At 43.6% G+C, this 71,809-nt stretch overlaps 1 protein-coding gene across 1 annotated transcript; it reads left to right on the top strand.

Annotated features, from left to right (window-relative positions):
* The first annotated feature begins 14,943 nt into the window (after positions 1–14,943).
* On the top strand, positions 14,944–69,826 carry IQCJ (IQ motif containing J). The gene is made up of 5 exons (XM_075761830.1): positions 14,944–15,281; positions 64,392–64,456; positions 65,339–65,419; positions 68,563–68,713; positions 69,800–69,826. Exons 1-5 carry the CDS (start codon positions 15,273–15,275, stop codon positions 69,824–69,826), a joined length of 333 nt encoding a protein of 110 aa, XP_075617945.1. The 5' UTR covers positions 14,944–15,272.
* The last annotated feature ends 1,983 nt before the right edge of the window (positions 69,827–71,809 follow it).

The following is a 71,809-nucleotide window of genomic DNA, read 5'->3' as shown; positions in this document are numbered from 1 at the left end:
GCTGGTGGTGCAAAGGTCTTTGTTCAGTTTGCTAAAACTCATTACGGTCTTTCTTGCATAATCTGGTATTATGCAATTTCATTAAAAAGAAAAGTTGAGTATATCTAAGGGTGGTTCCTATAATTACTGAATTTCTTTGAAAACTCAATTAAGCAGCCATCTGGCCTAGGGATTTTATTGACCTGTCACTGGCTAATTATGTTGAAAATTTAATCTTTTATGATTATCATTAGTAACTGCCCAGTGCTCTGAAAAAACCTTTTTGTCTCCAAGTGTTGCCATCTTTAAATTTCAGAAAGTAATGAGGGGAATGTTTTTATAGCATTAGAGGAAATGTTCTCTTAAGAGTGAAATCCAATATATTATGAATATAATTGAAATGCACAGCAGTCAGGAAATGTGAAAGCTTGTTTTGAGAGCCCTGATTCAGAAAACACATGGAAGGGTTTGAATATGCATGTTCTTTCCCATAAAAATATCTTGAGACTGCGGATTCGGGGTCGGTACTTTCTGTGCTTTGGCAGACAGGGATGTCCCGTGTCCTTCCATGTGTCCCTTCTTCAGACAGAGTGTGTCCAAGGTCGTGCAGACGTCTGCAGGCTAGAAATGAAGCCAAACCTGCAGACCAGCGTTTTTGGGAAGAACACTGTTGGACTGTGGTTGTCATCTTGATTTTGTTTGATGCCTGCATGCTGTCAGTACTTCCCCATGGCTGCCAAGCTCTCGGCCCTTTGAGCGGCATCAACTACGTGAGCATCAGCAGATCAGCTTGAAGAACCCTTGCTTGGGAATAATGAATCTACATGTGAAGTATGAATGGAAATTCAAAGTATTCTGAATTTTAGGTGATGGATGGGAGATGCCCAGCCTGCCTGTTCTGCTGGAGCAACCGCCCAGGGATGCTGTAGGGACGTGCTACCACTCTTCTCCTGTTCCCTGGTCTGGGTTTTGTCTGTGTGAGCTCCAAACACCCCTTTGGGTTGTAGCCTAGACACGCGTATCAAATCCTACCCAAGGGGACTGAAACCCCACTCATGTCCTGGAGCTGGAGAACCCAGGAGTGACTCTCCCTGCCCATCCCATACATCCCATCTTACAGCATCGCTGGGTCAGCGCAGATGATTTTGGCTTTGGGCAGAGTCTGACCTGTCCCCATCGGTCACCAGGAGACAGCGTTTCTTGTCTGGGACGGAAAGCTCCATCCCCCTTTCACTCCTTTGGCTCTGATGATTTTCCGTCCTGCCCTTGGAGCTCGCAAAGAGTTCCTCCATCCTCTTGCTATTAATTATGGATAGTATGCCAACATTTCTGAGTGTAAACCAATTAAAATAAATTACATTCAGGCGGGCATCAGGGTATATCGCTTTCCCTGAAGCATCCTCCCCAGGGATTTTCTGTGCCTGTCTTGCATGGAGAGCTTCCCGTGGCATCATTTTAAATGGGATATTTCCACTCTTGGTTATTCCTCAGCATGCGCCTTGTCACCGCTGCCATCGTTTTGGAGGCACATCGATGTGAGGCAGCTGATAACCATCACTGTAGACCCTGGGACTGGCTGGGCGATAGAGGAAGTTTTTATGTTGGGACCTCCACAAACAGGTGGATTGTGGCAAATTATTAAGTAAGGAAAAATATTTTCCATCCCACTTACCCTTATCCAGACAGACGCTTCTTCTGTATAAGCAATAATTTATCAAAGTACTGTGCTAATCTCGTATCACCTGGTAAACCCATGTTGCGTTATATCCCATTTTCCAGCCTTTCTTGCCTTTCAAACTCTCTTTTGAAGTCCCACATATGCTGGAGGTCAGACTAACAGGTCCCAATCTCTTTTCCTCCATGGCTTAGAGATAAATTGTGTATCTGAAATTCTTCAGTGGAATAGGTGAAAGCCTCAGTTTACCAGATAACAGTAGGAGGCACTGAGTTCTGGGCTTGGTTTAGGATATTTTGGATTAAAAAAATGTTTACCTATTAATGACTTATTATCCACTGGAGTCCTTTAATATCAATTGCTATTACCAAAGAAGTACTATTTTATCTGGGTTTACAGTTAGCCTTCCTCCATTGGCTCCTTAGTGCAGCTAATTTAGCAAAATCGCATTTAAATGAGTCCCTGATGAGAGACCCAGAGTTCACATTTTTCTTTTAATAGACACGTTAGTCTTCCTGCATGCTAAAATTCCATAAACGGCTCTTTACTCTTCGCATGCGAGACAGCTATTATATATCAGCCAGTGCATTATATTCCCGGCCTCACCTTGGGGAATTACCGAGTAGTCATGGTGCTGCTTTGAGCTGAAGGACGGGCTTTTTAAATTGGATAATTTATATTTATATAGTGGTTGGTGTCCTTTATCAGAGACGTCTTGTAAAAAAGCTTCTTTCAACAAAGTTAATTTCAAAAAATAAATTAATTCAATACAAATAAGATTATGTCTTTCTTCAGGCTGAAGCCTTTGAAAGTTAAATTGTTTTAATTTTGGGCTTGCTCTTGGCAGCCTATTACGTAGTCCTATGAAATCCCGCAGCTGATCCGTGAAATACCGTAGCTGGTGAAAATATTGGGATGTTGCAGGGATTCTCTCCTCCTCAACCTCAGTTTGACTTCTGTGAAAACACCCCTCTGGCTGGAGATGAAAAAACGTGTGAGCGTAGTGGGTAACCGTGTCCTTTCTCTTTGGGCAGGGTAGCTGCAGGTACCAAAGCCAGCTAGAATAAAAGGAAGGAAGCCACAAAGTCCTCTGTAGGGTTTTGCACCGTTTCATGTGTGAGAAGAGCATCTGCTCTGCAGGCGAGTGGGTCTGCGGCAGCCCTGGTGCTGGTTTAGTAGCAAAAGTTTTAAGCCTAATTAAAATATTGCTCTTATTCCTGCCTGACCAGTGGAAGTCTGCAGCTGCTTTTTGGTGCTGGGAGGAAGAAACCTTGCTTTTCTCTAACGAGTTCCTACTCACTGCACTTTGAGCTGGATTCTGTGCTTTGTGGGATGGGATATTTTGTGTGCGTTTAGTGCGGTGATCTCAGCGTGGACCCAAAGTCGGTCCCTGAATCAGACCCACCTGTGCTGCAAGAACCAACCTTTACTGCAACATTCCTAATTCTCTGCGTGCTCTGGTGAGCAAGAAGAACCTGGTTTGGTCCTGATTACTCAGGTGCAGGCCTTGCCTTGCCAGCAGCTGCCTGTAGGAACGTGCAGAGGAATTCGCCTTTTATATGTGAAGAAAAAAATAGTTGGGCAGTTGCCATCCTGTTTGCACGAGAAGAGGGGCTTTGCATCCTCACAGGACATTTTTTTTTTCAGATGGCCCTTGGCAAACAGAGGCAAAATGATCTGAAAGTGGCAGGTTGTTATTTTTATTTTCTATCTACAGTGGCTTACATTCAATTTAGTAAAAAATTAAGAAATAACGTCAATGAAATGTCTTTTTCTTACTTGTGACTACAACATCTGTGCTATTGATTTTGCAAATCTATTTACAAAGTTCTCATTGAAGGCAAGGCGCACTCTATTCTGTAACATTTGCAATTTTAAGGTGGGGTTTTTTGGGTTTTTTTGCCCCAGAAGCTGTGTTTCTGATGCACGTGAGAAGGGTCACCAGGGGAGGACGGAGGGGTGATGCTGGTACGTAATGGTGATGCGGGACGCTGGGGCTGGGCAGGAGACAAGCCCTTGTCCCTTCCTCACGCCACGGACACGCTTCCCACAAAATCCAAGCTTTGAAACGGGAGTCTCACATCGACGCATCAGTTGTGGAAAGAGACGCCCGAGTCCTTCGTTACTCGAAAAAACGCACGTGAAGGCAAAAGGTGGGTACAAATGCTACGTTTCTGTTTAAATTAATTTTATTCGTAACATGAATGCCGTATTCCACACAGATTGGCCATGTCAAGTCCCCCTGTACCTCGATGTCACCTGAGTGCTCTCTCAAGGAGAAAAACGCTTAAATTGTCTCTGTAACGTCAAAACCTCTCGGGCAGCTGGTAGAGCTGCAGCAAATGGTTTGGCTGCCATTCCTTGCCCAGACGAAAGGGAGGTATGGATCAAGAAAAGTATTTTATGAATTCCTATGAATTTTGTTTCAATGCTTCTGGTTGGGAAAAATTCTACGCAGAAGGTTTAATTTTGATTTCGAAGGAAAACATTGATTTATTTTATTTTTTCCTATTCCCAATTGTTTTATTTCTAGTATAACCATCCTACAGGTTAAGTGTGGGTATTGACCACGGAGTTCTCGTGAACCACGTTAAACTGGCTTTGGCAGATGCTGATGTCTATATTAAAAAAAAGAAAATATGACAACATCCTGCTGCAAAGAGGGACTTTGCTGGCGTTGCCTTTCCTGCCCGGTGGGTTTCTGTAACAGCCTCTGGTAGCCTGTTATGGTTTAGTTACACGTTGCCACCAGGACGATTTGTTTGCAAGGCTGGTGCCTGCTGCTGCGTCGATGTTGAGATCTTTGCGGCACCGTGAAGATGACGCCGATTCCCGCAGTGCAAGGAGTGCCGTTTGCAGGGCAAAAGCTCTGCCACTTGGCACGTGCTCCCAGGGAATGCAGATAAATCTCCCCTGCTCCTTATTTGAGGGGTTTCCTACATATCTGGAGTACCGTGCTGGCAGCGGGGCTCCTTGTCGTGGTGCACCTTTTGGAGGACGCTCCCCGTCGATGCCAGCCAGGCTCCCGCAGCAGCGCATCAGTCAGGTCCAGGCGCAATTAGTGATAATCCAAGGTTTTACATTGTTTAGACTGATGCAATCTTTTAAATTTTATAAATCAGGAGAGACCATTTATCTTATTCCCCAGGCACCACTAATGACTAATTAAAAACCATAATTAACTGGAGCAAACCCATGAGAAATTGCAAGGCAGCAGAAAGGCAGCTCCCAGCCACCTGGAAGAGGCTTTCTCCCCGCACTTGCACCCGGAGGGCTGGCCCGAGCAGGGGGCTGACAGAGGAAATGTAATCATCTTTTTTTGACTGTTTTCTCACTGACGTAAAGGATTACTATATAAATAAGATGATTAATTTCTCCAGATGAATTTTAGGTCAAAATTCAGAAAGGCTGATGGACTTCAGTTGATAGTACTAAAGCAGTAGAGCCAGCGAGCAGACCTGCCCTGAACAGCGGTGGATACCTATACATGTATACAATGATGTATATACGTGGTTATTCAAGGGCTTTGTCTCTCAACAGCAGCCAAACCCTCAAAACCTTTTATTAATGCAGCACTAACATTTACCCGCACGCAAGACTTTGCGCTCCCTCGCAGAGCTTTGGTCTTTCAGCTGGCTGTAATCCCGGTGCTCCTGAAGGCACGGGCTGGAGAGGGCATTTTAAGGAACTTACATCATGTCGGTAGGAAACAGGATGGTATTTTGAAGTTTTTCCATTCATTCCTACTTCAGAGTGACAGACGCGATGCCTGGATTTGATCTAAGCTCTCTGGGAGTCAGTGAAGATTGAGCTTTAAATGAGCAAGGGCATCTCGCCGAGTAGCCTATGGAAAGACAAATGTCGTATTTTCCAAGCGCTTTCACTCGTCTTGCACAGTGCAAGGACATTCAAAATAAACATTTTTGAGATAAATGAGTTTCTAAAATATATCATTCTCTCAAAGTACTGTCAATCATTGCTCTGGAAAACTTCTTGAATGAAGAAAAAAAAAAAAAAGCACTGTGAAGCTTTCAATAGAGCAGGATTCACAATAAACCCAGAAAGGGGAAGTATAGCTGAAATAGGTCTTGGGCAGGTTGGTTAATTATGAATGACAGCTAATGAAAGGGAGAGGATCGACAGCACTGAGTTTGGAGAGGAATTAATGGGAATCTGCATTATTTCTGCTCCTTTTCCTAGGCAGGCTGGGCTTTCACTGTACTGCTTTGCTCTGGGATCGTAAAGGGGGGTTTGTCCTACAAATCTGTTTGTTTTAGAAAGGAGATGTTGAAAATGTACTATTATTTCAAAAAACGTGGAGACTATAGTTGGACCACTAAATATATAGCAGACTGAACCAGGAACAGTATCGGGGACATGACTTATAAATTAGCCGTGGTATTAGAAGAATAATTAAGCAGTATTTACTCACAATTATATCCAATAACTTTTTTTTATGCGGTGATTAATTAAATTCTAATATTTCCTCATAGTCTCTGCATATATTAAACATGGAAATTAATTTTCTCCGACAACTCATTAAGGTCCTGAAACGCTGTGGATTCCACTTTAATCAGTTATTCTTTACTTTGCATTGTAAATCTTTACATGCACATCAATCAGAGCTCCCAAACAGAGCCAGTGGGGAGCTGCAAATTATGGCCAGGGCCACTGAGCTCTGCTTCTACACAGCAAATTCCAGCTCTGTGTCTTTTGAGAAAATACAACCACTTCCCACTTAAGCCGTTACAATTTTTTTTGAACATTGGGTTTTAGTAATCTACCGGGTTCGAAGGGGGAATTTCACACCGCCGAAACGCAGGCACTGAAGTCAGCTCCTGATGTGGGTGGGAACGTGCAAAGTCATCTCCGGGTGCTTTCATGCCCAAATCCAGCATTTGCCAGGCCTTCTTATGTGGAATGATTTTATTTTAAAATAATTGTTTAATCATAAATTCTTACTCAATTACACAGCTGCTTCTATCTCATGCATGGAATAGGTGATTTCTCTGTTTTCATCCAGACAAGGGAATCTGCAGTAAAATCGGAGGTCTGAGAGCGATGAGTCCTGGGGGAGCTGGGATTTGGGCTCTGCAGCCTGGGCGCATCGCATCCCATCGGACAAGGTGGGGTCTGGTATGTACCGCTTGGCCCCCTCAATCCCCTTCCCCAGGAAAAATGGGAGATGACACCAGCGTCTTCATGGATGCGAGGAAACTGCATTTTCCAGGCTTAAAATGAAACCAGCTGTTTTGCAAGGAGTTACAGATTCATCCAGATACCCCCATGTGATAATGCTGCAGCGAGCCGCAGCCAGGATCCGTTTCTGCTGGATAAATATGTCTGGAAGAGACCGAGTGCGTGCGGGATGAGACAACTTCTGCTTAGTACAATATTTGAATTAGACAGTTCAATAATTGCATTCTTAAATATATTAAAGTCTGTTTCTTGAAATTTGGTGAAGGCTGTTAGAGCCGTCCAGTAGCTTTTGTTTGGCTGTAATATCTAAGAGTTGAAATCCCAAACAGATACAGCACTAAGAGATTGCTGAAAATTTCCAGCAAGTGTTTCTGCACTAATTAGCTCCCCAGAGGTATGAGATTTGAGCAGAGGGAGCCAGCTTTGCTCTTCTTTTCCATTGGCATTCAGGGAGAGTAGAGCTTAAAATCTCAAGCCATAGCTGATCGCCATAAATGATTAATATGCTATTTATAGGATACCATTTCTTCGGTATACAATAGGCACGTTTTAGACATCCCTTCAAGGCTGTTACAACCAGATTACAGGCAAAGACTGCTTGTTAGGTCCAGCGCTGGCCAAAAGCCTAAAACAATTCAACATCTAGCCTTACAGTCTTGTGAAGATGTATTGGCAGAGCAGATACGACACACATCCTTTTTGATGATGTCAAGGACAGACCTTACAAATCCCTTTTCTTTGACAGGTGATGGATTGCCCTGTCCGTGGCTCAGGAGGAGTTGCCTGTACCGCAGATATGCCCCGAAGAAGAGGGGTGAGGTGTGCCCGGCTCCTGCCCCAAGAGCTGGGGATGCCAAGGGGCACCCTGCTCCAGCCGGACCAGCCTGCTCCAGCCGGACCACCCTGCTCCAGCCGGACCAGCCTGCTCCAGCCGGACCACCCTGCTCCAGCCCTGCTCGGTCAAAGCACTGTAGCCCCTGAACCGCAGCAGAAATACAGTTAACTTCAGCAGATGGGAGCTGCTTCTTTGCAAAAAGCTGGTTAAACCATATTGTTCCTAGTTTAATTATACATATATACGTGTATGGCTGCATATATATTTAGTGTTAGCTCTGTAGACCACATTGCATGTCTCTTATCCAGCTAATTAGCTGGGTGAGAAAAATACTCCTTTAGCTTTGCTGATGTAATTCCTGCTTTTAAGGCTATTTACAAAAGGGTTCGCAGGCAGTATTAGGTGAGGCACAGGAATGCGGGAGCTCTTGGGTTTGGGCTGACTGGCTGCCTTAAAATCTGCTAGTCGGGAAGAGAGCCCTCATTATTTAAAGGAGCAAATGGGAATTAAGCAGAGTGGATATGAGCAACTCACACAGACCCTCGCTTTCACAGCTATAGCTGTTTGCATCCGTCCTGCTCTCCCAGGCACCAAGCAGGAACCGGCTCTTCTTCCTTTCCATCTGCTGTCCCAAGGCCACCCATCAAACTCTTGCCGCGGCCGTGCTGCTGGGCCATCAGCTCTTGGGAGCATGGAGCAGGACAAACACGGCTCCCGGGGACAGCAGAGCAGCTCTTCCCGCACGGGGAGGTGAGGAAGAGGGGTGGAAGCACGGGACACCAAATAACTTCATGGAGAACTGGGTTTTGGGGGTGTGAAGAAGTACCGAGGGCTGGTTTTCTTCTCTTGGCATCAGTCTTTGGAATCAAACGAGAGGACTGTAGTGCCCAATGTGGGAACTGTCAATCTTGCCAGCTTTATTTTGTGCTGAAAAATCAGTTTCTGGCTGAGAGCAGACGCACGCGTACCCTTTGCGTGGCATGGTGGGAGGTAATCGTGCAGCCTGCTGGGGAGGGTTTCATGGTGCCTTGCTGTGGCTTGCAAACTTTCTTGAAAAAGGCTTAGAGATGGAATTTTTGAGATGGATTTTCTCTTTTTGTTTTGTGGGGGTTTTTTTTGTTTTTTTTTTTTGTTTTTTTTTTTTAATATTCAGGTTATAATGTGGCAAACTTAACTCTTGTGAGGCACCATCTGCAGCATCTGGAAAATGTCCTACCTCCGTGGTGACTGCAGGGCAAAGAAACTCCATCAGGTTTCTCAGTAATTCTGTTCTTTCCTCCTTTAAACAAACCAGGTGTTAAAAAATCAGCATCTTCGCAGTGGCCGTCAAACAGCAGTGCTCAGGCTTCATTTACAGGAATAGGCAAATATTTATTTCCTAATTCACACAGTTGATTATGAAATCCAAAAAATGCTCTTAAAAACTAGGTTTGCTGTAGACGGAAAGGAGAACTCTCACTGCCCTGCATGGAGGGAGGGGTCACCCCACCTGCGAGGGGCTCAGAGTGTGCAAAGTCCCCCGGGACCCCCAGGCAGGGCTGGAGGGAGGGCATGGGGAGGGGAGGTTCGTTCTGCATCGGAGGGAGCTGGTATCGTCGTAGAAAATAGACTTATAGATCCTTGCCTGATCTATAATTAGCTGACTTTGAATTATATGAAACCGCAGTTAATTTTAATTTCTGATAAAAATTGGATAATAAAAATTGGATCTTTTTCTAATGGCGCATTATTATCTTACAGATAGAGTAATTCAGCTTATTAATTATTCCAAGATACCCAGGCCTTCTTTTCTTTAAGAAGAAGAAAATCCACATTTCTTTTTTTCTCCGTAATCTTGTCTAGGATTAGTAAAAGCTGTCACGGTAGGTCTCGTGTAACCGTGTTTTGCTGCAAAGCCTGGTTTGCCATCCCTCTCTTGGAGGGTCACAGCTTGTGGCCACGGGATGCGCAGGGTCTGCCAGGAGGACACGGGTGCTGCGATGGGGTCACGACAGCCTGGAGGAAGAAGCAATGGGTGCCATCAGCTGCCTAAAAAACCCCAAATTGGGGCTTATGTCCAGGTAAAAAACCTGAACTTCCATGAGGAGCCACCCAGTCGTATCACGGCGAGGCGAGGAAAGTCCTTTTCCCTCTCCGCGCATGGATTCGTGCGCGAGATGGCTCGTCCATGGTAGGCAGACGGTTGCAAGATTGCCGTTTACTTTGCTATTTCTTTCTTCTTCTGAATTGTCTTTATTTTAGTATGTGAAAAAGCGATGATGAACAGAACCTCACAAACCTGGTTAAACCCAAATCCTTCCGACAGAGCGTGTAAAACTGAGCTGACTGTAGCGCGGCAAGCAGGGGGTAAGCATGGGCGCGTCGGGGTAGCTGCAGCTCTGCCAAAGACCTTGGTTCCTCTCCTTTTTGCATAGGCAAATAATAGAAATGAGATCTGGGATCTTGATAAAGTGCGTGGCTCAAAGAGGAGTATTCTAGTGATCTTTATGGGAAAAATTAAATCTTTCCCTAACCAATATTTTCCAGATTAGATAAGCACCTTTTTATGGACATGACTTCAGTGTTATAAAAAAATGAGCATGCCTGGAAATCAAAATGTAAACCAAAGACTGAATTTGGAGATGGTAAGGTCAGTGGAAGCTGCGGGGGGTGGTGGTGGTGTGTGGGGTGTGTGCAACATCCCTGGGATGTCCTGGGGAAAGGGGTCCTGTGCTCCCCTCCACGGTGCTCCCCGAGCCCCTGGCACCAGTTGACCGCAACTTTTTGGCACTGGAACTGGGTTTTGACAGCAAGGGAGAAGCGCAAACGACTCATTTTCATTTGTTAGTTATGTACATTATATTATATAAGCCTATACAAATGGTACTGCTCTCTGCAAAACTGCTCGAAGAAGGGAGACAGAGGTTTCAAGTCAATCATCTGCTATTATAAATTGAAAGGAACTTTGTCAAGCGTCTAAAGGCAGAAATCCAATGCTCTGAGAAAAAAACCTCGGGCGCACATAAAGGACGTGTAGCAGAGACCTTAAAGCCGTTTCAGGCCAAGGTGTTTTGAGTTCTGTCTTTGCTGTGAGAAAACCAATTGCACGTCAAGCTAAATGAAGAAGTGCTGGAGCTGGAAGTTCTGGCTGTGCTGGCGCGGTTGTTGGGGCACGCTGGCTAAGAGAAGTGATGTGCACAGCAGGCTGTCAGACAGAAAATAGAAAACCAGCAAACCCCCCCAACCTCAAATGACATTAGCTCCAAGCAAAACATGCTTCATCAGCTCGGCAACTTTCATTACCTATTGGCAATGATCCCTCTTCAGTCACAGGGAGACAGAGGACAAATTAAAAAAAAAAAAAAAAAAAAAAAGTAATCTACTGGGCACGTGATACATTTCAGACTTTCAGTGCAATATGTAATTTAGGCAGAATCCAGCTCAGGAAAATCCCTTGTACCGCTCATATTCATGTGCTGGTTCTCTGCTACCGCTCCTTCCTCTGCCCAGCCCCTCGGCGCCTGTAGCTCTAACAGGTTATGACATGTTCAGCACCTTCCCAGTCAAAGAAAGCGCGTGTTTCTTTTCATATGCCAAAATATTTGACAGAAACGGATGTTCTAAATGCACCACTGTAGGCTGAGGACGGGATGCTCTCCAAATATTTACTTGTGTTCATTGCAAGGTGATGCTGGGTCTGCGTGGCTGGATCGCAGGTGTCAGGGACTGCACGTGGAAAAGTCTTGTGGTGCAAAGAAGTAACTTGGTGAGTCAGTTTTGCAAAATTCAGAGTTGTTTGCGCTTGGACATCTTTTGTCCCCCAGCTCTCCCCATGGTGCGGAGGGATGCTTGAAAATTGACGGACTCTTGCACAAAACCCAGGAGTATTTTCCCATGGTGCAATTACTCCATGGGTTAAATCCTGCAAGCGATAGGAGATTCTTTTTAATTTCAATCCTTAGAAGGGACCATTGATCATCTGGTCTGACCTTTTCTTCATCACTGGCCATTAAGCCTCACCCGGGTGCCTCTGTATTAAGCCCACAGACATTAGTTAGACCAAAGCATTGCAGTCCTTGAGGAACTCACTGTGCCACAGGGGTGCGAGGTGCCTGGAGGGGCAGAGAACCCCTCAAGTAAGATGTGTTATCCTACCGTTCCCAGGTTTCACTCCCTCCATGCAATCAGAGATTTCATCCATTTATATAACCCTGATGTGTTTTCTTAATTTTTGATGAGGTTGCTTGCTAGATGGTGAAACTGTTTGCTTCGGTCTTTACATCATAAGTCATAGAATCATAGAGTCATAGAATCATAGAGTCATAGAGTCATAGAATCTCCTGAGTTGGAGGGGACCCATAAGGATCAGATCTCCTGCCACGGCACCGAGAAGGGCTGGGGGGAGCCGCTGGTGCTACAGGGGCTACGAGTGAGCAAGCGCAGCTATTGCTTGTGGTTAGGGTGGGGAAATGATTTTAATAATATGGATTATTATTATTATTTAATAATAATTTTAATAAATGGGATGCGGAAAGCGTGATGCAAATCAATGCCGCCAGTGTAAATACCTCTCAGGTGAAGGTAAAAGAAGATGCATGGAAAAGCAAACTCACCACAAAAAATATTCCAGCAAAAGATGGGTTAAATTCAACGAGTTCCAAACTGAGAAAAATAATTTGGGGAGAAACTGAGGGAAATGTGGAGTGTAAACGGGTGGTAAAAGAGCACGGAGGCATTGTTAGAAAGTCAACAGGGATTCCCATTAAATCCCACAGACCCACGAGGTGTGAAAAGCAGATGCTGTCCCCCACCTGCCTGGCTCCTTCGGCTGTCCCCATCCCTGGGGCACGCTTCAGGGCGGCTGCTGCCAGTACCTTTCTCTTCGTTATTTATTAATAAATAAGGGAACGGGGCTTTGCTGCCGCTGTGCGTGCAAGTCAAAGCAGGCTTGCTTTCCATTCAAGCACTGCAAGCTCAGTCTGGCCTTGGGAATTCAAACTTTTCCTACTAGCTGCCAGCAACGAGATCCCCCGACGAGGAGCCGGTGGGTGACCATGCTGGTTGACCAGGCAGACGAGAGGACAGCTCGCCCCGCTGCAGCATCCCGTGCTCTGCCCCGAACCCCCCAACCCGGGATCCTGCCGGGAAACAAAGCGTGGGTTTTAACCCGGTTCCCAGGTTTCAGCCGAGGCTCTGTCCGTCGCTGCGTCAGTCTTCAGTTTCCGACATTCATGTTGTCAGCCTGAGGTTTGCTCAGTAATTTCAGTCCAACTTGGAGGAAGAAAAAGGCATCAGCCCCGTGGTCAAAGGGGGGTTTGTCAGCAGTTTTAGAAGAAAATGTCCAGTATCAACCCAAACGCAATGGTACGTGCAGTCTGCAAATCACCGCTTTTGCCTTCAACACGAGTGGTGCCTGGGACAGATTCTTCATGTCCCGAAATGCCTGATCTTCCCTGCTCCGTTACAGATACTGCCTTTAGCTTGTACTAACGATGCTGTTAACAGCCAGGTTATCTACCAATATAAATACTAGTATTCCCTGGTGCGAAATGCAGATTTGCAATGCAAACCAGAGAGTAACTTTTGGAGAGAGGTCTCAGCTTATATTTCAGGAGCTGTGTTATGGTGGGTTGGTTGTTCAGCCACCACCAGGACAGCTCCTCCTTCCCAGCCCACCCGTGGCTTCAGTGTGCATGTGTCGTGGGGGAGAAATGGGCTGAGATGCTGAGCGGGACACGCAGCCGGCCCCGGGATCTGCAGCATCCCCAGCCAAGGTGCTTTGGCCCGGAGCTCCCCTCCAGCTGCAGCGTGCTGCCGCCGTTGGGGACAGAGGGTACGAGAGAAGAGAAATGGGATTATTTGGAAAACGCCTTTGTGCTTATCCAGATGGAGATGGCCGGTGATTGCCAAACACAGCCCCGTTCCCAGCGCCGGGGCAGCGGGGACAGCCTGGGCTCCGGCAGCCGCACGGTGCCTCGCTGAACTCGACATCGACACAGCTGGGCACAGCTGGCGCCTCTCGGCCGCTCCATCTGCAGGGCTGGAACTGAAAACTGGAGATGAACCAAATGTTGTAGCGTCGCTGACGTTAAGGATGTTTCTGCTTCTATATATCCAAAAATAGGTGGCAAATATTTTGCTCTTTGTCATGGAGCTCTTCTGCCTTGCTCGGCATCGCCGTCTGTGTCACTAATGAATTCTTGTTTGTTTGTGACTGTTTGATTTTCTTCCCGCAGAGGACTGATTTATTAATAGGAAGAAAACAAGCAATAAAGAATCCCTCCAGTTACTTAGCTTAGCTTGACTTCGTACTCTTCTTTGTTAGCTAAATTAAAAGCAATCCGAACCTACAGGAACCTTACTTCTAATTTGGAGAGCTGTAATTATTAGGAGCTATATTTACCAAGACACTGTCTGAACTTGTAACCAGATTTTAAATGAGTGCATTATCAGGGTAGGGAATAAAAGAAGCTGAATTCAGTTACGCGGTTTAACCCACACTGCGTGGAGCTTCTTTTCCCTTTTTATGCCAAGAAAGTGTTTATTTACAAATTTTTCATGAGTTGACATTCACTTTGCATACACGACTGCAAAATATCTAAACACAGCAGACTGCACATCCCTGAGACGTGCTGGAGCCGGGGTTCAGTGCGAAACACCAAAATTAATCACTACCAGCATTTAAAAACCACCAATTTTTGCATTTTCTGCAAATTCAGATTTAAACGCTTTCTTAGTGATCGTGGTTGCTTACACCTTACAGAGTCTTTTGACCTATGAGAAATTTGCAACTAGCAATATTTCTTGCTTATTATTTATTACGGACTTGTTTATTTTCCTTCTATTGGCTGAAAATGCATAAATGTTTGGACAAGTCTAGTCTCAGTGTGTTGCCACATGCTTGAAAGCATCTACATTATCTCTGTAAAATGTATCGTAGCTTCCTGGCAGTACTAGGAACAAACCTAAATACATTTGTTTATGTGTCTAAAGCACGTTATAAACCCCGGTGAATCCACTTTGATACATAACAGGAGTTGCCACTGTACCTCTGTGCCGGGTTTAATAAAATTCACAGCGAACAGCTGACGGAATGAGCCATTTGAAGTTTGTGCTGGCACCTTGGCTTATAGCTATATGTATATGTGTGTGTGTGTGTGTATACGTACCTACCACGCTGGTTAATTTTTGATCCGGCATTGTTCCTAGATGAGCCTTGTAAAAAATCAGCTGAGCTGCAACCTGCACATCTTTGCGCAACGATTAGAGCAGGATCCAAATCCGCCTGTAAATTCAAGTTTCCCTTCATTTCCATCGCTATACGTCTCTGAATGACAGCGAATTCATTCCTGCGCTGGAGACTTGCCAGAAGTTTCTCATCTCGCTGTCTGTGGGCTGCTCGCTCCCGCTCTGGCTCTTTTTTTTTTTTTTTTTTTTCTTTGAGGTTTTTCTGATGCCTATAGAGTGAGCTCAACTCAAAGGTTTGCAGCTTCGCTCTTGTCTGCTATTCTGTAAGAGCCAGCCTGGGCGCCGGTACAGTCAGGAATAGTGTGTGAACGTCGGATTTCTGCATTATTTCCCTGCAGGTGACTTGGAAACTTCACAATGCGGCTGGTAATGTATTTCATTTTCTAAATAAATACTGAAGCGTTTGTCTTGTGCAGCTTTGTCAGCTTGTGGATAGACCGGCTTTCTTAGAACTAATTAAATGAAGAGATGTCGGGGGGTGGCGGATGCCTACTGGGACATGGATGCTGTTTGTTTTACTCGCCAGCCAGAGATGTACAGGCAGATTTCCTCAAGCAATCTTAAATCAAGCAGCACTTTTTCCTTTCGATAAGGAGGCTTGAACAAACACAGAGCAGCAGATGCGATTCCTAATGCACACAGAGCTGCAGTAAGTTTATTAGGGAAACCAAAATTTAAGGCTGTGTTATGTTGTCAGCTCGGAAAGGAGAGAATGGTCTTCATGTGCTAACAATTTAAAACAGTGTTTGAAAAAGATGCCTGAGGATTCAGAGGGCTCTGCTGAGCAGTGGTCATGCTGCTGTGGCAGAATTTCTGTAGGTTTAACTGCCCTTTTCGTTTTTGCTCTGCAATTATTGGGAAAGAACGCAGCTACGGTTCATGGGGTAACCCTCCAGGGCTTTTCAGCTCCGGAATTCAGCGGGCGTTTCAGCTCCTCTAGACACAAGCCCTTGAAGAGGTGCAGATCAACGCAGGGCTCCTGCAGCCAAGAGTTCAGCTGTTTGTCAACATGTAAAATCTCCCAGCTTTTGTCGGGTGCAGTACGGGCAGCGTGCTAGATATTCATATGAAGTCATCCAGGAAACGCTGCGGGGACCAATCCTGGCTCTGGCAGTGGTTAAAGGACTGAAGTAATTAATCTCAGATTGATTTTTTTTTTTTTTTTTTTTTTTTTGGCATTCCTAACATAGTAGTTGTAACAGGCAGAGATTTAGTTCGGGGAGGGTAGTTATATGTATTTAGCATCAACCCTCTTTTTAAAGCAAATTCTGTCTGTCTGCCTTTAGCAAGACTTCCCTCAAGACCAGCTTACGCAGTATGTTATCTTTACACCTGATGTAAAACTGTACATCAGCTCAGCACAGTGCAGAAATAGCCCCCGAGGCTTTTTCATTTTCTTCTGCTTCCAAACAGACCGCTTAAATGTTGTATGCAAGCTTACAAAGCGATCCATCAGAAGGCAGTGTATTGAAATGACTGTATGTAAACACCGCAGGGTAATAAATAAGACGAGGTGCTATTAACTCTGGAGAGAGAGAGCGGAGTAACGTGCTTCTGAGACAACGCATGGGAGTTAAAGGTAATCGTGGTCGGTAGCTCAGGCATTTCACGGCAAGGTTTCTGACGCAGCAGGTGAGGATACATCCTGCACGGGCAATTCCTCACCGCGCGGCATCCGCCGCTTCTCTTAATTCAGTGGGAAAGGAGGAGGAGGTTTAACGTGTCGGTATTGATATATCTGACACGGCACAGAAGATATGGCTCTTAGCTCTCGTGTGGGTGGATGTAAATAAGCAAATATTGAATTATCATTTTACAAAGCTGAAATTAATCTGAGCTTTTATGTTTTCCAGGACAACTTGTCAGACAATGTAAACTAATTTGCTAAATTGCACAGGAAAAAAGAATGCATTAGGAATATCTAATTTACAGAGAGTCAAATGTATTTTGATTCCCTTTATTGCCTGTTTCAAGTTTTTCACCTTTCCAAAGCTCTATAGGTAGTCTTCTAAATTAAAGACAGAATCTACCTTCGTAGTAAGATGTTGGGATTCACTTAACGTTCACAGCGCAGCTCTGTAAAGCCTCGTGCATTGTGTCAAATACTTTTCTCACCAGCTTGCACTATGCATTTCGAAGTACAGATACTATACGAGACCTTCACTTGCTTTAAATCTCTGGCCTCTCTCAAAACGCTGATTTTATGTTACTTAAGGGTCCTTCGCGTTCTTACTCTTGCATTTTTTGAACTCATGTAATCTTAATAAAACCGAGGAGACTATTTATATGCCCAAAGCCCAGATCATCTGTTTTGTGTTTAAAAGCTTGTATAGACCTGAAATACAGAAATGAGATCAAATGCAAGGAAAACATTTGTACTTATAATAATTTCCCTGGATGCCAAAGAAAATACAGTAACAAATGCCCTTGTTTGTTAGGAAGCTCTCTGAAGGTGACGTCTTACTGTTTCAGAATACCTGTAACTATTGTACAGACTTGTAACTGTATGTAAGCTTCGCAGTAAAACCAATATTTAACACTTTTTACATCTGAAAAGCCTGCATTGTAGCATCCTGGAGTATTAGAAAGGCAGTAACTCAGGTGGATGGGAGAAGTGTAGCCTCCAGATGTTGTCCCAGGTCGCCGTGCTGTCCACTGAGCGACGGGGGCCGTTACCTGAGTCCAAATACACTCCTCTACAACAGGTTGGATAAGTAAATGCAGTGTGCAAAATCACCCGCAGCAACGCCAGAGGTAAGACGAAAATTTCTCATGAAACAATGATGTCATCGGGAATTTAACTGGAGTGTGGTCATGAGACAGATGAAGTCAGCTCTGCTCTCCCTGGATTCGGCAGAAGGTAGATGTGGAGACAATCTCATTCAGCAGGGTCAGATCCTTCGAAGAGTATATCATGTGGTTTTTGAGAAAAAGTAGCGTTTGGGGAAATATCTGCTAGGCAAGAGTAACGATCAGCTCTCTTCTTCAACATCTCTATAAGAATGGGAGAGTCAACTGAACTTAGACAATACTTCATTTAAAGGTGCGTCAAATAAATGAAGATAGACGTGGCCTAAAATTGTCCTTAGGAAAACTGTGAACGGTGATAAACTGGTGCTGGTAGAACCAGGCTAACATGACATGGTTTGTACGGAGACGCTGAAACGGGCCGTTAAACTGGACTGAACGACCCAGACCGAGCTGTTGGGAGACAAAGTGGAAAGAAGCTCCCAGCCCGTACGACCGGGTGCGTTTCCCAGGCATTCTGCATGAGGGATGTAGAAACCCCCTGAAGCAAAAGGCTTCAAAGCGGAGGCAGCTACCTTTGGAGATGGCATTTCACCCCGAGCATCGCCTCTAACAATGTCAGTCCTCCTGCCCACCGCGATGGCTCGAACGAGCTGGATCCTGGGAAGATCCTAAAAGTGAAATTCATATAATTTGACTAAATGGGAAAGGTTTGGGAATATAAACCACTCGTCGGTCTGAAACTCTGTAGTTTTCAAGGGAGGGAATTGCAAAGAATTATTTACCATGGTAGGAAGAGATGTAATGAGTAAGACGATAAAGGCATAGTTATGCTGAATATAGGCAAATTTCCCCGTTGGAGGGTCTTTTTTATGGTATGCAAAATAACCTCTACAGGGAGCCAAATGAAATTTTACTACTTAAGCTCTGAAAAAAGAGCTGTCACAAGCTCTGTGCCCAAATGAATATGGCACATACTGGATCAGGTAACTGGATTCATTTTTTTAAAAAATCTCTATTACCATTCTGTGGCAAAAGGAATTTGTAGTAAAACTTGAAGTTATTTTCAGAATTCAATGAGGTGTTTAAATAGGACTATTAAATTATGAGTGTTTAAAACACCTATAAAATGTGGGTGTTCAACAGGACTGTTAAATGCAAAGCATAGCTGTGGTGCATTTCATCACCAGCAACGCTGTCCAACCTTTCTGGCAAGAAATTAGCACAATAAAACCAGGAGAACATGGTAAACTTCTCCAGTAGTTCTTGCCCAGGACTGAGAATATTGTATCTGATGCTCTGTGCGAGCCAGCTGGATGTGGAGATTGGTGCAATCAACCCACCATGCCCAATTTTAACTGCCATATCGGAAAACAGCTAAGCTACTTAAATGCAAAGGCATTTGCAGGAAAGTGCTCCCGAGCCCTTTGCCTCTCTGAGGGGTGGCACCGCGGTTGCCAGTCACTTTATGGAATTACCCGAAAGTACTTGTAAAAACACTTTGTAGTATTGGTACAATTCGCAGCGGCAGGAATCCACCGCTCCCACCAGCAAGAGGTTTTGCTGAACTTTGTCTACCCCAATCTCCCCTTCCCACCCAGGCAAACAGCAGAGGAGCAAGAGGAAATTAAATGTGTTGGTGGTCTCCAAGCACGTTTCCCTCCTGGGAGGTTTAGTTTTTGCAGCGATTCTGGGGTTTTATGAAACACTCTTGTCTTAGTCCATTGAATACTACCTCAGTGCATCGAGCTAAAACCAAGAGAAGCTTCTGCTGCAGGGCTTTCTGTTGTAATTACTCCTATTGCTGCACCTGAAATACCTGTAATTAGCCCCAGCCTGGCTGGCTGAGGGTGTAGGAAGCCAATTACTGAGGTGCCAGCATCTCCACCCCAGTGGGGTGGGAGCCAGTGCTGCTCCCTTCCTTGCCTGGCCCTTTGGGTAGGAACCAGTGCCTCCTGGAGCAGGGAGAGGGCAGGTTTGCCTTTCCATCGCCAGATGTTAGAGCTGTCCTCTGCCTTCTCTTTCACCGTTGTACTTGAGTGGTGGTCGGCAAAAACAGGTAAGAGAGTGTTATTCCTCTTCTTGGAAAGGCTGGGGATGTGAGTGCTGTGCCTGCTTGCAGGAGAGGGCTCTCCTGTGGTTATTTCTCTCTCGCATTTGCACCTTAAAGGAAGGACTACTAAAGCATGTTGTGCAGGGGATATATGTGACTTGTCATATAGAAATAACGTGCAGACTCTGGAGAGAGAGGGCTGCTTCTCTCAGGTGCTCCCTGCCTGCACGGGTCCCAGGTGGGTCTGGTGTGCCATTGCCTTCATGCCGTGGCTCTCTGGTAGAGCAGGCTTGCTCCCCAGGTTGTGGTGAGGTGGGAGTAGCAAAGTCTGTTGAGATGCTGTTGGGCAGCACCTGCTTTTCTGAGCAGGCAGGTTACCAACCGTGTTGGCTACGCAAACCTTCTGTGACTCCCTGGACTGGACTTTGTGATTGTGACTGAAAGCGGAGTTACCTCCAAGACCCTACAGCCCGCGCGTTTCCTTTGGTTAGATGTCAGTAGCATGTACCTGACCTGGCCTCGGCTGTGGTACAGCTTCCAAATTAACGACTGATTGATCAAAGTTTTATAGGAGGGAACGGGCAGCGCTTTGTAATGTTGTTCATGTGGTATGTTTGTCTTCCTGAAGAACACAAGGTAATATTTTCCTTGGGGATAGATATTTGCTAAACTCCAGATTTGAGAGGAAGCACTTTGCCCTGATCACAAACTGAGGAAAAAAGGAAAGAGAAAAAAAAAAAAAGCGCCTTTTGTTCTTAACTGTACCAAATGCACAGCAGCTGTTCTGTTAGCGTGCGCCGATGCTGGGAATGTTGCTCTTGTCCGTGCTCTCCATCCGCTATGGCCTCATGAAGGGGTGCTGCCAGGGCCTCCTGGGCATGGATGGGACCGAGGATGGTCCCACCACAGGTCCTCTCCGATGGAGCAAGAATCACCAGGGATGAGCTGTCATCAGGTCTGGAAGGGACCAGGAGTTTAGCGAGGAAAGGGTCTGAAAGCTCCTGCCTCTTGGTCCAGAAGCTACATACCATTTTGGTACCTGGAGATGTTGTGATACCTGTTTGGTACTGTTCTAGTGAAAGATCCATGGTACTGGTGTTTCCAAACCATGAGTGCTGTCAGAAATTTTCTGATGTTTTTGCAGAACACAGTGTTACAGATGGGTGAGGTGGGGTGCGGGTATGAATCGTGATCTGCAGTCCTGCTAAATCTTTTAGTGTGGGCAGGGCTTGGGCTGGAAAGGTCACGGTGGTGAAAGGTGGCTGCACCCACGTGTGGGGGGGTTCTGGCCATGCCCGACACTCCTGCCAAGGGAGTTGGGTCGTGACAGTAACAAGGACACAAAGGACACCATGATATTCCATCTGGTGGTGTTCTGCTCCAAGCCATGGTCATCCTGCTTGGCCTATCTGGAGTGCCAGCAGCGTCTCTCATCTCGTATCTCACGTTGTTCTCTGCTGGTTCTCTCTCAGTGCTGAGCAATGGCAACCGAGTCCGGGAGCTTGGCTAGTGTTTCCAGCAGCATCAGCTGGTGTAAGGAAGGATGTTAGCTCTGCTCACAAACTTGTTCTCTCCCACAAGAGGGAAAAGAAACAAACAAACTGGGAAGTTGAAACAGATGATTTTGTTCCTCCTGTAGTTTCAGGGCAAAATATTTTTAATTTCCTGTACTAAAGCTATGTCGGGCAGCACTGTGCCTTGTGGAAGAGTTGCAGGGGTTACCTGCAGCCAAATTTAATCATAGATAAACAAATACTGTTTGCAAGCTGCTGCACAGTAACGTTTGAGTGAGATGTGATATGGTACGGTCTTGTAAAGCTTTTAATCATCTTTGGATACTCTTTTGAGGGATGCTCTCCATAAAATATTAGTCCCTGCCCTTCAGAGCTTCAGCTTTCCTGCTGGGTAAATTGTACGGTAGGAAATATCTGTTTCCAGGGGCTCACAATCAACTTCTACTGGTTTGAGAGTAAGTTGCAAGGACTGTGTGTCTCCTGTCCAGAGGCAGGTCTGGTTGCAACTGCTCAGAACTGAAGCTTTTACTTATAGAAAATATAAGTTGTTCCTAGTCCAACAGGAGTGTTTTGAGAAACTCCTAAGGAAAAGGTAAATCAATTTAAAAAACTGCAACTTTTATTTTTATTGAAAGAAAACCCAATAAACTCTCTTGCAGGATTTTCTATGCTGGCTTTGTTTAAGGAACACAAGCATCTTTATACAATGCTGGAATACATTAAAAAAAAATACAGTTTCCAACACCTCACATCTCTGATCTAATGATCAGAAACAAGGAAGGTCCTTCTGGAGTGACTTACCCTCCACCTTCTACAAGTCCTACCATACGTTCATCCATGTTAGGAGTCTTAACTCCGGTGTGTTAATTTAGTGCATCTTGCTTATTCTTGATGAACACGAAACAAATTAGGGCATGTTAACATCTACTGCAGCCCTGCCTCAGATCGCCTCTTGGCAGATATCCTCGCATCAGTGTCTGCAGCACCGGAGGTAGCTGAGCTCGATCTTTCTTTTGCCATCCTGGGCGTAATCCCAGAAACATTAGGTTTGGAAATCTTTCAGCAGAAATGGCTGGTGATTACGCTAGCTGCCTGTCAACACGTCCCTCGCCAGGAAGCAGCAGGAATAACGGCCACGCCTCAACAAATGGCCTAACGAGACGAATGCACGTCCATTTGGAAACAGGTTAGTCATGAGTACAAAGCAAACCCAACAGCTCTTGTATTTCCTTTTAGACCCTTAATAGTCTGTTTTCTTGCTCTTGGTAGACCAGTTTTGAATAAGCAACTGCTACTGTGGTGGTATTTGAGTACCGGTCAGACACTGGCGTTGCAGGAGGAGCTCAAGGGTGATGATGGGTGGCCCTTTGCTAGTTCCCGAGCTGACCCATCTCTGCTGGTAGGATGTGATGTGGCCAGCTCTCCCAACAGCCCATCTTGCGTAATGTAAGATATTGCAGGCTTTCATAATTAAGCCAGGAAATAAATGACTCTAATGAAAGCACAAGAAAAAAAATGTGGAGATTAGCAGGGCATCACAACCTGTAAAACAGTGAAGGGCAACCAAGGATGTTCCTGGTGAGCTATTCCCATCGCTGACCTGTTGGTACCCGCTCCAGACAGCAGTGGGGCACAGTGGACGTGCCTCTGTCACCAACCGTAGGACTTGTCTTTTCCTTCTTGTTTTCACATCCTTCGCCAGGATGAAGCTGCAGCTGCAAAGGTCGCCAGACATCAGATGCCGCAAGTCAGCGGTGTTATCCTTGGAAGAAAATTGCATCACTTAAGCTAATGACCAAATGGCATTTCTCCTCTGAAAAATTACATACCTGGCCTCTCTAGGAACACAGAGTGCACAGCTTTGAAAGCAAAGTTGTTCCTAAGGCATTTTGAGCGATGTGATTTAGTTAACCTACTTCCTAAAGCACAATTAAGTGTAGCTGAATAATGGCTGTACAGGGATGACCTTTCCTCAAAAAAATCTGGTCCTCATGCATTTGGTATTTCACTGAGAAGGTTTTTCACAGCAGCTAGCATATGGTCAGTGCTCAAAGAGCTACCACGGTCATTCCCTGAGAGGGTGGGCTACTCTCCGCTCTTGATTTCATCTCGGCCGCAGAAGGGTTAACGTGCGTGAGCTGCTGCCAGAGCATCCTCCCTTCAATTCATCAGCTTCATGGAAAGCAAAGGAATTAAAATCTTTGGAGCTCTGACACAGCTTGAAGGCGTGGGGAAGCAGGGGTGTTTGGGAGCGTTGTCTGGTCTGTAGGTACCTGCTGGAGGGGATGACAGGCAGAGCAGCTTCCAGGTTTTGTGGGCTGTGGTTTTGATGCTTTTTTTTTTTTTTTTTTTTTTTTGTTTCCCCTCCTCTCCCCCTCTTGTAAGAGGATGAGTGAACAGATGTTCCCCTTTTGTATGTTCCCAGCAGTTCATATCTTACTCTGGCAACCCAGTAAAAGTTTGGTCTTGTTTCTGAGTACTTTCAGGATGCAAAATTCTTAATCCATCCCTTTCTTTTCTGTGACACTTCCACATCATTTCTTAATAAAACTCCTCTACTCAGTGCAAGCGAACAAGTTTTGAAATGTTGTAGTCAAAAAAATGTGACCTCAGCTCTGATTTCCCAAACCAGTGGGTTGTCTCTGAGTCTCTAGCGTGAATCCCAAAGGCAGGTTTCAGCATAGCTCTATGCCATCAAAAAAAGTACTGAAAGAGCAAAACCTGAAAAAGGGAAGACTGGCTAAAATTGCACTTTGCAGATTCACAGAGATTTTTGCAACCGATCTGCTGGCGGGGTCGGATGAGATATTGTTGATGCATCAGTATTAAGAAGAGCTTGCTGTTTGTTTTCCAGCTCCACTTTTCACAGAAATATTCTTGCTTCACATTTTTAATGAAAAATATATTTCTGGCTGCTTGTGTTTGCAGAGGGTAGCTTACAAATGTGAAGCCCAAAGGCTGAAAAACCCCAAGGCATATAACACACCAGTATTTACAGCTGTTTCGAGTCACTCTTTTTTTTAATTGTTTCATGACATTTGGTGGTTTGGTTTATGGATTTTGAATTACAACATGCTGGTTTTGAAGTATCTTGCAAATTACTAAAACTGGATCAGATTCTGTAGGTTAATAGTATATGCTATAAACTGCCATTTGAAAAACATTAATTTTTTTAAACATAGAATTATATTTTATAAATCCTGTTTTGAGATATTTCCTCCCATCTCACAAATTACTTGGAAATTATTTAAGGAAAGAAGAAATAGAAAATAAAATTGAAAGCTTTGATGTCAGTTTTTCCTCTATTTTTATCTTTCTCCTCACTTTTTATCTCCTTCCCATTCCAAGTCTTTCATGCAGTGACTGAGGACAGCATTCCTTGTCCTTTGTATAAAATGTAATAGATGGCAGGCTTATTTTTAACTATTTTGCTATATTGTGTAACTGTCTAGATTTACCAGCCATTATGTGCGTTATACTGGCAATGTGCAGTCTCAAGGAGAGAAAAAAAATAATCTTTCTGTTCTTACTTTCTTTTTGTTTATTTTTTTTTAAAAAACTTGTCTTTTACTGAAGCCACAGGCTTGGGGTGCTGCGCTGGCTATCGTGCAGAAGTGTCCCCAACGCAGCGGTGGCAGCAGCAGCCTGGATCCCAAGCAGTGGTGGCCAGGGCAGGTTACATCCTCCTAGGTGATCTTCACCGTCCAGAGGCTTAGGTGGACTTACATCCTTCTGTGGTAACCTATCCATCACGTTGGCCTTTCTCCCTGTACGTCTAGACCTGTCTTGCCCTTGGCATACTGCTGAGCTGTATGTTCTTCTGCCAAGGAGCTCCTAAGCTCAGGTCCCATTGAGTGGGACTGTACCTTATGGTCATATTTGAATTTGCCACTTACTTTTCAACGAATGCCAATATTCAGTCTTGAAAGCTGCTGACCTACTGTCCCTGGGTACCACTCCTCTCCATCCTCTTTTGGATGGGAAAATCTCCAACGCTTTCTCTGGGGATGAGAAGTTTTCTCCATAGCCTGGCCAGTTTGGTGACCCTTCTGCAGGCTGTTGCTTCTCAGTGAAGGAACCTGGGTCTAATATTCCAGCTGTAGGAATGTTGCTGCTAGGTTTGCATGTAAATCTAATTATAGTCCCCAGTGTCTGTTGCATTTTGCTCATTAATGGTAAGTTTAATCTGCTCTCAAGTTCACCAAATTTCAGCATTCTTTACGGTCTTCATTAGGTTTGACTGAATATTAGTATCATCTGCAAATCTTGCACCCTTGCTGCTTGTCTGTATCAATAATGAAAGTAATACTATGGAGCTCTGTCAAGCTTTTTTCAAGCTGTGAAAGTTTTGCTCATTTTATTCCAGAATGCTACAGATGTAAGTCCTGATATTCAAGCAGGGAATTCATTTACACGCTATGCGTAGCTCAGCTACCCCTCAGCCACTGCCATTTTGTCCCTCTTTCAGAACACTATTTACACTTAAAAAACAGTTGAACAATATTTGTCTAAAGTAGTTTATTTAAAAACGCAGCGTAAACCAGCTGCTTTAAGAAATACATAGATGCTTCAGAGGAGTTTCCTGTTAATACTTTAAACAGCTTCAATTAGCCTGTTTTTAAAGTATTTAAAGTGTTTTACATTCTCATAACTGAATAAATGAGCAGTTCTTTAGGCAAGCTTTTGTTTAAGACAATATCTGCAGCTTGTGCATCTCCTGTGGAAACACAGTTGCTGGGTGAGAGTAATTTTTAGGTGACTCTGCATTCGTGCTCCATGGCAAATAGTCTTGATTCTGGTAAAAGGTTCCTGGATTTTAGGCATATCTTACAGAATTTATTTTCCTTTAGCAAAAGCTCGTTGCACAAAGGTAATTTGGTACCAGCAGTGCTCCTAGGTGGGCAACTTTTGATTTATATGGAAATAAAAGTGGCAGAGCGATACAATTTCCTACCTCAGGAAGCATGTCCCCTGCCGTTCTCTTGTCATTCTGAACGAGGCCACTCTCGCTGGTTCTCACTGCGTACACTGAAGCGCTCAAACCCCTCAATGTTGCTGGCCCCGTGGTATCTGTACGGAACTTAAATTCTTCACTTGCCAGAGCTGATGCAGGGCTTTGCTTCACGTGGGAAACGCGTGTTGTCGTTGCTCTCTGGTCCATGCATTGCTCATCGGAATTTCACGTACGTGCATGTGATACACGAGGTATGTAGAGTACCACCATGTCCTCACTGTGTGAGAGGGAGCACGGAAAAAATAATTCTCTGAACTCAAATGAGCAACAGAAACTCAAAGGCTTGTTCTGTCTGTTCTTGTGGAAAGTAACGTTGTCCTTAACAGTAATGTGGATATCTCTGTTAACCTGAGCAGGAACAGGCTGAGGCAAATGCTGAGAACGTTTAAAATTCCCTTCCGTATATTTAAAATGATACTACGAAAGATCTTGGCATGAAAAAAAAGTGGGTATTTTTTGGTCTTAGATTCCACATTTACTACAAAATTTGTCAAAAATCACACAGCAGCTGAGTTATCTTCTCACTTTCTAAGAGACATACACCAACATCGAGCCAGTCTGGCATGTCCTACCTGTTTTCATACCACAAGAAGAGGTAGAAGGTGCTTTGTATAGTTAGGCTTGTCTCTCAACTATGAAAGTCTTACTGGTTTTGTAGACTGAGTGGGATTTTTGCCCTTTAAGTTCTGTAGGTGATTTTCAAATGTAGTCAGAATATGTAGTTAAAAATAATTACCTTCAGCAATACTTTGGTTGGACGCTAGCTTGGTATGGTTTTGCATCTTCTTGTGGTGTGATGGACAGGAAAACCTGGCTGGGCGAGCAACGGATCTGCCCTGTGGCTCATCCCTCGGGAGCCAGCAGACGCCTTTTGGAGCCCTTGCTGGGGCTGGAGAAGGCTTTTGGACAGCCCATCGTGTGTCACTACTTCTGCTGTCTCCTCATCTTGTTCACCACTCTTGCTTGGGAGAGAGCAACCTGACTTTATTCCGGTCCTTTTGCCTGTTTGTTTTTGTTCTCTTGCCTTGGATGAAAATTGCCAGTCAGGGCAAACGCTGTCTTCAAGACCCTGTTTCAAACAGGGAGGGTAGCTGCCTTTTGGGTGCTACTGTAATGATTGCTTTTTGTTCGGTTGTGGGGTTTTTTAATTTTTTTTTTTAACATTTTAAAATCCACAACAAGCGATCCTAGAGGCTATAACTTCCTATTTGACTAGGAACCCAGAGAGTATAGCATTCAATTTTTCTAAGTTAGTACTTAGGTGCCTAAATTTTAAGGTAATAGTTAAATAATCTACCTTTTTCTTTTTCCTCTCCCCAAAACATTCCGAGATACTAGCCCCTCTCTTCTTTCTATGGGGACCACAAGAGGCAACCTGATAAAGCCAGCAGTGACTGATGGGGCGTTTTCCATCCAGCAGCAACGTGGTGGTCATTGATCTGAAACACGGGCAGCGGCACGATCGCTTCCAAGCGGTGATGGAAAATCCTCTCTCGGAAAGGAAGAGATGTAAAAGCTGGCTGGAAATGTTGGTGGATTTTAGGCTCAGCAGAGAGTCAAGGGGTGGACGTGAGTGTAAACCCCTCTTGGGTCGATTTTTTGGTAAGTGTTTCGGCAACCGATTGGATTTGTGTCAAACTCCTCATCCTGCTGGTGTTGCAAAAATGGGATCTGCTTATACATAAAAATAAAGACCCAAACTGGGTAAAATTAAACCGGAGTGTTAAAACTGAAATGTGTGTCCCAGGCAAAATGATTGATCTTAAATTACCCATTTAAAAACATTGCTGCTAATTGAAAATGATTCTCAGTGGAGGCCTTAGTTAAATGCAGTATCACAGGAAGCATGTGGACGCAAAATGTAACTAATTTTAAAGTGACTGTGACTTTGGGCAAACTTATCCTTTCATGAAATCTGAAAGGAAGGTAACATCATCTCTTCCTTAGTACAAAGAGCACCAGCAAATTAATGTCACTGAAGCAGAGAATTTAATGGCTGTTCTGCAAATTAAAAGCTACTTTCTCCTTAGGTTTATGATTTGAAGTAACATTCCTGAGTGAAGTGTTGTAATTAAAAGTAAAACAGAGGCCTGAGGATGATAGATGTGACCTGCAGCGCTCACATGCTGAGAAGTCTGTCTAATTTTTCCCCAGCAGAAGGTAGATGGGAGATTCATCATCAGGGCAGCAAACATATTCAAGCCGGGGTGGGGGAAGCAATTACGCAGAGGCCTGTCACTATGAGAAGCCTATGAATATTCTTACACAAATTTTAATTTAAAATATTGGTTTAATTGTCTGTTGGGGAACTTCGTGTTCGCTTCATAAGCAAAGCAATGAGTTGGGTGATGGATGTGCCCCATCTGACTGGGAGGTGTTCTTCTCTGCATGAAGATGAAGTGGCCTAAGACACTGAGTACTAGCAGTGCCTGTCACAACCCTAAACATAACAGCATTAAGTAATTTAGCATCTTACATTTATAATTGAGTGTGACTTATCCGGTGATCTCTGACAGTGTAAATTGTGTTGTACTAGGGCAGCTCAAACCAGTGGGCAAGATTAATGGTCGTATAATGGGAAGAGATGTCTGAAAACACTTTCTTCATACAGAAATTAAGAGGCATTAATTTAGATATAAAAGGCATAAATGTTTGAAGACATTGGCTTGCTAGGAGTGATAACATGTACAACAACAGCACTTTTCAAGTTTATTACTGTTTTCAGTATCACAGATGGCTGCAAATTGTAGGGCTCTCTTCTATTGTGTCTTTCCCCTCTGCCAAATTAACAAAAGAATGTTAAATCTTGGCTAGCCTTAATACGGTGCATATGTTAACGATGGAAATTGCTTCATTGTGCTGCTAAATTGATGGAAGCAAGACAAGATGTGGGGAAATGTGTGTGTTTTAGTTGGTACTGGGTATTATTTTGGGATTCAGACTTATGTTCTGCACATAGTGGGGCTCTCTGGAAAATGAATACATTTGCATTTCGTGTTTGCCAGCACATTTCTGCTTTGAGTGCTTTCATGTTTCAGTTGCTACTGGGTATATTTTGGGACAGAAACTTATGTTCGGTATAAACTGGAGCTCTTTAGAAGGTGAATAACTTCATATTTGGCAGCAGGTTTCTGTTTTGAGTGATTGCATCCCAACTGGCCACGCAGACACACATTTCTGATCAATGTGTTGCTTTGAATTATAAAGAGGTGGTTGCCCTGATCTCAGCCTGGCTTCTGGTGACTGGAGAGGCAGACTATGAACATGTCCTGGAGATAGAGGAGGGCTACAGCATGCAGGAGCTTAGAGCTGGCCGAGCCCTATGTCGCTTGTTGTGGATTTCGGAAACTGTGTAGGTGAGATGAGGGACTGCAGACAGATGAAGAGCGTTATCCTAGCTAATGGATTTGAGTGCTACGGGGAGGTCTTGTCCTCTGAGCTCATCTCAATGACAGCATTTGTGTGTGGGTCACTCGGGTCATGTTTTGGAGATTCTAGTGTAATCTTTGCTCTTCTGGATGCTCAGTTAATGAATGACTTTGGGGTCTGAGCAGTCACTCGTATCTGAATTCTATAAGTATATCGAAGTATTCCCCAGTTCTCGCCCCCTGCTCCCCACTCCAGACTGTGTAGCCAAAATGAAGGCAAAGCTTTGCTCTTGGTCTCTCTGCACATCTGATTCCACTCTGTGAAGTGGAAATTGCTTCCACTGCTTCCCCAGGCTGGATAGTGAAATGCCCTGATGATACTGCCATGAGCATATAGGAAAGGCCAGGGAAAAAAGTAGCGATTTGGACCGAGGTTTGAAATGTATGTGCAAAGATGTTGGTCCCCTCACCAAACAAAGAGGAGAAAGTAAGCTGTATGGAATAGAATATGACTTATAGAACAAACCAGCTTTCTGTGGTATAGTTTTAACTTTGACAGACTTCATCCTATGGAATAGGGTAGAGGTGGGGTAGAGGTGAGTTTCATAGAAAAAGTACCGGGAACGCATGAGAGGGCTGAGTGTTTGGGTTAGGGTATGTTAATTTTGGCAATTAATTTGGCAATTAATTCTGGCAGCTTAAATGCTGACATGTAGCGTGACATCAATTTGTGTGCTATACATGTAAGTTCTAAGACCTTTTTAGCCATCCCGGGTTTCCAGGCAGGAAGGAGAGTGATATCTCTGCTACTCCCAATCTAGTTTGCACCTTGTTGGCAGAGGTCACTGGGCCAAGAAAGCATTACACCTGGCAGATTTTGGTGGTCAGCGTAACTTTCTATCCTTGCTCTTTCAACTGTGTGCTCTTAGTAGTTTGTGTATCAATTTGCAAGATAAGAAATTCTTATATATCCATATATATAAAAAAAATTTTGTGGGGACTACCATATGACACGGAAGTCTTCCCTTGTAAAACCAGTAAAACCTGGATATTTGTATTTTCTTATGAACAGACCTGCCTCTGCTACTGGCAATTGTTTCCTACTCTTACCTACCCGTGGTTTAAGTAAAGCAGACCTATGAGAGCATCGCCACCTTGCTCTGCATTTGGTTTAATATCACTTTTGTGTGGCTCAAGTTGCTCTTATTGAAAGTCTCAAATTATGTGTTTAGCGCTTCCTTTCTGCTCACTTTAGGCTCAGTAGGAATAATTGCATTGCCTTTGTCCACAATTTCTTGGAGAGTCAGCAGCTGGGATTTCTGGGAGCCAGTCCTCTTTATTGCTCAATAGAACATAGCTCTGTTTTTCCTTATTCTGTTTTTGAGCCGTTCTGTAAGGCATTGTGTGGCAGAGAGGCACGGGGAGGGAGGAGAAGACTCGAGGATTTTCTCATCGTGTTGACTTGCTGATCGCGTGGGTGTTTCCGTATCTGTGCCCATGTGTGTACGTACAGGTGCGTTGTACAAGTCTGAACAAATGCGTTGGTACAGTTCCCCCTTCAAACCCCATCTGGAACGGGTTTGTGATGATCTCCTGAAGATCCTTAAATTTTTTTTCCTTAGTGTTTATTTTGAGCTGCAGTAATAAGGTTTGCCAAATAAAGACCAATGCACTAATCAAAACTCAGTATAAATAGGTTTCACTGACAAAATATTTACAGAGAAGTATATTAAATTTTCTTGGAAGTTAATAAATTGAGCTAAAAATTAAAGCTGTTTTCTTTAAATAATAAAGAATTGAACACACACTTTGTGTAGGGATGGTAAGGAAGAAGAAAATGACTGATGCTGTATTCATTTCAGCCAGCTTGGAACACAACCTCGTATGTATCTTTTCCTTGCGAGAAAATCCAAACGTGTAACCAGAAGCTCTCCTTGACCTTCTCGCACCGGCGTAGCCGTCCAGCTAAGCCTGCTAATGGAGTTCACTTCAATACAGTAATGTTGCTGTTTGGAGCACACTCGGATGTGAATTATGGCTGTGAAGAAATCTTTTTCTGATTCAGCTCTTCCACCTGCGGAGCTGCCCTGTGCAATCGCTGAGCCCGCAGCCCAGCGCTGCTCTCCAGGGCCGCCTGTGATCCATCACCGTGCACGGGCACCGCCGAGACCTCGGTGCGAGCAGCACAGGGAGCTGAAAGAAAAACCCGCGGTGTGTTGTGATATAATTTATGCTAGTAAGCAGATTTAAATTATGTAAATTACTGTCTGCACTGAATCTGCCATCTGGAAAAAGTTATGCATACAAAAATCTGTCGGGGCAACGCGAGGGACAGAGTATCATTGAAAAGGGAGAAGGGTTGATGGAATAAAACCAACCTGCTCTGGGAAAATTTATTCACCCGCTACAGTCCAGCGGTAAAGCTATTCTTCTGTAATAGCCAGTTTAATTTAGTAGGACTGAAACAATTGTTTAAAGGTACTTTGGAGTTTGGTCCTTGTTATCAGGACCAGATAAATGCTGGTTAGGACGTGAAGAAGGCGCAGGAGGGAAGTGTGGTCTACCCAGAGCTGCAGGCGTGCAGGGGCCAGGCAGCAGTGTAAGGGTAGGTGCAGAGTTGATGAGATCTGGCTTGAAAATGTGTGGGCAGAGGGATAGGTTCTGCAGCCATCCTACCATATAACATTTCTTGCAGTAAATGAGAATTAGAGGGGTAAAAGGCTACAGTGTGTTAGCCGTCTTTTAGGTGAGAGCAGACAGGTCTGGTTTCTGAGCTCCCGTGAGCTGGAGGAGCGTGCGTCTTGGAGTTGCATCACCTAATGACACGTGCTTTCTAGGCAATACCTGCTTGTAAAGGAACGTATTGCCTTACCTTCTGCTCCCACGATAAGACCTCTGCAGAGCACCTTACAGAAATCTGTGTTTACGGGGGACAGGGACTTGTAGGAGTACCTACAAAGGCAGAGTGGTGTTCTTCATACACGCACGAATAGTAAAGACTCTTGGCTTTTCAACAAACCCACTTACATGTTTCAACTCAGCTACTTTTCTGTGCCTTCAGTTTAAGGAGGCAGCAGGCTCTCAGTGATGTGTCATTCATTACAAGTGTGGCACAGTGTGTGTATTAGTAATATTCTATAAAGCAGAGCAGTAATTACAGAATGCTTTGTCAAATTTTATTATCTGTTACTACAAAGTATTGTGTGCGCTATTACAGGAACTTATAGAGAAACCTTACTGACTGCACGCCTATTAACTCGGTAGGCACAGCGTTTAATTTAAAAAAATAACAGTTGGAGACTGTCAATGATGCTCCCATAAAAAGTATGCCAGCTTCTGCTGCAATGCAGGAGGGAAACAAATGGTTCCCATTTAGACTTGGCACACTGTAACCCTACAGAGCTGACTTACCATGATAAACTATTGTCATTGAATTGTATTCCCACAAGCCATTACTATAGCCTATTTAAAAAGCGTAACGCGATCTCATGTATTTCTAATTATTTGTGAGATGAAGGGATAAACGCTTCACAGTGCTATTTTTTGCTTACCATTCTCATAACTTGCAGAGCAGCTCTGAGTGCCTTGCCTCTTTCCATTACTGTTTATTAAACTGCTCTTTAATGAAATGGGTCAGCAATATTGTGAGACACTGAGCTTTTACCTTGGACTGAAAAGTCTGTATTAATAGCTTGGGAGGGCGGGCTGCTGGACAGTGGAGGAGCAGCATCATTTTTTGAGACAACAATGCTGGTTAAATTGAAGATTACAGAGTTCTGAGAAGGAGAGCCTTTGCAGCTTGATGTTTTAGCAGCCTTGCTTTTCACAGCGTACACTCGTGCCTTTGAGGATTAGGTTGTACATTGCCGAGCTAATGGACTGGCAAAGTTGGTCTTTCTTTTGAGGCAAGCTACGTGTGGCAAGCTTTGAAAGGAGTGTCAGTAAAGCCTGTTGTGGTGGGGATAATGAGTGAGGAAACTCATCACCCCATGCTACGAGTCACTCGGACCTTCTCAAAGAGCCGGGGCAAAACGTAACTGGTCAGTGGGAGTCATGCAGGAAAGGACTAGAGGGATAAATTGATGCTTGCGGCAGAGTCCAAACTCTGGGCAGTAATTCAAGCTTAGATTCTCTGGTTCATCATCTTTGATCCTTTAAAAACACCAGCAGCAGTATTCTCCACTGCTAATTAGTTGCCACCATAGTTCACGTTCTTACAGTATGGTGTTTCCTCCTGGATCCTGTCCTAGGGCTGCTCTTCTCCACCGGGAGTGTTGCATGCAGCACAGGGCATGCATTCTGTTCACCACTTCCTCCACCCTTCTTGGGGATTTGGGGGTTGGGGGTTTTTTTTGTGTGTGTGATGAAGTTTTTTGGTTTTCTTTGGGGGTTTTCTGTGGGAGTGGTTTTCGGGGTTTTTTTGTGGGTTTGTTGGGTTTTTTTGAAAAATAAAAAACCATCTAACTTTCTTCGCAGAGAAGAATCTGTAGTCCTTGCAGGCAGTCCTAGAGGAAGGATGACTATGCCTATGCTCGATGTCACTAGGATCCTTTAGAAAACTTCACCTGGGAGGAGTAGCTGCAGCACAGCCCCTCTGCAGGCTACAGGAGGCCAGCTCAGCACCCTCTGCTCTCTGCACTGCCTTCCCACAGGGCATCAGTCGGGTCAGGCTCTCCTGGACAGCCCTTATATCTCAGCTGCCAGGAAGAGACGAATGCAAGTAGAAAATAGGGCCAAAATAATGACAGCTGTAAGGATAATCAGTGACCAGAGCCATATGCCTATGGGTGTGGGGGGTCCTCTTTTTCTTGAAGTGCCCCCGTTAAGGTTTGGTATCTACCAGCGGTGTCTTTGCTCAGCCAGGAGTTATGTTCTTCAGTGCTGGAATGGATAGGAGGAATTCCCTGTGCTGTGTCAAACAGCAAATGAGACTAAGCAATCAAAACTGCTTTATGTCCTTAAAATTCCATTATATGAAACTGCTTGGTGCTTTGGTGTAAGAAAGAGCAGCCTGTTCTTCCAGCTGGGTCGGTCCCTGGGTTCTAGCCAGGCGATGGTCTCAAATGTGCTTTGAATATATTTTCAAACCTTATAATATTTAAATAAAAGGGTCTGATGGGATAATAGCAGAAAATCTTGTTCTACCCATGAGAAGAATCAGGCCCAGAACAAAGCTCCTCCATCTGCACTGTAGACAGGGCTGCCACTCCAAGGGGTCTCACAAAGCCCACGCTACTGGTATTCAAGTTCTGAAAATGTGCAACAACCTAATGTGCGATGGCAAGAAAAGTAATGACTCTACTGTAGATACAATAACTATTGATTAAATGTATTGTGTTGCTTCTCTGTCTGGTGAAATTAGAAAGAGAAAACATAAGATTTAAATAGAAATCCATTTACTTTCTCAATAGCTTTTACTGCCCCTGTGCTAAATTTAGTGATAATTAAGTTCTCTGTTTGTAACAATGTGCTTCCCTCTCCTGGTAGCTCTTTCCCAGTGGTCAATCCTTCTGCAGGAGCACAAGTGTTTCCCAGTATCAAGTAGTATTGTAATGAGCAGTAGTTCTTGTTATCCTGTAGTATGGGGGATTAGTCTGAAACGAATGATCTGAGTAAAACCTCTTTTTTTTGTTAGAGGGTTTAGGTTTCTTGAGTAGGGAAGAAAACCTCTTCTTAATACCTTATAAAAATATCTTTTCTTTCCTCTAAGGACTCAACAGGAAAACTTCTGGGTATAATGTTTATAATAGAGATTCAAATGTTTGTATAGCTCCTCGCATTCTGTTACGAAAGCAATAAATTATAAAGAATTCATACCAGTTTTGCCTGGAACCTCGACTGATGAGACCAAGGCTTCCTTTTGGTAGTTTGCTCTTAAAATGGTTTTTTAATCACTAAGCAAACCTACAAAAATACTTCCTCCCAGTTGTAGTTGGCTATTTTTGGTGCAGAAACGAGCTTGGCTGCACTCGTAGAGGAGCACAGCAATTCTTATTCACCTCTTGAGAAACCACAAGTCCCTGTGTAAGGGAGCATCTTAAGAACATTTTGGCTTTTTGGTTGTTCCTGGCTGCTCAGGAGATGCTGCTGGGCTGGAGGCATCTCCCCACTCCCTTCCCCAGTGGCAGAAGGTGCTAGTGAGGTTTGGGTCTCAGCAGAAGCTTCTTGGGTTGGGATTGCAGTGCTTTGGGGTCACAGTGCTTTTGCATTTTGGGTGTTGGCTTCCTTTGCCTATAGAAATGGTCTGCCCAGCAAGGCAGTGCTCAACCAACCAGAGAAAACCCTTGCCTATGAGAGCCGCTTGATACTTCTAGGCTTAAGTCCTAAGCTTAGAGCTTATGTTTTGTGGTAAAGCTTGTCATGCTTTACAAAAGAGTCTTCCGGGGAACTATTTGCTTAAAATTAACCCAGCCCGTACCTCCCTCTGACACCAGAGAGCCCAGCACAGGGGCTGGGAGGGCTGGTTTTCCTTTGCATGGCCGGTACCCGCTGGTATGGCCAAAACTGCCCCAGCAACAAAACAAGTCTTTGCAATCTTCCAAATGATGTGTGGGCTGGCTCTGAGAGATTACATAGTATTATTGATCTGACCTTTCCTTTCCTTCCCGTGGCCAAAGTTTATCCTCTTGTAAGGAGTTTTCTGTAGAAGTAGTGATTTGACCTTTACTGCTTTCAGCAACCCATGATAAATGAAGCAGATGAACGCCCAGTGCCAACATTTGCTTTTTTTAAACCCGAATCTCCAGATTTTGACAGATATATCCTGTTAATACTGCAGTTCCTAGAGATATAACCATAGCATTAAGGCAGCATCTTCAACTTAACATTTATATAACATTTCACTATAGCTTCCACCCTCACCCCACCATACTCACACACACAAACTGAATCTGTAGGGATGTGACTCTTTGTGACTGTTCGACCTTTTCTTCAGCTTTTCAGTCAATAAAGTTCACTTCTGTGACCTTATTGTAGCTTGGCAGTGGTTCTGTGTTATGATAGTGGTATTTCTTACATTCTTGTAGTATTAAACTTGGCAAAAATGGGTTGTTGCACATTTAGGCTCAGCTGTGAATGATCTTTGGTGTAATGGGCTAACTTTAAAAACTGAAGGCACTGTAAAAGCACCTTGAAAAGAAGAGATAATCAGGCAGGTTCTTTCATGTGTGAACCTAAGGGCTTTATCTTGCTTTTTGATGACAGAAAATTTCAAACTTCTGGTGAATTGAGATTTTGTCCTTTCTGCCACTTAGATGGAGGAAAAAGGCAGACATTTAAAAGCAAGGTTTCTTGCTGTGCTCTTTTTGCCATTTGATGCTTGCGAGTTTAGTCATACTCATTTTTGCTCTTGGGAACCAAACATAGAGGCTACCGTGTCCTTCATGGCACAGACCTGTGCGGTGATTCCGGACAGCGAGGAAAGGGGTTTTCTTGTCACTAAGTATTTGGGTTTTCTTTTGGAAGAACTGGAAGAATTCTTCACTTGGAAGAATTACTGCAGCATTTTTGTTTATTTTGGAGAAAGGGTGGATATGGAGCTCCATAACGACATTGTGTTAGTATTTTTCTAATACAGCTAAGTAAGAGCCAGCACCAGTGATACTACCCCTTGGGATTTTCACTGAGTGAAGAGTGGTGTGGGTTTGGGTGGGGGTGGTTTTTGTTATTTTTTATTTTTTTTAGCAGTCCAAAACCTCAAATCACAGCCGCAGCTTGCATACTGTGATAATAGTATTGCATCTTGCACAGCAAATGAAATGACAGTCCCAGCTGCACAGGATATTTCAAAGTAAACCCCCATAAGTGTCCTCTGGGCTATCCAGCTCTGCACACTGTATGAAAAGCTTCAGTCTCTCTTCTCATTGACCAGCCAGGCTTCACTTAGAGCACAAATTAATGGGCTCATTAGTGGAAACGGAGACTACGTGTTCTGCCTGCCTGATTTACTAATGATCCTCAGGTGTCTTTCTGCTGATCCCCATCACGTAGTGAAAGAGGTGGGAAGTAGTTACAGGAATATATTAAAGTAGGGGCATGGGTTTTTGTCTTTGCCTTGGTCACAGCTCAGGGAGTATGTCCACCGTAATCCTCTGCTTTCCGTCAGAGAAAACATTGCTCAGAGTGATGGTGTGGCTCAGAGGTGATGGTGAGGGGAGGCTTCAATGTCCACCAGCAGCTCCAGCGGGTGCATCGAGAGTGGCCCAGGGCAGTTTTATTCCCAGACCAGCTCCCATGCCATCGCTCAGGATCTTAAAGGGACTTAGGGGTGAGGTCCAAATCCACATCCTCGAAACGATGACAAACCTCAGTATTAAAATGAATGGACTGGTTTTACCTTTCCCGGCCGACACCATCTGGGGCTGCTCAGTACGTGTAGTTCTTTTGTTCGTGAACACTGTGATTTGATTCCACCTGCCCCCCCCTCTTTTTTTATCTGATCTTGTGATGTTTGGGAGATAGGGCCTTAATTTCCTGTCCTCTTGGGGGAAAAAAAGCTTCTTAAGAATGTATGTTTTCAGGAAACTGGGAGTATGAAAAGGCCCTATCTGCACATTTAGTCTGCAACAATGCAGTCACAAATCTCAAATGAGGAGAGCAGAATTAACAAACCAAATCAAGCCAATATTGTATAATGTGGTCATTATTAGCTGAAGATACTGCGGTTCATGAAGTCACCTTTAGATTTCACAGCAAGAAAACTCAGTGGACCAAGACAGGATGCTGCAGAAAGCCACAGGTCTGAAGGACAGGATTTTTTTGCTCCGTGATTGCAGAAATAAACTTCACTGGTATGTCTCAGCTGGGATTATTTGCTATTAGGCTCTCAGCTGAAGAGCAGCAAGTGCAGTTTTATCTCCTAGGGAAAGCTGTAACCTGTTTAAAAATGTCGAGTAGTTATAGTCTTGCCAGACTAGGGACTCCCACAAAGTCAGGGTTGGGTGGGTTTTTTCATATATATAATTTTTTTTCACATATATATATATATATATATGAGTGGTCCCTTGGCAGGTTTCACTTATTCAATATTGTAGAAATAGAAGTGTTGAGGCTGGGAGTTGTGTGTCTGGGTAGGAAAGCTTTGAGGAGGAAGAGCTTTTCAAGCTTTTCAGGATGGTGGAGCCACAGAAATTACAAGCTACAAAAATTTTATGAGATGTTGAACAAGCTTTCCTGCCAGCTCTGGGTCAGCTCAGCGGAGCTGGATAAAACTGTTGCTGGCTGAGGAGCAGGGTTAGGAGGACATAGAGACTTTTGAAGAAAAGATCAATTTTAGTCTGCCTACAATGTTTGTGGTTAACTTATCCTCACTCTTGTCCTTTAGAGCAGCAAGTCTGCAAAATCAAAACAAAATCACCCTGGAGACAATCTTATTTCCACTGTCCAGTAAGCGTCAGTACATGTATACTTATCTATTTTCTTATTATTTGAAAACTCATTAACAATTAGATGCAAGCATTTAATGCATGCGTCTGAGGCTTGGGGATCTGCACCCCTGAGAGGAATCTGACTGCACTAACGCCACGACTGGTGTGATTTTGAGAGATGTTCTGGGGCTCCCTCAAACCCTGTCAATCCACAGGATGTCTAGCCCTGCAATTTCAAAGTCTCGGTGAATCCTGCCCGAACAAACAAACAAAAAAAGCGTCGATAGAAAAGTCTGCAAGGAGGAAGGCTGTGGGAGGAAGCCCTGCGGCAGACTGGGCTGGATGGGGAGGGCTGGGGGTGGCTGGAGCTGCTGGAGCCCCGTGCTGGCTCAAGGCTTCAGAGAAGGGATTCAGTGTCTTATCAGCTCTAGTGAGCCTGTCTTCTTTGTTATTTTTTTTTTTTTTTTTTTTTTAGACTTGAAGCTCTGAGGTGAAATGGGAAGCAGTCTTAGCACAATGTGCAACAGAAAGACAAGTGATTTTATTTTTTTTTTTTTCTTTTTAATCAAGCAAAGCAAAACCAACAAAACCCCTGTGGCTCTATCTGATTGACGTTGTCTAAACCCATAAATATCTACAGCTCCATCACCTGCAGCTTTTCAGTAGGTGCTTTTCAGCACTGCAGGAGTGCTAAGCCTTATGCTTGCCAAAGGAGGGCTTACACACTTGCTTTGTCCTGGAGGGTTTTTTCTCTCCCTCCTGTTGCTCTCACCTCAAATAAGGTCTGTATGGATGGATTTACTTGAAGATCACAGAAGAATTTTTTTTTTCTTTTTGTACTGCTAGTACTGGTTAGTCTGCTAAGCATGCTGATTTATGCAAGATGCATCGAAATTTTCACTTGGATTTTCTTGGTATTATGCACCTATAGAGCTAGAAAGTTAATTCCAGTACAAATAGTAGTCTTTCTTGAGCCACTTCTTTCTCTCTTGACATTACTTCCAAATGTGTGTGTTGACAAATAACTGGTAAATTCTCTGTTTTAAGAAGTAAAATGCTCTATTATAACATCTTGCAATTTGATACGGCATAAACACGTGCGTAAACATGAATAGCATACCATGACTTAGCAATGTAGGGTCTTAGATTATTTAAACCTTGACACCCTTGTCCAGGGTGACATGTTGGAATGCACAAAAGAAGATATCTGTAGGGGGAAGAATGTTTCCATGTGGCCTGTGAATTTGTTTCTCCAGGCCCTGAAGATGGCTACATCTGTATCCCCTTTTGGGCACGACATCCTCCAACATGACCATGTAGTTGAGCCTTCCAGTCCGTGCCTAACCTCAGCCTGTCCCCACCATGCCCAAGGTGCTTCTCTCTGTGCCTCCCTCTGCCCCAGGTCTTCTCCAGACCCGTGGTGCCTCTTGCCGGGCCATCTCCAGCTGAACCGAAGCAGAGACCTCTGCAGTCGTGTGGTCACAGAGGTGTTGGGCTCCGTTTCTCTGGGGATATTCAGAATATTACAATATTATTCTTGCACTTTTCTCAGTAACCACTGTAGTAAAGCAGGGTATTGGAAAGAACGTGAAACAAAAAGTCATTGTTGGTCTAATAAATCAGGATAAAAGATCAAGACCAAAATGAGGAATCACACTGCAAGATACCAAAAACTTCTGATGACACTTCAGCTTCTGCCTCGAGCAAGCTGTGAGATTAAGCTCTAAATTTGCTTTTAAACAGGTGTTGTTCTTTTCTGTCTTTCAGGGCTAATCTGTTGGTGCAAATCTGTTTCCTGATGGTAGAACTATAGGAAAAATGCAAATCCTTAGACAGCCTTTTAAGTTTCTAGAACAGTTTATTGCAACATGAAAAAGAATAATTCATGTGTAGGTGGGGGGGAAGAGAATTCAGACCTGAACAAAGAATTTTTTGGTGAGCTTTTTGGCTTGCATGTGTAGATGTGTGTGCATGTATGGATATATGCTTAGTACAAACACATGCACAGAGGAAGTATAAATATGTGTTGTGCTTGGACGTAAAATCAAAAGACAATTTCAGGATGTTTCTTATCAGACCTTTTCCCTCTCTGAGGGGAGAAAAATAATGCTGCTATATTAGGTGATAGTATCAGTTGGAATTTTATTGCGATAGCCGATCAACCACACTGATACAGATCTGGTGATAAATGGTAGGCTGCGTTTTCCCATCATGCTTAAACCAGTCTTGAATCTTGACTTAGGACTCTGGGAGCCAGCTTGTAGTTTTCCTTTCCACTTGCTTTACATAGGTCCCATCTTCTGACTGTACAGAACTGCCATTTTCATAAGCAAAATCAAATTCACTCTTAACCAGGGAAGGCTGTGGGAGGTTTTGGTTTTGTTTTTCTACCAGGCTTGAAGTGGAATATAGAAAAGTGAAATATGTTTACTATTTAAGGTCTGGATGATTAAGAAATACTTTTTGCCAGGTCTTTGAAGTCTACATTTCTATTAATATTAAAACATTTCTCTTAAACAAATGCCGAGTGGAACAGATACCTCTGCTCACGTTGATCAATAATGGAGCAAGATATCCTTTCTCCCTTTGGAGTTCTGAATTAGAATAAGCATCATTATCTAGTTGTAAACTTGCCATTAGAAAGTATCAGTGTATGAAATGGCACTAGGTGACAAACAAGATATTATTTTTTTGCTTTGAACCACGTTCATAAAAATGTAGATGTCTTACTAGAATCTGATTTCTCTGCAAGCCTGTCCTGAGAAATGGACTTTTATTTCCAGATTAGGTCAATAAGTAGACATAGTTACCACTTTGAAGTTTCATCTTTGGACGATACAGTGGCAGTAAGCTTTGAAAATTAAGTTGCTGATATTTGGAGATTTATTTACTGCCGAATCACCAGTCAATGTGCTACTTATTTTATCTGAAATTTTTGTCCTTCGATGACTTTCTGAACAGAGGGGTGACTAGGGCAGTGAAAAAGTTTCCTGAGGATGTTAGGTTGTTGGGGTAGCGAAGGTGGATGGTTGTGAAGAGTGGCTCTATGAGCCTGTCACCAGGCATTACATTTGCAGATGAAGTTCACTATGGAGAATGTAAACTGATGTGTATGTTGGGGGGGGAAATAAGTACTTCATACATAAAATGATGGGCTCCAAGCTGATTGTTACCACAAGGGAATGAGACGTTAGCACTGTAATAGATATCTTGATGAAAATGTCAACTCAATGCTTGGGAGGAGTAAGAAAAGGAAATGCAATCCTAGTCATTATTAGGAAAATAACAGAGAAGAATGTCCTGATGTCATCCTGATGTTGCTGTATGCAGTGGTGCCCCTTCATCCCAACAGGACAGAGCAGAGCTGGAAACACTCAGAAGGAAGGCAGCGCGCAAAATCAGTTGTAGAGGAGCCTCTGCACGTGGATGAACAAGCAAGGGCTCTTCGGTCTGGAAAAGAACTAGCTGAGGCTGTGCACGGTAGATGACTTACAGTTGTGATTGCAATGGAAAGGATGAGCAGGATCAATCATTCGTGGCCTCTTCCACTAACAGGCCCAAGGCACACCCCAGTCGGCAGGTACCCAACTGAAAATGAGTACTGGGTGATGTCTCTTCCTTTGGTATGTGCTTACAGGCAGTTACCCCTTGCAATCATTTGGGTCTCCCATTCTGACAACTGGGCTTGAGCAGCTTCCTGTGGTGTTTCCCAACCACGTGAACAGGCCAGCCTCACAGCTCCTCAGCTGGGACGGTTTTTTTAACTGTATATTTTCTGTTTTGAAATCTGTTTGTTACTTGGGCATCTCATGTAGGGAAAAGAAACCAGTAAACCAGAAATAAAGTTATTAAACCATAATGTATGCAGCTAGAATTATGTTTAAAAGGTGAAGGTTAGCACATTAATTTTCCTCCAAATTAATAAAGAGTAGTTTTCAACCAAGGATATTGTATGCATGCCAATCACTTTTTTTTTAAGCACAATTTCACAGAAATTAAAAAAAATTGAGACAGCCAGTTCCACAACCAGAACACAACTCTTTCTCTAGGTAGGAACTAAAGTTCAGATTTTTAGAGGTGAGACACTTTGGGTTCATGTGAAAGTGTTAATTTACATAAGTGAAATCACTCAATAGAACATTCAAAGAACATGAATGAGCTTTTCCTGTTGGCAATTATAACAGTAAATATAAAGAATGAAATTGTTTAGATGACTTGTTCAGTATCAGTTTGCTCAGCATTAAGACTTATTAACAGGGAAGCCTAGATAAGGCATCTCTAGTAATCCAAATCATAAATTATTAAAATTCCCATTAAAAACATCGAGCTAATATTTGGAGTTATACTAGCTTGCTGGGGAAACTCCATTAGTAAAACCTCCTTTACTGCAGTGATGCTGAGCATACACTAAGTAAAGGAAAGTCAACCAAACTCTTGAAGGCATGGTCCTTCAAGTTCACAAGCCATGGTACAAGCAACTGTCACCTCTGATGGTGCTTGTCCCACTTAGTGAATTTAACTGCTGGGAGGTATACAGCTGCTTGTGAATATTTTTATTTAATTCTCCCTGAAGGGAAGACAATCCTCCAGCAAAACCCTATAGAAAGAAGCTGGGTGAGTAAGTAGGCTGATTTCTGGGAAAGACAGCAATGCCCAGAAAACAAGAGCTGAAACTGTGGTGAATTGTTGCTGTGGACACATAGAGGGTACGGAGCTGTGCAGGAACTGCTGGGTGTATGGAAACCTTTCTTTTCAACAGACCAGTTGGTATGAAAAAACCCGCGTTTCCTATTGTGCATCGTATGCGTCTGAATGAGCGCACACCCCATAAGGTTGTTTTATCAACTTCATAAATATTCACCATGACAACCCAGTCTCTAGAGTTGCAAGAAACTGTGAATTCATTTTGGGAATTAATGTTGGTTATAATAATTTGAGTATGGGGCCCAAATACGTAAATAGTCTCTACAGAATTATGATGCTAAAGCTATTTGTCACTTGTTCTTACAAAGTACCAGTTATGCCACCTAACAGAAGTGAGGGGTTTCTGCTAGCATTGTAATTAATAGAAATTTGATCTGATCCAAGAACCACCAAGCAATTAAGTTTAGGGGAATCTTCCTTTTTCTGTAGTATTAAAGAGAACAGAACTTGATTAATAATTTCTCTGAAAGTGATGATCTATTAAAGTTACCTGCATTTGGGACTCTTGTCCATGAAAGCAGTTTTTCCCCATTAATTTTCATTAAGCCATTTTATTCACACAGGTCCAGAATGAAAGCAAGCCATATGCAGCCAAAATGATGCTTGAAACTATTTAAATCCATATTTTTTTCACTTTGCAATGACGGCTGCTGGAGTTCATAAATTACGTCTGTCTTCTGAATGCATCTGCTTCCTGGTGGAGAAATCTAAATTAGCACAAAACTTAATTTGTATAAAGATATTTCTAGTTAGATGAAGTTCACCTTCCTCATTGTGAGGAGGGGGGAAAAAAAAAAAGAGGGCAAGGAAAAATTATTTTCAAATCTGCTCTGAACACCTTTTTGGTGTCCTGGCCATAAATGTTCTTGGGTTTGTTTTTGTTGTATGTGAGAAATCCTTTTTTCCATTGAAAGTGTTCTAGAACTTGGTTAGTTTCAAAGAGGATGGAGATGGGCTGTACCTCAGAGTGCTGCTAGTTTCCACCTGGAAGGATGCTTGTGGGCTTTTAGGCTCACAGTCAAATCGCCCTGACTTTGCTGGATACACAAGTCCATCACGTAATATTTGGCCAAAGGATTTGGGAGTTGTAGGGCTATGGGGTGGACTGATGTGCAGGTGCATGAACATAGACAATGGGATTTTTCTAGGGCACACCACTGAAATAATGAAAATAACTTTGCTCCTCTAAGAGCCTATATGCTGATAATTATCCTGGGGCCGAACATGGGACAAGTTTAAAAGTTTAAAAAAAGTTTAAAAGCCTCCAACCTGAGGGCAAGTGCACTTGGGTGGAAGTGCTGATGGTGTAATTACAGCGAGAGAGGAGCGGAGATTTGTGGTATTTGCAAGGATCTGCACAGTTCATTGCCCCAGGAGGACAGCACGGTGCTGCAGAGGACCACCCCGTTACCGTGTGGTTGATGTAAATCCCAATTCCTCTGCAACAACTGCTTTTCTCATCCCACCAGGATTAAGGACCTGGAAGAGGTGCTAGCATTTCCCCTAAAATGAATGATTGTTCAGCAGTTGCTTTCCGTATGTAATTCTGAATACATGGGATTTCTACATATATACGCCCTATCTACAAAATTGTGCTTTAAAAAGAGTGTGTGTGGGGTTTTTCCCTTTCCTCTTCTCTTTTCACTTTATTAAGGGTTCAGAGGAGAATTCGCAATGTCTCATAAAAGGCATACCATGAAATTCAGGATTTGCTTCTGGGCAGAGCCCTCCCAGCCTCTTGGGAGAGCATGCGTGAGCAGCTCTAGGTTTTAACACAAGGAGGAGGGCCCTGGAGTCCCACGGACAGGCATAACTTAATCGCTGTGACTATGGAAAGTGAAGCATAAATCATTGGTTTAAACTCACGCTTGGGTGTTGTTTCTGATGATAATTTAAATCTGCTGTTTTTTGTAAAGTATAGGTCAAGGGAGGAAACTTGTTTTTAAGGAATCACTTAATAAAAATGGGCTTGTACTTGTCAACATAAAGAATATTTTAATTCAGAATTGCAGTGCCTTTTGCAGGGCTATTTATATTAATACTTGCTATGCAACAAAACTAACTTGGATAAATGGACAGAATTAGAATGTCTCATTTTCTCCTAAGTATCCTTAATGCAAGGGCCAATTCCTTCACCTTGGGGGAGGGAGTGAATCTCAACTCCAATAAAGCTCCTCCACCGATGCACGCAGCATGGAGCCGTCTCCTCCCATACACTTGTGCATTCAGGTGGCAGAGGCTATTGAAATGACTCGGGTAGTCTTCACTGCCCTTCGTTTCCCCAAATCCAGCTATCACAGCCAGAGGAAGGAGCACGCTGTATTTTTTTCTTTTGAAAAGCAGCATCAATATTGTTTACCTTGAGGATCCACCCACAGTAACTGGATTAAGATGGAGCTTGTACAGATGTCAGGGACAGTTCCTAGAAATAATGGTATTAAAGGCTCAGAACAATGTTTTAATCAATATTCTTATATGTCATGTTCAAATTAAATGCTGGAAATGCTTTTTGACATAAGTTTCTCTGTTGTGTTTTGGGCTTTGGGATTTTTCTCTTCTTTCTTTGATCTCATCCTAATTCCTTAGGAGAAGCTATCTTGTAAAGAGCTATGAATACTTGGGAAGAGAAAGACTGGCGTTATAAACATGTCAGGGTTTCCATTTGCTATTTTTTCTTTCTAATTTGCTGATATTATTAATTGATCTGCTGCCGTCAGATGCAGCTATACAGCCTGCAGCACTGATTTCTTACATCCAGAGTCACTAGGAATGTGCATGGGAATGTTCTGGATTTCTTTTCTAACCTAAGGTGATCTTTTAGCTACCACAATTGCACCGTCTTCATGGTTACACGCTTTCCTTGGCAGAATATATGTTTTTTTAAACATTTTCTGTGTTTGATTCTGTGTAAAAACTCACCATGTAGCAAATAGCAAAGCTGAAGACTGACCATGAAGGATGCGTTTCTCAGTATCCAAAAGCTTTTTGAAGGAGATGTGTTCTCTCTTCATGCTCCCTCTGTGCTAAGCTGAGTGGTCTGGTTGGCAGCCGCCGATGGTTTTGATGGAAGAAAGCTCTGTGGGTTGGGTGGGAAGTGTCTGAACAACTGAGGAGGTGGTAACTGAACATGATGAACCTCAGCACCCACAAAATGGGCTGTTTCTAGTTGATGTCTAGCCAAACCACCTAGGATAGCGTGAATACATTGTGAATAGATAACATTGTGGAAAAACTTCTTGGGCAGAGTGTGGTTGGCTCTCTCCTCCAGGATCTGGAGTTGACAGCAAGTGCAGCTCAAGGGTTGAGTAAACCTGGTTGATTACCCAAGCCATGGTGGTACGGGCACATGGACAGAGGAGGGCAAGCAACCCAAGCCACTTGTCACAGTGATACCTGAACTTGAACTCAGTGCAGGGACAGACCCATAGCTAGCTGCAAAGTGTCAGTCCCACTGCTCTTGTGTAGAGAGTAGACACAGTCCTTGCTTTCTAAGGAGAGATTTTAAAGAAAAAAGAAAAAAAAAAAGAGGAAAAAACCCCACAAAACAAATATTTTTAAAAAAAGAGTAATGGATAGGTGTTTCCGAATACACAAATACTGTTGATTCGCATTGCCTAGGAAACCCACAGCAGTTTATCCAGCAGGTTCTCACTACGTGTGCTGTGGTGGCACGTCGTGCTTAGGTTTTTCTCTATGTGGTTAAATCCACCAACAGATATTAAAATGGAGATGACCCCCTGTCTTTGAAACTTAGCATCAAAGTGGAATGACTGTGTCTTAATTTGGAGGTGAAACTCCCACTGGCTGGAGTTTCCTTGTGGGGGTGGAGGAGGTTACGGGTGCTGGTGAGGGCTGAGGACCCATGGATGGGTCATGGAAGCAATCATTGACTTCATCTGTAAATAAAGACCCAACAGCCTATTTTTCAAAGTGTTGTTGAAAAATATCCAAAGGCATATCTGCAATTTAGCAATCCAGCATATGCCGCAACGTCTCAGCAACAGATCTGGGCAGTGGAGTCATATTTCTATAGACATTGCATAAAAGTAGCCATAGCAATGCTAATTTGTGTGCTGTCTAGGGAGCAAGCACAGATCGTCAGAACAAGACTAATCTCCCTCTGTGTTTTTTCTAATAAAAAGGAAGAACACTAAATAATTAACATAAACAAATGAAAACTAATTTGCCAATTTTTAATTTTTACCCAATTGCATGATCCATGTTAATGAATAATTTACAAGTCAGAAATGAATATAAAATTAAAATATTTCTCTGGGGTCTGCTGTACATGTTATCTGAACATCCTATCTGACTGTTCATTTTTATATATATATATATATATAAAAAAAAGAGTAAAAAATAACCCCAGAGAAAACAGCATTCAGCATGAACCAGGCTGTAATAAAAAGAGCTGCAGACTCCAGAGGTTTTACCATTTCCTTATAGACCTGGGATCATTTGTCTGAGGCTGTTTTTGAATTATTCATATAAACTGTAGCTCTGTGCTTTCGGAGATTGAATGCGACCAGCTTCTATCGTATGGTTTCACATGCTGCTTTTTTGTTTGCATTTAAGTTTTGTTGTTGGTTTTTTTTTTTTTTTTAATAGGGTGCCCTTTATTCAAAGGCTCTGCTGGATGCTGCAGGATTCTATCAGCCACACATTAAACATTAAGAACCTGTATTGTGGTTAATACTGAGGGTTTCACACAGCAAACAAGGCAGCTGGTGGGAGGGTGAGCCAAGGAAACAAGGGAATGTAATAACTGAAGAGCTAATAAACCTTGGAAATAATGCCGTGGTTCTGCTTTGACTTTGGAGTGCCACCACCAAGGAAAAAGTATTTATTATTTTAGCTCCAGATGCTATGTGTTTGCTTTAAGAATTTTCTGCATGCCTATGCCCTGGACCTACGTTAGACTAACAGGACATGAGATTGACACCAGTGCCTCTGTACTAGCATTTCAGTTTGGATCAGGAGAGTGTCTTTGAAACAAATTTCCCGATCGCCCTCCCTTTCTGTACTTGAACTCAGAACATCTCGCACTGCACAAACGGTATTTGTCATGCCTGGAGCTAAGCTGAGAGCCATCAATAGGTGTTTGCCCCTAGGACTGGGTTGTTGATAACCCCAACTGCTTATCAGACTGTTGGGTTTCGCCATGCAGATCTGCTCCTTTTCCATACCCCGCTTGTTAACACAGATATCACCATGGGTCACACCAGGGTGTTGCACCACACCTTCAACCTCCCCACGAGAAACCTGCGATGGTACAGAGGAGTGCAATGTAGTTAGCATTCCTAGCCCTGCACGTGGCTAATCAGGTCTGAAGATGGCAAAGAGGGAAGGCAACGTTTTCCTGGCCCTATCACAGCTCCTTAGATCCTGAAATACAAGTGTTGGTTGCTCACTTTATAATTAGAAGGACATATTTTGGGTGTAGCTGTCTGGGCTGGATGACTACATAAGGCTTTAAATTTTGCTTCCGTCTTAGGTGGGTTATTTTCCTCTAGTTTTTCTAAACAAAACTGAAAATGTCAGTATCTGAATATTTTGCTAGTAATATTCTGGTCAACACCAAGGCAGCTCTATGGGATCTTATTTTTGAGGAGGGAAAGAATTTCCTTTGGCTATCTTCATTTTCTCCTCAGTAGCTCAAGGACAGAATTTTCCAAATATTACTTCAACTTCCTTTTAACCCTCAAATAGCAGCAGCCTTATGTAAAGCATTGTGACCTTATTGTCATGAGATCAACGGCATTCAAAACTGGCAACCACCTTAAGCCACCCTTCTGTGTTTCACTTGCATAGGGTCAGACATACAGAAAACTGTCCTGTCTCTCAATTTTCAACTGTTTACTACCTCTGCCAGTTGTTGAGATGAGAATGAAGATCTAAAGCCGGGAATAATAACAAAGAGTGGAGAGTTATCTAAGAGATTAGAGAAGATTAAATGGAAAAGAGGAAACGCTGGCTTATAGTTGAATTCGTGTGGTTTACAACCAATGATTCAACGTGATTCATCCTGCAGATAAAGAATACGCTTGGGACAAATTCTGTATGGTCCAGGCTAATTAGTACATTGTCTGTATTACAGTAACAACCCTCCAGAATCTGGACTTCAGTAAACAGCTCAGTAAATGCAGCCAAGCTCCAATAGGGATGTCCTTGGCTCACTGCTTTGGAGTGATATTAGAAGATGTGACAGAGCCCTGCTGTGTATCCTGATAGTTGTACTGTGATATGGAGATGCTATATCAAAGGCAGTCTCAAGAGTACTTGCCAAGAGAAAGCACGCTTTGTAGCCCACTCCTGCAGCACCAGCTGAAGGTTTGTGCAACTCACCCTAGGAGAGTCAAAAGCCCAGGCTTTACTTCTCATAGCGAAGGCCCAGGCTTGGTACGGATAACACTGAGAATGAACTTCAGCATCTGCTAGAAGTCTTCCTAATCCTAGACAGCAATTTAACATGTTTTCCCAAGTCCTATTTAATGTGAAAAAATCTAAGCAGATGCTCAAGTACCAGCTGGAGCAGAAGAGTTGTTTGTTGTTTTTTGTTTGGTTGTTTGTTTTTTTTTGTTTTTTTTTTTTTAACTGGAACCTTTGTGGTGGTTAGGTGTTCAAATCCAAGCCGAGTAAGTTAAATTTGCCTTGAAAACCCTCCCAACACACCTTCTTCTGGGGCTTGCCTGTGGCACAGTTCTTCTGTATCTTTCCAGGGACCATTGACCTTCCTGGGAGCTCTTTTTGCAATTGGTTTTGTATTTGACGTGTCAAGGCTGATGAAAAACGCCCCCTGCTCCTCAGTCCAGCTCCCTGGATTACAAGCTCGCGCTCCCTCCAGCCTCCCTTGCCACCTCTCGGCCCGTGGTACCAAGCCAGGCTTCTCCCCACCCCCTAAGCTGGAGTGCTGCTGGTGAACAACCCTCTGGAGGTACCTGGAGATCTGAGAAGCGAGTCTCACGCTCATGTCTCTGAGCATTCGAGTAGACAGTTCTCTGGGGACTCGTAGCCTGTTATTCTGCATTTGGTATTAGGAGGTTTTGGAACCAAATATTTTCCAAATATTACTTCAACAAGAATAGCCTTTACTTGGCAAATTGCATTCTGGTCATGGCTGGGACATGTAGCTGACTTGCAATGGATGGGAAAATGCATGGGAATCTTTTCTGAATCTTAAATACTTAATTGGTCATCATGTGTTAGACCCCAACACAGCAGGCCACTGACCGTGACAGAAGGTACAAATGTTAACGTTTATACTGACATTATAATGCAAAGGTGTTGCAAGGGAGCTCTGCAAAGGCTTAATATTCTTTGTTAGAATTGCAGCAGTAGCACCAATAACCAGCTCTTAAACAGCTTAGAAAAGCTAGTATAGTAGCAGTATTTAAACGGTAATGTCCAGTTACAAAAGTTATGAGGAAATCTTTTTCTTTGTGGTTTGGAAATGTGTTTTTTTTCCGAGGCTTTTCAAAGAACCATAGGCCTGTTCAGAAAAACATCTGTGTGTGATTGCAAGTACTCTAGTATTTTATCTTTATGTGCTCAATTGCAGCAAAATCTTTCGAGTAAGAAAAATCCTGCCAATGCTATCTCCCGCTTAATAAGCTCCGGTTGTGAGAAGCGGACCGAAATGTTTGCCGGGTGAGAGGAGGAGAAGAAGAGAGCTCTTCTAACCTGCAAATGAGTTTCATTGGGTTTTCCCTGCTGATGAGTATCAGGTTAGAAGCATAACTTCTGGAAAAGCACTTGCACCTCGTTGTAGCCAGCTATTTCATTGCCGCTAATCAGATTTGTAAAGTGCCGTCCTGATGTTTATCTGCTCCAGGTGAAAAGCATCGCTGCAGCACAGGGGATGCAGTTGCTAAGCAACCACCTTCAATTAAAACATCTTTTTAGATATCTGCAGTATAAGAGAAATTAGATTTAACTCCTCAAGAGCTCAAACAAGAGCAACCTCTGAACCTAGCAGATACTGCCACAGATCCCTCCTCCTTTACATCAGCGGTTGCTGTCACTTTACCTGTGATATAAAGCTTGGGAGTCTTATTGTATTTCTCGCCAGGTTAGCAATGTGACTCCTGCACGTGCTTGTCATTAAATATTTCTGGATTTCAGACATCTTGCTAATGTCAGACAACTCTGAGGAGGGAGAGAGGTTTGAACCAACCGCTGACCTTAGGATGAACTTCTCAAAACAGGTTCAAGATGAGATCTTGAAAGGAGTTGCTACCTCTGCCCATCACCGCCGCCTGCCTCTGCTCCATCTGTCCTGGTCCATGGTGGTCATAGCCAGGCCCTCCTCTTGCTCCGAAGGACACAGCACGGACAGGCTGTTTTCATGCTCCGACTCTGTGATGCACACCTTCACGTAAAAGCTTGGAAACACACACACCCTTTGCTGCCTACATGGCACAGACTCCTTGGGTTTCCTCCTAAGTGATGCTTATTGGGAAGCGCTGTCATTTTGGGGAAGGTAAAGTGCTCTGAAGGATGAGGGGGGGCTGGAAACACAAGACGGAGAGGCTTTTTATGTTGGAAAGTTCAACAATGTTAAACTCCAAAGATCCCGTTTTCTAACCTCCAAAGTGCTCAAATACTTAAAGTTTGTTGAAACCTAATAGGATCTGAATGTTTTTTCTCGTATCCTATGAAAAACCACACCTCAGCTGTTTCTGTCCTAAGATCCCAGGCAGGACCACAGCTCTGTTTTGGGAGATGCTTCACAGTATTCACGTATTTGACGCCTACCTCAAGCATTAGTCAGTGCCTGCGTAGGTTTTGGAGATGCCCAGACAAAGCCAGAGTATTCTGCTGCATTTTTGAAACCATCTCTTGACCGCTTTCCTGGATGAAAGTGAGTCTCCTGAAGGTGATAACATTGGAAGCTTCTACGTGCTGGATTTTAGAAGCTGATACTAAGAAGCAGAAATTTAGAAAAGCTGCAAACATCTGTTTCATTATATTTTTACAAGGTCCAGTGCCTTCACTCTTTCCGCTCTTTTGAAACACCTAATGCTTAGCATCCTCCAGCCCTCAAATTACATAGCAGAAATAACTTGAATACTGAATAGCAGCAGATATTTAGCATAAGCTGTGAAGTAGCTAAATCCTAGCTTTTTACATGAAAGAACTTTGTATACCTTTTGTGCTCTTTTAGTACTTGGTGTTTTTTCTTGCTATGCACAAAATAAAAAAGTCTGCATGGTTGCTCAGCTGCTGACCAGAGTATCCCACAATTTGCAATTATATTTAATTTTTATGCAGAAAATGAGATAGGTGGGTTTCGATGGGTATACTTACTCTGAAACCTATGTTCTGTGATGATTTTTTTTTTTTTCTCCAGGATTCATATAGCTATAGCTAATGTGCTAAAACCACAACTGAATAGTTTTGTAATTTGCCTCTGAGACTAATCAGTGGCCATCTTTTTAATGGGATTGTAAATTATATGCACTTTATAAAGGGACTACAGTAGACTGAACAATTGTGTTAATGACTCTTATCAAGAGATTAACTAGGAAGGCAGGGTGTAGAAGATTAGATTATTTCACCTGTGAGATTGCCAAGGGAACATCTTTATGACTTGTCTAATTAGCTCGGTACCATTTTATAGCGGTCCCCAGCAGTGCTACAAAAGTTAGAGGAATTTCTGCTGTGATCCTCCTCTTAAGTTGCACTGTGGCTGTTTCCAATTGCATTGGGGTGAAATGCCAGCACATAAACAATCTCTTTTTGAAGGAGCTTAAAATAAAATCACTTAGCAAGGTGCCCTGTGTATATGCAGCCTCACACACCGTTCTGCCAACACGGAGTCCCTACCTTGATAAGTTTACTATCCAGTTTGCACACAGCACCTGGGGACTGCAGAGAGGAAACAAAGAAATCTCTTCTAAATTGAACTGACGAGTTTTGTGAGAAGTTATTAGTTGGAGCTGGTGGCTCCTGCAAGAACAGTAGCTGATCAGAAGCCCTTGTTGACTCCCTGACTTACAGCTCGGCACTGGCAAGGTGGTTAGGATGTATGGACACAAGGTGCTTTTAGCTCAGTCCTAAAATTCTGTCAGTGTTGGGATCCAAGTGAGGGCCATGGCGTTTGCTTTAGCATAGGTAGCCCTTTTGCTGACGTCCCTACTGATTTAATTGGCCTGTGCGTGCCTCTTTTAGCATAATTATGCCCATCCTTAAAATGGATATGATGCAGATTTACTTATTGAGAGTGCTGAGGAAGCTTTATGGAACTGGCAGTTAGATCTATCTATATATATATATCTATATATCTAGAAAAATGCAAGTCTTTTGTTACTGCCTAACGTCTGGGACGTAACGTCGGGAGTGGCTGATGAGGGACGCTGGCTAGGCTGGATGCAGGGTGCTGTCCTGCTGAAGGGATTCGACCTTGGAGGACTGTTTCTCTCTTTCTGCGGCTGTAATAATCTTTATGGCTGAGCAGTTGCTGCCTGCTAAACATAAAATATTTTGCATTTGTACTAGAAGATATGATATTGTATGATGAAGAGATGGTGGGGATGGAAAGGAAGGTAGCGCAGGGATGGAGACTCATACGACTTGTGCTTACTGTCTCTAGCAAGCACAGCTCAGCTGGCACATTAATAAGGGGTTGCTGGTTTCTTGGTGTGCTTGCAGAGTTATAAGCATCAGAATGAGTGAGTAGTTTCATTATTATCAGCATGGAAAAGCTATTTCTCATGTTGAAGACAAACACAAGAGTGTTTGGTGGAAATTACAATATACGTAAAGATTAAGACGCTAATCAAAACTGCTCAGTATGTAGTTCATCACAACAGAGAAAATAATATTTATGTGAATGTATGTATTCTTCCATGAGCCTAAAATCTATAGATGCAAGTGCTCTTCTCTAGGGTTCTCGACCAGAGATTTCATGTGGCTGATGACTGCGCTGGCGCCTCTCACTTGTATGTCTTGCAGGAGAGGGACAATGTTGGTGACAATGTCTCAAACACCTGAAAACAGGAGCAAAGCACAGTGACCTGTGTGTTTGGGCTGGCTGGGAACTGGTGGCACCTTCCGGGAGCCAGTGTTGCTCCTTGATGCTTTGGCCAAGAACAAAGCTGCTGTATAAACAGCAGTTACGTGACATGGAAAGGCTTGTTGAGCCAGGGCATGCTGTCCTCGTCGTCCTGGCACGGGGACGCCTGTCCTACCCAGGGATGGGTATTCCCATGCGTGCAGTGTTGGAGGGTAAAGCTTCCTGGCATTAAATCCTGCAGGTGCGTTGTCCGAGCAAAGGCAGTCGCTGTGAAGTTGATGGCTTGGGGACCATTGTGTAAGTGCTGTTACAGTGCAATGTAATAGACGTTTGTGCGTGCTTTCCAAAAAGTAACTTTTGGTTGTGGACTGAATACATATTGCTTGGCCTAAATGGGACTTTCAGAAATGCAAGAAGTGTAGAAAAGCATTTCTGTAATAGATGCATGATTTTTTTATTTTATTTTTTTACAGTAACCTTCTGATTCTTAAACTAGTTCATCAGTCTCTTCTTTTGTGAAAATTAGTAGACAGTGCCGCATGCTGAAAAGCAGAAAATTGGATTAATATATTTCTTTTCAGTTTTAAAACAGTCATCTGTTGTTGTCATTAGAAGTAATAGGCTCATGAGCTATAAAAAGAGCTGCTTGCTTTTTCTGGGGGAAAAAACCTCCACTGGGAGTTCAGAAGATGGATCTGTCATGTCAGATTTTCCCCCTGCTTTCCCCTTCCTGGCATGCTGAAATCCACACTGGCTTGGTTGCAATCTCATCACATTTCTCTCAAAATTAAGCTGGACTCAACTCCAATTTGCAATGAAAACCTTAGAGGGAGATGGAAGGTGGTTTTTTTTTCCAGTGGGTTGGGTGCAGATTCTTTGTAAAGTAACTGTGAGACCAAACCACTGGTGTCTCTTTAGCAGGCATAGTTCTGCAGCCCTTCAGACAAAGGGTAAAGTAATGGTAAAGAACAGAAAAACTTGGGCTGTTGGTGACACTTAAGGACAGACATGTCTCTTCTCCATAAAAACATTTACCTACCATTCCCCGTGTAATTTGGCCAGTGCTGTTCTCTCCAAGGTGCAGCTTTTGTGCCATGGATCAAAACACAACGCTAGGGTTGCCATTTACTTTCATTTCTTGAAGATTAAAGCACCACTCCATATGAAACAATACTGCGTTGGAAAGTTTCATTTCTTCCGAAACATGTTGTTATTAGGCTTTGCTGCCCTCTCTGCAGTGCAGCGTTCCCAGGTGGTCAACCCTGGTGAGCTTTGGCCCCATTGCCTTCATGGGTCTTCCAGTACTGGACATGCCCTGTTGGGATTTTGGGGCTGCCTTTTGCTATCCAGGACTTGGAGGAACAGCTGGTTGCTCTAACGGTGGGTGTGGTGGCATTTGGCATGTTGAAATTGTTGGGTTTTGTTCCAAATGGAAACTTGCTTTTGAAAAAATCAGTGATTCCTAGAGCACGTTGGTTGCTGTCTTGACCAGCTTTAGCTCTGGAGTAGGTTGTTGCTGTAGTAAAGGCAACATATAATGGACAACGTGTAACACACGTTCTCTGCTTTGGTGAAGCTGTGGTGGTTTACACCAGACTTGCACTGTCACATCAGGTCCCATAAAAATGGCATTAAAATCCTAGATATGGTTATAGCATCTCCCCACCTCATACGTGAATCATGTAGTGCTTGCTGCCACTTGTAGGGTAGCTGTCATACCTGACTCCAAAAATGTCTGGACTTCAGTGAGAAATTGGCTTTCTTGCCATGGACTTGAATCCCAGTGTGTGTGTATATATGTGTGTGTATAAAGATTTTTTTTTTTTCTTTTTCCCTTGAACTATAACCTATGAAATGCTTCCTTTGCTGAGTCTCCCATAGCACTCATGTTACTCCAGACCTTTTCCTCGGTGTTCAGACTGGCTATAGTTTCAGAAACACTTTGGCGACAGAGAAGCCAAGATGTCAAGAGGCTTCATTCTCTTGAGTTGGTTTCCTTGGCAAAAGTTAAAAGCTTGTGTATTTTGAGGCAGAAGCGGTGCTGTTGAAAGCCCTGACCACAGTGACAACATCAGAAAGAAGAGGCTTTTTAAAAGGACTCCAACTTGCCTTTTTAATGGCATTCATCCTCGTGCAAGGTTTCCAGAGCTGCTGTAACTATGAAATAATGTTCTGTAGCCATGGTGCGATAAATTACTCTTCCTGAGGGCAGAGCTGAAAGAAGGAGAAGAAAACAATTTATTGATATCACGGAAAGTGGAGAACAGCTCAACAGGTCATCCTGTGAGCGCTCCCGTCCCCTGGGAGATATCACCAGCATTGCTGCATTTCCCTCCCCACTGTTCACACCTGCTTATGAGAGGAATTAATATATCAGCTGTCCTGGGCATCCTTATGTAGCCGGGATCCCAGCAAAGGATCCTAGCTCAATTCAAATATATGAAAGCTGAGATTTTCTGCTTTTGTTCCCTATGCTGGGTTTACACTTAGTCAATGAATTAGCTGCTCTAATAAAGCTTTTCCTTCTCTGCCTCGTTAGGTTTTCAGTGAAAAGACCAAGGGATGTACCTACAGCCCAACATTGGTTTCCAGCTTCTGAAACCCAAGCCAGCCCTGAGCGGGTGGCAGGAGCAGGGTGAGGGACACAGCTACACAGGGTTGTTGTGTTGGGTCACACCACGTGACGAACAGCACAGGGTGCAAAAATCAATCCGGAAACTATCGGAAGTGCTGGAGTATTTCTGTTGTGATTTTTTTTTTTTCTTCTCTGTTACATTCATATGATCCCAAACTTTCACCTCTAGCTCCATCCTGAACTCCTATAGTAAACCTCAGAAGTCAATCTGAAAGCATGGAGATTTCAGAGTACTTGGACAAGAAGTCCTTGAGTCAGAAGGGATTTCTCGGTGCTAGCACTGTAGGTAATGCTCCACTGCTGCGTGTGTGGGGACATTATAGGTATGCACCACATGTGAAGGATGGGGGGAAAAAAAAGACTTAAAACAGAAAAAAAAGCAATGATAGAACAGATTTCTAAACACACCAAACTGAGCAAGTAAGAAGCCACGAAAGACTTGTCAATCAAATCACACTGTAAGGAGGACCTAAGGGGACCTTTGGAAAATCAGACCATATTCTGTAAAGATATTAGCTAGTTAAACTTACAGGAAAATTGTTTTTGAAAAAAAATCACTGGGAGTTGGGCTGTGCTGGAGAGCAGTGGAAAGCAATGTGGTCCTCCTCTTCGGAGAATAACCTAGATTGTAGCAATTGGGCTCTACAAGCATAACTTGATTCTCAATGAACTAAGAAAACACATATTGAGTGAAGTATCTCTTGAGTATCTAGAATGATGGGAAAATGAGCAACAAACTATGGGAGTTAATTGCCTAATGGCTACTGTTCCCATACGTGCTCGGTTGATCAGCTAGAAACCTCGCTGCAGCACCAGCACGTGCTCGTTTGTGCTGAACAGCCGTGGTGCCTAACGTTCATCCCAGTGGCACTCTAGCTAGTGGTAACCTCTTTCCAGCCTGAAGTGTTTCAGTGATGCTTGCCCTTTGTTTCCTGCTCTTGGCCTCATTTTCTGTTCAGTGTGACACTTTCTTTCCTTGGGCGGTCCTCAGGGTTTGGTTGGCCCCTTCGTTGGCTTATTTGGAAAGCCGAGTGCACGGACAGAGCCGGCACGTGCTTACCCTGTGCTCATCAGGAGCAGTGTTTGTAGTAGAGGGACTGTGGTCCCCCTGCAGTGAAGGTGAGACCTGGAAGGGAAATACAGGCAGCATTTGATGTAAAAGTGATGGAAGAGTCTGAAATTTTGCTATTCGTTAACGGTTAATAACCATATTCTATTTTAACTAAGCAAGACCAGAGCCCTGATGCACAAGCAAAAAACTAGGAGCTGTTCCCTTCCTTGAAGATATTGTGACCCAAATAGATGAGATGCACACCAGAAAAGGGGTGGAAAGACCTAAGATGCCATTGGAGGTCAGTGGGAGGCTAGGATACAGGATCCGACCTGAACATCCATGCGGTAACTCACCCATTTTGTATTTTGTTTCTAAATCTGAATGTGAAACTCATTTAAGTAGGTTTAGGTAGCTCTATTGATGGCACAATTTTCGTGAAGTATCTGGCAAATCGCTCTGACAGCTGTGGATTGCAGAGCCCCTGTAGCTATGTTAATCTTGTGCAGTTAATGTACTTTTCTTGAACGTTCGTAGCTGAAGTGTTCAAGGTCCCTGTTGGGTTGCCAGAGCAAATAAAATAGGACCTTCCCCCTCCCACCCCCAATATACAAAAGCCACTATTGTCTGGCATGTCTCTTTGTTCCGAGATATGAGGCAGTTGTCACCATCTGACATTTAATTACCAACTTTACGGAACGCTCAGTGTATTCAGGGCGTGGTGTTAGTTTTTATGTTCCAGCCCCCAAAATGGGATGCAGAATGCTCCATGTCCCTGAAATTGGAATAATACAGACGGTCTCGTGTCTGCCCAAACTGGGGCTCCTTGTGCCTCTGATGTACGCCCATACTGAGCACACAGGTGCCACCAGAGATGCTGCTTTGGGGACAACCCTCCTGTTTTGTACCGAGAGGGAACAGGAGTTTTAGGGGGCTGCTCGTATAATCCAACGTGTTTCCCATGGGAGCAGCCCCTCCATGCAGGCATGAATGGGTGTCCAAAATCATCGCGAGTAAAAGCCTTCACCGCAAAGGATCCTGATCGTTTCTATCCTCTTTAGACTCATTGTATCCTGCTAAGAGGCTTAATTAACACACTGCTTGACAGGCCTTGTCAGACTGAAACACGGACTCTACATCGTTTAATACAGGGGCCATGGTCTTCCCAGGGAAAACAGGGCAAAATATAAATGAAAATTAATAAAATGAGAAAATAAAATTAATAAACCCCAAGATGTTTCACGGACATGAAAACAGTGTGTGTGTGTGTGTGTAAATGGTAAAAAAGGGAAACAAAGAAAAATAATACGGGTGACAGCAGAGCTGGGTGTAAGCAGCTCAGAGCAGCATTGGCAACGGGCTGCGTTCAGTAGCCAAAAGCAGCTGGGCTCTTTGAAAAGCAGCTGAGGCTGCTGCTTCTGTGCTGGAACATGAGTGGCACGTGGATCAGAGCTGGAGAAAGGTGGTTTAGCACAGAGCGTGCTGTCCCCAGACTGGTGTGATGGACTGGTAGAGGTGAGGAGCAGCAGAGACAGCTTCTTCATTATCTTGTATCCACCTCTGATGACCACGGGACTGGAAAATGGCAGGAGGTGAGAATGTTTAAGCCTGTAAATTGGCTTCCTAATAGGTGACAGAAAGAGGCATCAGGTGGCTTTGATCAGAGGATGGATCCTGCATGGCTTCTGGTCTTAACGGCAGCAGGCATTGCAGTGTTCCTGGCTTCAGACCGCCTTCAGCTGTGCTCGCCCTGCTTGTGCCGTCACCTCAGAGGCTGTGCTGGGAAAGCGATCGCCTTTGCACGCGCCTGTGTCAGCGCTGTGGAGAACAACTCTTACGCTCGCCTTTAAATGCCGTGGCCCTGGGGCGATGAGAAGGGCTAACGTGTTCACTGGCAAGAGCGGCTGTGAAAGCTCCAGCGATCTTTATTGATATTTCCAAATTAAAGCTCTCAGCACTAACTCCTTCCCTGCGTAGCACCAGCAGGCTGATGAGACGTAGCTCGCCTTCAAGGCAGTGGCTGGGCTGTGCTCTGCTCCGCAGCATCTCAGCCGGGTGCCGTTGGGCAGCACCGATGCTCCAGCCCCTTTCGAGCATCCTCCTGGTGCTCACCAGCACCCCGCAGCCCAACGCGAAGGGCGCGTCCCGCTCCAAAGGGGCGAAAGCACCCGTGCCGCCCCAACGTGGGGTTTCTCTGGTCAGTGTTGCCTTTCCACACCAGAAGAGGAGGATCTCAAACTGGCACGGTGGTGTTTCAGCAAGTGACTTGCAACTAAGGGGAAGAAGAAATGCACATAAGTGCAAGTTTTTCTGCATAAGAGAAAATCAGCATTCAACAAAATTTTGATTAAAATTTGGAAGAATATCAATGAAATAGAGACATACCCAAAGCTGTTGTGTTTGAATAACTGCAACGTTCACTCTTCATTATAAAATGGAAAACTAAATCTATTTTACTGCTATTTTTGGGATGTGGTTCTACTGAAATCTAACCTCTCAAGAAGCACTGCTGTATATTCATTTGGCACCAATTGACAGACCTCTTAGGCAGAGATACTCAAATGATAGCATGCATGTCCAAAAAAAGATTTTGAAAATTAATTTTTAATATGTGGTCTCTACTCTGATTTCTCTGTGTTAGTCTAAAGGTATGGGTATAAACCACTCCAGTGACCTGAATCGGATATTTTTGGGTACAGCAGCAAGAAAGCATTGTTGCCCGCTACTGGAGGTGAATATTTACCTAGGTATGATTTGATGTCTGCAGATTTCTTTCCTTAGAATTTGCACTAATAACAGTTTTTTGAAATGGACTTCTTGAAAAGGGATTTAGGGACTAGTGCATTTAGATGGTTTTAGATTTCTGCTCCTCTGCATCTGAGCCTGCCTCAATGACCCCATATCAGCTGGCTGCTGTCATCTCCACAGCTGGTCAAGCGAGAGGTGACATTTCTGTGCAAGCCCAAACAAGAACGAAAGTCCACGGCAACCTCTTGGTCCCTCCGTTGAAAAAAGACCCTGAAAAACTGCTGAAGGCAGCTGGGTGAGGTTGCTAAATCACTGCACCGGACACGCACCACGAGAGCCTGTCCTTGGGCTGCGTGGAGCCAAACACAGCTGATTCGCAGTAGAAAAAGGCAGAGGGACCCAGAATCTTTTTGCTCTAACTGTAAATATTGACAGCAAAGACAAGCCAGGCCTCCACAGCCTGCAGACTGTGCTGGGAGCCAGCTCAGTGCAGCTTAGGACAGCGCTTTTACCCAGGCGAGAGTCTATAGACCTGAGCCCCTTGGTCTTTTCTGTCCCACGAGGTTACAGGGTTTCCTGGCAATAATTAAACCCTTGCAATAGCCTAGTTTCCTAAAAGTACAGGTCTACAGGCTGAAAAAATAATTAATGCGTAAATGGAATGTACATGTTAAAGACTAGAAAAAGACACTTTAGTTTGCTCCTAACACCGATCTTGCATGTCAAGCTTTCATTACTTTTTCTTCCTTAGGTGTCTATGTGTGTCCGTAGCTACCCAATTGCTATTAATGTTTGTATTCAACTGAAGTAGGAAAACGAAAACTGCAGTAAATTTTACAATATGTTTACATTATAACAAGGTTTATAGAGGCATCGTAATTCATTGTGTATTCCAACAGAAGTATGGATCTCTTCCAATTTAATTTTCTGAAGTTCGAGTTTGCAGCTGGGTCACTCCTGGTGTAATCTGGGAGATGCATCTCCTAAGGCTGTGGGTTGGAGGAGCAGCACCCCGGCTGTCACTGCCACCCATCAGTTACCGCGCCGGGGGCTGAGGGCAAAGCTTCCAAATCACTTTCTGTGGGCAGAGCAGCACAGCTAGCTTCATAAATTTTGTTGCAAGGAGCAATAATCAATACTTCATGGTTAATGACGCAAAACTGAAATTAGTATAGATTTTATGTCTCCTCCTCTTCCCAATTATGCAAACATTACTATGCCCCTTCTGTAGTTGCCTTATATTACGGCTTTTATAAAGACTGTCTGGTGATGTTTAATTGAAAGACTGAATAGTCAAAAATGTCACAACCAATTTTGGTTTTTACTTTTTTTTTTTTTGTTCAGGCTTCACCCTGAGGTTAATAGAAAATGATGTCAAACACAAGAAATGATTTATGTAAGTCATGCAGGTTTTGTCACCCAGAGCTATATATAAAGTCAATTGCAAATTGTTTTCACATTCTAAATTACTGTACATAGCTCTGGGATACGCTGAAAAAATGACCAGTGGAATAACATGGGAGAAGAAAAGGTTATCTTCTGAACTGAACTGTGCTTCAAAGAAAACAATTTTGAAGGTTGCTTGTCTTTAATATGCCAGAAGAGGATGTTCCTCAGAACAGGCCAAAAAAAAAAAAAAAAAAAAAGAGGAAGGCAAAAATGAAAAGAAGTTTCACGACTGGATTATTTCCAGCGGCTGATGACCAGCACGCACAGCCAGGCCTCCCGAATCGCACGCAGTGCTTTATCAGCTGCAGCGTGTCCGCAAAATGGTGCTACAATTAGAGACCCAGAGGGGCAAAGACTGGGGAAACATCTCACTTGTCGTCTTGACAAATCTGGTTTATGCATAAAACATATTTTGCAGTAATAGTCCTTCCAAGGCTGGGAAGAAATGAAAGCTGTATTAGGAGTAAATCAGCTACCTGCTGTGATCTTGTTTCATGTCGAACAGGGTAGAATCTTGTACAGGATTAGAAAGTGCCACGTGAAATTTCTCTGTTTCACAAAATCGGCTTTATTTGGGAAAGCAGAAGGTAGAGCTGGCTGATCTGTTGTGCTCCTGAAGATTGCAACAGTCTTATTGGAAACAAAAATCTTTGATTCATCCCCAGGTCAGATAAGATATACAGGATGAAAATATCCTTGGTTTGCCTTTTTAATGTTCTAACTTTCCTGGGAATCCTGTATCTGTATGCACGTAGGTGTCAAGTAAATTACCCTCCTTCCTTGCTCTGGGTAGCTTTTGCTTTTACATTTGATTCCCAGCTTAATGCGCTAAAAGAAGCCATGAGTTAACATCTTTGTGTTTTGCATAGGCTTCTCGTTTTCCAGTGTTGCTTAATTATCAGACAGTTGATGTATAAACACAAACCTGAAGGCATGTCCCTGCATCCCAGGACGGTGATGCTGATCCTCTTTGTGCTGCATCACAGGGATGCACTCGGGGGGGGGATGCAGCATTTGCTTCTCAGCCCGACTTCTGAGGAGACCGGGCATGCGTGCTCTGCGCCTGCGTGTCCCAGCGATGCCAGGGCACTCTGTGGGATTGTGCCCTGCGAGGGGATGGAAAGTTCAGCCCAGGAGTTGCATCCCCTGGAGCACGTGCTTCATTGCAACCAAGTTCTCCTCCACCCCTCAAGTCCTGCCCCTTCCACACAATACAACCCCACCAGCCAGATACAATTTAGTTTTTTAAGCCATGTCTCTGTGCTGAACGTCGTGGGTAGATTTTTGCTGGGACATTAGCATGGATGCAGGGAACCCCAACTATGCATCTGCAGTTAAATTTGTGACATCTCTGCTATTGAAAGAGGATCTGATGCAAACACCCTGCTAAAGGCATCAGGCTGTAAATCTCAGCCAGTGACTCTCTTAATTACGAGACTGAATGCTGTTTGATTGCAGAACAAAGAGATGTGTCTGAAAGTACGAGCTGATGCTCACTTGCCTCTTACCAAGACCATTTCTGAAATCAAAGCAGCCACACACCTAAGACGTAAAAGAATACTTTCCTCTTTTGCTCTGCCTATTGTTTTCAGAGGTCAGATATTTTCTTTCAAACTTACGAGCTGGACGTATTGATAAATCTATTGGTTTCTTTATAGTTATTTTGGATATCTAAATTTGAAAGTAACCCCATAGACATTACCTGAGGACCTGCTTTGTTTAGCGGTTGGCTCACAATGTGTTGAGGGGGAATCTCCAATGTCAACCAAGGGCTTCCCATAAGCACATTGAAATGTTTTTTCTCTCCTTATAGGAAGAACTCAAAAGGCTTCAGCACACCTTGGAACAGGTCAATGATGGCAAAGACTTGCTTCAAAGGTAAATGTGCGATTTCCATGATATCTCAAACATGATAAAGTGAAATGGCTTTTATAGGGCAACAAGCCCTTTCTGAGGGACAGTCTCTTTGTTGTAGAATGGTTTTCAGTTGGTAATATACTAAATAGTCAAGATTTTGTATGTTTCCCATAAATGATTCTTATTTTTAGTTACAGGAGGATAATTTCTGAAAACTGCTGCTGATGATTGAATGATGTAATTAAGTGTCCAGTAAAGTCTCAAAATAACTCCACAGGTTGGGGTCTAATCTTACAAATTTTCATGCGAAGACCTTTCATTCATGTCACTAGTCCCATCCAAAGCAGCGTCCTGAGATGTTTGATTTCTATCTTCTAGCATTTTAAAATTGCTTTCTCAAAGTGATTGGTTTGCAGCACAAATTCTTCGGTCATCATTTATTACAAAGAATTTTTCCTTCATATTCCTGTATGGCTTTTGCTGATGTAATTCATTTGCTACCGGCATTACCACTGTTACTTTCCATTTTACTCTCAAGCTTTTTGAATGTAGCCCCAGGGATGAAAGTTAATTTAGCAAGAATATCTATTATATTTGCCAGTATTGTTTTATTTGCAGTGGCTTCTTTGCTGGGTGTGCTTGTCTCTGGAGCTGTGGCATCGGGAAGGCTTAGTGCAAGGACTCAGGCAAGCTTCAATCTGGAAACTGGCTCTAAATTGGTACTTTTTGTTAACAGTCAAATGGGGCTGGAGCCAGGGCCCCAGATGCCTTCCTCCAAAGACAGTGATACCTTATAATAAGCAGCTCTTGTACATTCTTGTCAAAATTTCAGAATTAATTCGCAGTGATTGCAAAAGCATCGTGCTGAGACACATTAAACCCATTTTATTTTCTTTTCCATAGCCATCAGCTTGCCATGGATGAAGAAAATAATATTGAAAAATATCATATCAACTTACAGCCCTTGGAATCAAAAGTGAAAATGTAAGTAATGAAGACTCTTGTTTCTGCCTTTAAATGCAGCTGAGTTTGTCTGATTCCCAGACCGTATCCATCGTGGATTTTTATGTCACTTTAAGTATAAAAATTTTGCAAAGTAGGTAAGCTCTTCCCTACCTTTAAGCACATGAACATTCTCTTCAAATTGAGTTTCAAATGCTAAACTTTAATGATGCACTAATTTGTCATTTCCTCTGTGAAACTATAGAATATCTGAAAATCTGCCAGATTTTTCATATATACAGGGAACATTCTGGTGGTGGTGGGGAAGTATATTACAGAGTAAGCAGAAGTCTCCTCGGTGGCGTTTTTCACGCCTGACATGAAGCCTGGTGAAAGCTCCTCAGGTGTCCCACGGGATCCTTCTGCCAGGAGCAGTCCTTGGGCGTGCATGGGGATGGAGACGTAAGTCTGAGGGCACCAGGGCACCAGGGCTGGGGGTGCAGCTCAGCTCTCTGGCGCTAGGAAAGCTGGGCTTGTTGGAAAGCTCGGCAGTTGCTACACTCAGCCAAGGCACATAGATGACACCTAGCTGCACCACCTGGAAGGAAGAGATAAGCATCACTGTGTTCTGGTAATGAACTCCCCAACTTCCAAATGCAGTAATTCTAGCCTTTGTAATACATTTTCCACGTGTTGTAGAATTTACCGTGGGGTCAGTTATTCTAAAAGGCTTGACCGTGCTGTAATACACATGGTAATACGGGGGGTATAACTTAACTTACCCACACGTCTATCGGAGCAGAGGACTCTTTGTGCCTCTTCCAGCATTGTCCCTCCAGCCCCGGTGCGGGCATTAGCTCCATCCGGCTGGCACCAACCCTGCGCTAGCGGAGCGCCGCTGGACTTCCGAGCAGACAGCGAAAGTTTAACATGGCTTCACTGGCATCAAAAAATATTAAAATCTTTATGCTGAAGCCCCCAACTACTTCATGGCAAAATGTTGCGACGTCAGGCACAGCTTTACACAGAGTTGTATGTGTTGCTACATTACACACTGAATTTCACTTCCAGTTGAAAAGCTGCAGCTCACTCGCTATACAGGATGTTAAAATATTAATGCTATATTAAAATATTAAAAGGACGTGAAGTTTCAAATTAAAATCCAGCCAGCATCTTTTAGTCATGCAAATATAAGCCAGATGAGAGAATAAATTTTCAGAGAGCTTTCCAGAAGGGTAGTTATGACTTAACCTTGGTCTAGTCTCAAGCTTTACAGTAGAAAGTATGTGTAAATATAAATATGTAAATACTACTTGTGTATATTATGCAGTAAAGCTTGAAACTGAAACAATGCAAAGTGCAAATGCTTGAGGTGTGAGGATATAGGGGCTTTAACACAAAATGTATTTACTGAAAGCTCTTGCATTGGCACTTGCGTTTGGGAGCTTTGGTAGATATTTATGTCCGTTTTAAAGCTGTTGTATGAAAACCACACAGGACTTAACCCACCTGACTAGCTCTGAAGTACACCTATCCTGGTGAGGCTGTAATGAATGCTGTTTGTTTCTGATCTGGTATCCTTCTAAAAAAAACCCCAACAAATCAAAATATGTGTATTTGATTTCCTCAAACTTGAGATGTTCAAACTGCCATGTGTGTTGGGAGTGTTTCCTGACCAGGAAAAATAGCACTCCAAGAGGCACTTCCCACTGGCTGGAGTCCCCAGCACTACGGGCCGTCAACGAGAAGTTGTAGGTGTCCTCGTGTGGAGCTTCGTCCTCCTCCTGTGAAGCCAAGTGGTTGGCTGTAATCAAACGCCTCTTCATGGTGTCTGGGCGCTAAACATTTTTCTGGCTTGTGGAGATGGGAGCAGAAATGTCATCTTAACTGGTAAAAAGGCAATGTAAAAAAAAAAAAAAAAGAAAAAAGAGTATTCCTAGGACAAAGTAAATCCATGCCAAAGGCGTTGGCCCCTTTGGCTAGAACCATAAAGCCCACGGTAAGGTCCCTTCAGGAAGGAGCATTGCCCTCAGCACTGCCCTGGGGTGCAGGCACCGCGGTGGGAGCAGGGCCAGGTGGGGTTTGGGTGTGGGACCCCTCCCCTTCCAGGGAGCACCCCAGCAGCAAGGCTGGGTGCTGAGCGTGCCAGACCCTTCAGGAGCAGGCAGGGTGGAGGAGCGCCGGCTCCCACCCGCTCCCCGCGCAGCCTCCCGGGCAGAGCAGCACAAGAGCTTTGCACCACTTAAGCAAAGGTCAGGGTACTCTACCTGATTAACAGACACACTGAAAGTTTTACTGACCTGATATCCTCATGAATAAACTCTCCATTGCTTAAAAATCCTAAAAGGAGCTCTTTTAACTCATTGAGCTGCAGCAACACCGCTGAGTCTCAGGTCAGAATTTAGCCCTACTTTTCTGCAGAGATCACAGCTCATCCTGAGTGTGCAAACACCCATGTACTTTGGGTTAATGCCATTACTGTTGTAAACGCTGTTTGAATTCCCAGCATCTCTCCCTGGCACTTCCAGAACTGCACGGGCGGTCCGGCACTGCCACCTGGTGAGAGCCGCCCCGGCCTCCAGCTCCCCGGCCGCTGGTCGGCACAGAAAATGGCATTTCTTTACAGAATTTCACATCAGGTTTTAGAAGCTTGGTCCATGTTTAGAGTTTGGCAGCAGAGCTCGTACCGCAATCCCCACACGTTGCTTTGGAGGAGGTTTTAAGTCCCCAGTTGCCCAAGACAGAGGAGATATTAAAGGGTACTGGTCTAGCTCTGAATTTCCAACTGTATCTGCGTTATAATCTGAAAGCTGATATAAATGTAAGATGTTGAAGGCTGCTCATTCTTTTAAACAGATAATTGCATATTTCTATTTTGTTTGCAAGATGTAAGAGAATTGCTGAGTTATGTGCAGTCTCAAATCTAAATCACTTCTCTAGGCTTGGGGATCTGAAATAAAGAATTGCTTCTACTTAACAGATACCTCAAGTTATACTAGTAGGTGCTAATATAAGACCCCCAGAAGGTAGTTCTGCATGATCATTACCCAAATCAGAAAACAAAGTGCACACAAAATAAAGTAATAATCACCAAACCCCACCCTTTCAGTCAAGAATATATATTTTATAATCCTTTTTGTTGCTACATTATCCCCTCCAACCCCGTGCCTTGGTGTTTGCCTCAGCATCCAGCGAGCATGGCGTGAGTACCTGCAGCGCCAGGACCTGCCGCACCAGGAGCAGCTGGACAAGCGCAGTCCCTCCCCGCCGTCCCTCTCCTCGGACAAGATGAGCAGGTCCATCAGCATGAACACCTTCTCCGACAGCAGCACGCCGGTGAGTACAGCGTTGGGGCTCATTTGCCTACTTACTGCTTTTTGTTGGGTTCCTTTCTAGGACTTCAGGTAAATGAAGGCTAAATTATGGGCTAATCATGAAAGAGGGACTTTTTAGGGGATCAGTTGTGTCTCAAGCCGATGTGAGATGTGCCTCTTGTAGGTAGAGTTGAATGTGTAAACTGCGCGTGTTAGACTTGGATCTCAGCACATATCACCAGTGCTTTTGATGGGAAAAGGTGTTTCCAAATGGTGGTGTGTTCTTCTGCAGGGATCTTCACACGTGTTTAGCGGTTTGTGTTCACACACACCAAAAAAAAAAAAAAAAAAAAAATTTATGGTGCTTTTCCTACAAATAAATGTGATTTGTAGGAGGTTTTGTTTGTTTTTCCTAAAGAAGACTTAGAGAAGTTGATCTAGGGATTAAAACTGAAATTTTATTTTGGAGTAAATATTCATGCCACCTTGAGGACTGAGTGACTGGAGGCTGTACTTCTCTTTTTAAAGTGACTAAACTAGAAAGCCAAATATAGAGCCCATTTTTTTGAAAACGTGGCTTTGTGTCTGTCTCTGGAGTGGGATCTTTTAGGTCAAAACATCAGCAGATAGATATAGAGCCTATAAGTATTGCTTTCATCTTTGTGTCAGAATACATCAGTTTAGAGGAAACTGTAGGCTGGACTGTATCACGTAATTCAATAGTTTAAAAAAAATAATACAGGAGGGAGAAGTTGCCACGGTGTGTGTTAGACCAGCTAAATAAGAGTCCCACTGTTTGACCGAGGTGTGCCGGAGAGGAGGGAAGGGATTGTGTGGGCCCTTGCGAGGAGCTGGTCAGCTGCGGGAAGCTCTGTTGCCACTCACAGGACAGCATTTGGTGGCTTCTGAATTCACTACAAAAATCTACAAATCATTGCTAGCAGAGTTCTTAAAGTAGATGGAGCCTCCGTGCAAGGAAGAGACGTTTGTTAGTCTAACTGCCTTCAGCTGCAAAGTTGGAGCAATGCCACCTAATGCAAAGCACACGGCAGGCTCCCAGATCCAACAGAGCTTTTCTGGGCTAACAACTCTGGTCTTGGGCTTACAGGGACAATTTGACCCTTTCCTCCGTTGAACCAGGTTCAAACTGAAGCTAGGTGAGCTGTTCCCAGTAGCTATTATTTTTGCGACACTGTGGTTAGGCAGGCTGCATTAGATTTGACGGCATTTAATAAAATATTACTGAGAGTGCACTGTTTTATTTTTAGATGCCTTGTGTTCATAGCTGGAGACCAGGATGATAAACTAGGTTGCAATATTGGGTTACACACTAATGTCTCGTGTATTAAACGAGTTAGGTTCCTCTAATGAGAGACATAAATTTGGATATAAATTTTTCTTCTGCCGTTGCCATTTGTTGGAGACCGGCTGCCATGGGGGAGCGCTGGGCCAACCGCTCGGCCACCACAAGAGGTCCCTCGTACCCTGCGCAGGGAGGCTCCGGGATGCTCTCAGAGGTTCTCCGTCGGTAACCTCATTTGGAAAACGATGCATTTGCACTGCTTTCGGGTCTTCTGGGGTAAAATGAGTACATCTGGGAGTTATGTATTTGTGGGAAAATGAAGCTTGGACACTAGAATTGCTACTTAGTTTGTATTAATGCAACACCTACTTATCTCGCTTCTGCATCCTACTTGTTTAATGTAAAGCAAGATGGGAATATTTTCTTACAGTTTTCTAGTGACAATAACCTTTGAAAAACCAGGGGACATTTCTGAAGGCAAAGGAACCCCTATGTATTTAGTGTGCCCTTGATTATTGCAATACCTGAGGCTGTGAGGGACCCGCATTTTTGTGTGCAGGATGGTCCTCAATTCTGAGATGAGGCACTGTGACTCCAGACAAATGCTGTTGTACTTTTCAAGGTCCTCACAAACCACTTAAAACCAAACCTACTGATTTAAGATGGTTTTCTGTCTTCATCAGAGAGTGCTGTGGGCATCTTTAGAGTAGGGAGCAGATGAAGGAGGTGAGGAGAAGCCTTTAGTGTGGGAGCTCAGCAGGTGGTTGAAGGTGTGAGATCTGGCAGGGAGGTGTTGTATGGGAAAGGTCTGAGAACAGCTGCTGCCACAAAGCAAAAAGACAGCACTGTCTAGGGTAGTTTTCTTTCCTGGTTGATTCTGACGAAGTAAAGCAGTGCTGGCCCTGTGTGGATCATGGTCTCAGCTTCTGCAGTGGGTGGTTGGGTACATAGGTGTGCGCACAGAAATGCCACCGGTCCATGTGCCTCTCCGAGCTGGGCTGGGTCATCCTTGCCGGTCCTGGGACACATATGTTAAGGTTAGACTCTGATCTGGTGCAGTCGTGTTTCTGTGTGGTACAGATGTGCCTTCCTGATGGTAAATGTCACATATTTTTGGTTTGGAATTGATACCGTCAGATTTGGGGCAGGGCAGGGATAAAGCCAGAACAAAACAGAGACAATTAACCTTGAACTGTTGACATTTGAATGGCAGAGTAATTGATTGTCTTGACTAAATAAAGACTTGAGCAGAAATAAATGCACCATTTGTACTTTGAGCCATGTTTTCTGCTCTAGTATAAGGTAAAATTAAGGAAGGAGAAAAAACATCTGAGAGAAGAGAAACCGCTGCTGGATCCATCTGTAATTTCACATTCTCTAAGTTCTGTGTTTATAAGACCCAAGCTGGAAGCAGGGGACGGGAGTTGGGGAATAGCCAAGCAGTCAAACACATTCATTTGCCAAGTCCTCAATTTGGCCTATATTCCAGAAGATGACCTTTGAAAAATGGGGCAAATTCATTATAATGTCATTTCTTTTGCATTAGTAGTGTTGCTGGTGCCCTAAGAAATATGCCTGTGACTAGTCTTTGCATAAAAATATGCTGTGCTGAGCAGTATGGAGTCCTTTTAATTTCCCTTGCTGTCTGGCAATCTTCCTCTGAAAAATTTGGAGGAGGGAGAAAGACTGAAATTTGGACGCTTTGAAGGTTTTCCCATTTCTTTTTCAGAGAAGTAGAAAGCAGCTAGCATGTCAAAATAAGTTAGCAATAAGCATTGATGCAGAGGGGAGAGAGAAATTTATGAAGTATTTTGA

Source organism: Balearica regulorum, chromosome 9, assembly GCF_011004875.1.
Source record: "Balearica regulorum gibbericeps isolate bBalReg1 chromosome 9, bBalReg1.pri, whole genome shotgun sequence".
Taxonomy (NCBI): Eukaryota; Metazoa; Chordata; class Aves; order Gruiformes; family Gruidae; genus Balearica; species Balearica regulorum.
This window is presented reverse-complemented; position numbering and strand designations above follow the sequence as displayed.

What these genes read in the sequence shown, in the direction of transcription:
- IQCJ (XM_075761830.1), top strand. An exon ending in TTGGAATCAAAAGTGAAAAT is followed by an intron (nt 65,420 to 68,562) that starts GTAAGTAATGAA and finishes TGTTTGCCTCAG; the next exon opens with CATCCAGCGAGCATGGCGTG. An exon ending in TCTCCGACAGCAGCACGCCG is followed by an intron (nt 68,714 to 69,799) that starts GTGAGTACAGCG and finishes TTGGGCTTACAG; the next exon opens with GGACAATTTGACCCTTTCCT.